The sequence below is a fragment of the Vigna unguiculata genome, chromosome 8 (assembly GCF_004118075.2).
Source record: "Vigna unguiculata cultivar IT97K-499-35 chromosome 8, ASM411807v1, whole genome shotgun sequence".
Classification (NCBI taxonomy): Eukaryota; Viridiplantae; Streptophyta; class Magnoliopsida; order Fabales; family Fabaceae; genus Vigna; species Vigna unguiculata.
Genome location: NC_040286.1, coordinates 22,557,625 through 22,629,713, shown reverse-complemented (window position 1 = coordinate 22,629,713; position 72,089 = coordinate 22,557,625). Strand labels below are relative to the sequence as shown.

Below are 72,089 nucleotides of genomic sequence, written 5' to 3'. Positions count from 1 at the left end.
TCCATGCATCTTTGAAGATGGTGGGCCAATAAAATCTGCAATCTATCACCTTATGAGCTGTCCTTTGTATGCCAAGGTGACCACCAGGTGTAGATGAATGACAAAATTTGAGGATCGAGTCAATCTCATGGTCCGGAATGCATCTCCTGGTAACTTGATCACTACACATTTTCCACAGATAGGGATCATCCCAAATGTAATACCTAACATCGCTCTTGAGTTTATCACATTGAGCTCTGGATGCTAGGGGAGGAAAAATAGAAGCAGCAAGATAGTTAACAATGTTAGCAAACCAAGGTGAGGAAGAAGTAGAGAGTGTCAACAAACTTTCATCGGGAAAGTCATCCCGGATCGGTGAAGCATCATCAGTAGACCTTTCAATCCTGCTTAGGTGGTCTACAACCAGGTTTTGTGCTCCGCTCTTATCACGAATTTTCAAATGGAATTCTTGGAGCCAGAGCATCCATCTTATCAGCCGAGGTTTTGATTCTGCCTTCTTCAACAGGTACTTAAGAGCTGCATGGTCAGTAAACACAATAACAGGAGAACCAAGCAGATAAGATCGAAACTTTTCAAGTGCAAAAACTACTGCAAGGAGCTCTTTTTCTGTTGTGGTGTAATTTGATTGGGCAGCATCTAATGTCCTGGAGGTGTAGTAGATTACCCTCGGCTGCTTATCAATCCTTTGAGCTAGAACAACCCCTAATGCATAGTTGGATGCATCACACATAAGCTCAAATGGGGCTGTCCAGTCGGGCGCCTGAATGATTGGAGTTGTGGTCAGGGCCTTCTTGAGGCAATTAAAAGCCTCTTTGCATCCTTCATCAAAGATGAAGTCAACATCCTTTTGCAGTAGGTTGGACAGTGGGAGGGCCTTCTTACTGAAGCCTTGAATGAAGCGCCTGTAAAACCCTGCATGGCCAAGAAAAGAACGAACCTCTCGCACAAAAGAGGGGTAAGGCAATTGTGAAATAATTGAGACCTTGGCAGGGTCAACTTCAATACCCTTTTTTGAAATTATGTGCCCCAATACTATGCCTTGTTCTACCATGAAATGACATTTATCAAAATTGAGAACAAGGTTAGATTGGATGCACCTGTTTAAAACTCTGTCCAAACTATCCAAACATGCATCAAATGAGGATCCATATACAGTAAAGTCGTCCATAAACACCTCTATGCATTTTTCATGAAAATCACTAAAAATGCAAAGCATGCACCGCTGGAATGTGCCAAGGACATTGCATAGGCCAAACGGCATCCTCCTATAGGCAAAAGTGCCAAAGGGGCAGGTGAATGTGGTTTTCTCTTGGTCCTTAGGTGCAATGTGAATTTGAAAATAACCAGAAAACCCATCAAGAAAGGAATAGTTGGACTTACCTGCCAAGCGCTCAAGCATCTGATCAATAAAAGGCAGGGGGAAGTGGTCTTTTCTGGTTTCTTGATTTAGCCTTCTGTAGTCAATGCAAACCCTCCAACTGTTTTGCACTCTTGTTGGAATCAGCTCCTCTTTTTCATTCTTGACTACAGTGAGGCCAGTCTTCTTTGGAACAACATGGATGGGGCTAACCCACTGACTGTCAGAAATGGGGTAGATTATCCCAGCTTGTAGAAGCTTGGTCACCTCCTTCTTTACAACATCCGAGATGACAGGGTTGAGTCGCCTCTGTGGCTGTCTCACTGGCTTTGCTCCATCTTCCAACAATATCCTGTGCATGCATGTTGATGGGCTAATACTAGGGATGTCAACCAATGTCCATCCAATTGCCTTCTTATGCTTTTTAAGAACCTGCAACAACCTCTGCTCTTGTTCAGCAGTGAGGGAGGTGGAAATGATGACAGGCAGTTTGTCCTCCTCCTCTAAGTAGACATACTTGAGGTTGTCTGGCAGTGGTTTCGACTCTGGAGTAGTGGATGCCGGCTGAATATCAGGACCCAGAAAGGAGGAGAAATGGGTTCCACAGCTTGTACCTGAGCATAACAATCAGATGCATATGTACTTCCTGCAACATGGTTAGTGCAACCTGATTGTATAACATCAAAGTCAATAGGTACAACATCCAGAGAGTCAAACTCATTAGATTCAACATTATCCACATCATATTCAGCATCATCAGAAGCAAAATCAGAATCAAGAACATCAATGCATGCAAATTCAGATAACTCAGACACGGATGAATGTTTTAATGCATGCAAAGAGTGGAAATCAGAAATCAATCCATCAACAACATCATCAATAATATCCACGTGAAAAACAGAATGATCCTCAGAAGGATGTTTCATGGCATCGAAAATGTTAAATCGCACAACAATATCATCAAACTCCATAGACAAAGTACCTGCATGGACATCAATTTTTGTTTGTGCAGTTTTCAAAAATGGTCTGCCTAAAATGATTGGTGCAGAACCATGTGAAAATCCCTCTTCCATATCAAGAATGTAAAAATCAGCAGGGAAAATCAATTCACCAACACGAACCAAAACATCATCAACCAAACCTGCGGGGTGGGAAACACTTCTATTTCCCAACTGAATCACCACACCCGTAGGTTGCAGGGGTCCAAGAGAAAGAGATTTAAAAATAGACAGAGGCATTACATTTATTGAAGCACCAAGATCAAGCATTGCATTTTCAAATTTATTGTTACCTATGATGCAAGGTACACAAAATGTACCTGCGTCCTTGCACTTCTCAGGAATCTGAGGAACAAATTTACCTATCAATGCTGACACATTTCTGCCTATGCTGATCTTTTCGTTTCCCTTTAGCCTCCTCTTGTGCGTGCATAGCTCCTTCAAGAACTTTGCATATTTGGGAATCTGTTTAATGGCATCCAACAGAGGTATGTTCACCTCCACCTTCCTTAATGTTTCTAAGATCTCCCTGTCAACCTCTTCCATCTTTTTGCTTGGAATGGCTCTCGGAGGGAAAGGAAGAGGTATGGAAGGTGCAATAGTAGAGGTGGAAGGCGTAGAAGTCACACCAGATGTGGAAGGACCAACTGCATGAGCATCACGCTTTCTCTGAAGTGTGGCAGGGTCGACTTCCTTTGAAGGTGTAGGCTCAGGAGTGGGAACTTCAATGTTCTTCCCAGATCTCAATGTAATGGCACTCACATTCCTCGGATTTTCCACCGTCTGTGATGGAAGCTTGTCAGAATTCAAAGCCTGTGCCTGGCTTAGCTGAGTGGCCATCTGCCCCATTTGATTTGTCAAACTCTGGATTGAGGCCCTAGTCTCCTGCTCGAATAGCATATTTTGAAAGGTCATCATCCTGACTAACTCCTCCAATGAAGTAGAAGAAGAAGGTGCATGTACTGCAGCAACAGGAGCTGGTGTGGGTACAGGTGGAGCAGGAGCAACTTGTGGTGCAGGTGCAACTCTTTGTTGTGGAGGTGGTTGCACATTTTGAAATTTTTGGGGCTGCTGGTTACCCTGGTTTCCCCATCTCAAATTAGGGTGATTCCTCCATCCTGGATTATATCTGTTAATTGACAAATCATGGTGGTTTTGTTGTTGTTGTTGGGGCCTATTGTTGTTGAAAATATTTGCTGCATAGGCCTGAGGGGTATCCACTGGTGTAGAAGAAGAAACTTGTTGTTGCAATGCTGGGCAAGAGTTTGTAAAATAATCAACAGATGTACAAAGGCCACAAACTCTTGCAGCTAGAGCTCTCTGATTGGAAGCAAGTTGGTTGACCAGTGTGGTAAGAGCATCAATCTTACTCTCCAACTTCTTTGTGTACTCGGCTGCTCCTACATCATGAACACCTCTAACAACTATGGCATCACTCCTTGTGCCAAATTATTGAGAATTTGAAGCCATGTTCTCTATTAGTTGTCTGGCTGCAGCTGGGGTTATGTTACCAAGGGCACCACCACTTACGGCATCAATCATATTTCGATCTATGTGGTACAAGCCTTCATAAAAATACTGCAGAAGGAGGTGTTCAGAGATCTGATGGTGTGGGCAACTTGAACAGAGATTCTTGAACCTCTCCCAGTACTCATAAAGGGTCTCCCCAAATTGCTGCTTGATGCCAGAAATCTCCTTCCTTATGGCTGTTGTCCTTGAAGCAGGGAAGAACTTGGCAAGGAACAATCTCTTCAGTTCATCCCAGCTTGTGATGGACCTGGGTGCTAGGTAGTACAGCCAGTCTTTCGCATTACCCTCCAAAGAATGAGGGAAAGCCTTCAAGTATACATGGTCCTCCTGTACATGTGCAGGCTTCATGGTGGAACAGACGACATGAAACTGCTTCAAGTGTTTACACGGGTCCTCACCTGCAAAACCATGAAACTTTGGCAATAAGTGTATTAAACCAGTTTTAAGCACATACGGAACCTCCTCCTCAGGGTATTGAATGCATAAACTATCATAAGTGAACTCTGGTGCAGTGAGCTCACTCATGGTTCTATCATGAGGTGGAGGAGGATGAGCCATGTTATCAGTATGAAAATGAAAATGCTCAGAATAAACAGTATGCTCAGAATGCAAGGAATAAGAAGTGTTAGGAGTATGATGAGAATCAGAAGAGTCAGGAAAAGTCACTGAATATTGAGCATGCAAAGACGAATTCCTAAGTTGCCTACTTCCTCTATGGAATGTCCTATCAATCTCAGGGTCAAATGGTTGTAATTCACTTGGGTTTCCCCTAGTCATGCACCAAAAAGCATTAATTGTAGTGATATTGGCATAACTTAGGGTATAACTACAAGTATGCTGAAACGAACTCCAAATAACTTGAAATTTGGTAGGCTATTCCTTTGAGTGGTCAAACAAAAGCACAAAAAAAATCAGATGAAAACTCAAAGCACAAGTACTTTTGACAATTTTTTAAAAGTGGAAAAAATGAAGAAAAATCACAAAAAACATTGTTGAAATGTAGAAAATGGCATTTTCTGGAGAATCTAAGTTTGCAAACTGGCGGAGCGGGTTCGAACAAGGTGGGAAATCAAATTCCATCCCAAATGAATATAAAATAATAGCGATTCTGATAACCAGAGCAAAAATTATGGTCCTCTGATGTTTCACTAAAAATCAGTCCAAAATTTTTTTGAATCTCTTAACTCAGACCATACCAACTACTCCAGCTATTTTTCCTATCAAGTTCAATGTCTTAGAATTGGGGGAAAAATTTCAAGCCAAAACAAGCACCGTAGCCACCAGAACAAAAATCCAGAAGTTAAATGCCAGATTCGGACACTATTCATACACTATTCACTACTACAAATGACACTATTCATGTGCGCCGTGACACTATTCACTACACTACACAGAAACACACAGGAATGGAAATAGGCACTGAACTTAACACAACATCACAATGAACATATATCAACTCAACCACACTTGAACTACACACACCAAAACACAGAACACAAACACACTGAAAATTTTACTTTGAACGAAACGATTGGTCCCCGGCAACAACGCCAAATTTGATAGAGGTCGTACCCCACCAAATTAAAACATATTAAATGCAGTATATGAAAGTGAACCAAGTCGTCTCCCAATGAACAATATTTTCATTCAAAGAGAAATTTCCAGATGAACACAACAATAACACAAGGGGGGGTTTGGCAGATTTATGGATGCAACGCACAATTGAAAACTTCAATGCAGACGTGTAAAATTAATGTAAAAACAGTGTTGATTCTTTGCTTCAAATGAACATCCACCAATCACGGATTACAACTCAAAATTGTTATATTAACTCTAATGAGACCCGAATTAATTACTAAGCGCAAATGAACTCGAACTCAAGTGCAATTAAGCAAAGCACACAACCATGAATCTGCTACAGTTCACTAAGCATGAACACATAATGATTCCACTCTGCAAATTAAGCAAAAAACAGAACGGTTTCTTCATTTAAACCCAACGCAAATTCAAAATTGAGAGATTAACATAATTCCACCGAACAAAACACTAATCTCAAGGTTTCAATCCATTCTCTACAAAGAATCAAGGTTACAAAACTGCCACTCTGCCACTCAGATTTACAAAAATGCCACTCTGGGTCTCAAATGTTGACCCATTGACTTTGTTGACGTGGAAATGACATGGAAATGATGTGGCAATGATGTGGAAAGTCTCTTCAACTAAATATTAATGTCCAAGCTCCAAAATTGCTTCACCCAAATACCTAAAAATAATTAAAAAAAAAAATCAGGCCAAATAATGCGAAATTAGTCCAAATTCGAAACAGTGGCCCAATAAAGCCCAACAGATGAAAAACACTCTAATGATGAACAATTAAGCACTAATCAACTGTCTAATGGGTACACAAAGGCTAGTGGAATGGAAGAAAATAATGACTCATCACACTTATTAGTCCAAGCAAAAGTTTGTTCTTTCTTGGTAAGTTGTGTCAAAGGTGCCACTATCTTGGAGAATCCTTTTACGAATCTCCTATAGTAGCCAGCTAGACCTATAAAGCTCCTGATCTCTATCATCGACTTGGGACCTATAAAGCTTCTGATCTCTATCACAACTTTCAGCTTAGCTGGATCTACAGCTATGCCTTGGGCCAATATCACGTGCCCCAAAAACTGCACTTCCTTCATCTAGAAATCACATTTTCACAGCTTGGCATACAACTGCTTCTCCATCAGAATACCAAGCACTATTCTCGGATGCTCAACATGTTCCCCATGAGTCTTGGAATAGATTAGTATGTCATCTATGAAGACCACGCCAAATTTTTCTAAGAACGGCCTAAAGATCTTGTTCATATTGTCCATGAACAAAGCTGGAGCATTGGTCACACTGAAGGGTATAACCACACAATCATAGTGTCCATATGTGGATCTAAAAGTTATCTTCTAGACATCCTCCGCCTTTACCAAGATCTGATGATACCCTGATCGTAGATAAATCTTGGAAAACACCAACGCCCCATGTAATTGGATCTCTTCATAACATCTTGAGAAGACAACAACTCAGACTATATTAAGTTTGAGAACAACAACTTCTACTCCTGACAATCTATGAGTACACAATTGGCAGAGAGTCAATCTATTCCTAAGATCACATCCACACCTTGAAGAGGTAGGCATATCATATTGACTTTAAATATGCGCCCCTCCACCTCCACATGACACCTACCAAATAAGGACGACGTCCTGACCAACCTAGATGACAGAGTAGATACTACAAGATCAAACTGTAACTCCAACATCAGCAAACCTAACTCTTGCAAACAAGACTCTGACAAAAAGGAGTGTGTCGCTCCAAAATCATACAACACATAAACTTTTTCAGCAATCCCATAACACCCAACAACAAGGTTTCTTGAGTCTGACGCTTATGCTCTAGTCGACGCATACACTCTGCCCGTCGCTTGAGGTTTGTTGCCTCCTCTCCTCTATTGAATTAGAATTGGGGCTCGAGCCACGACTCCTCTAAGAGTGGGGCAGTCTTTTCCAAAGTCCCTGTCCTCATCCTTGCCACAGTTGTTGCATCTGTGAAAGCCTGCTAACTAAGGGCAAACAATCCTCAAGTGAGGTCCTTCGCACTAATGGCACTGAATCATGTTGGGGGGAAGAAAATCCTCTAGACCCCTGAAGTTAAGAGTGATGCCTAGCATAAGTCTTTTTCTTTTCTTGTGATCTAGGCTAGGACTCAAATGGTCCACTACCCTTCTGTTGCTACTGGTACTAAGCTTCCACCTCAATTTTTATCCTCTCCATGACTCTAGCCTTCTCCACTAAGGCCATAAAGACCATTTTCAAAGTTCCTACACCACCACTCCTCGTCTAATGGAATAGTGTAGAAGCACCCCAAGTGTTTAAACCTCTCTGCATACTCAACAACTGACTTGGTTCTTTGGGTCAACTAGAGGAACTCCACCTCCTTAGCATATCTCATGCTATTAGGAAAGTACTTAAATAAGAACTTCTTCTTAAAAGCTTCCATAACTAGGTTTGTGCTAACCTACTAGTGTTCTGCCTCTCTAGTGAGCATGTAGACTAAAAATGTGAGCCTGCTAGCATCAGGACACTTCTTGGCGTCAAGGATCTACTTCATGTCCTTCATCCACACCGGTCAACTAGGTTAGGACTGGTCTTCCCATTGAACATGGCAGGTTGATGCTTTAGGAAATTCTCCAAACTCCATTTAGGGGGTGGGCATGGAGCTTGAGGAATGTAGATAGGACCACTAGCCATGTTCTCCTCCAACTGCTGAAGGGCCTCCATATGTTGCCTCTGAGCAGCCTCAAAAGCTAAACTTGCAACCTCCATCTACTGTATCACCATCTGTTACTACTCCAAAGATGCTTCCTATTGCTCCATGGAAGTCTCATGTTGCTGCGACATAGCATTGCTTTGCTGGGTCAAGGCTACAACTATAGCTTCGATAACCCTAGTTAGGTCAGGCGCATCGCCCTAATGGGGTGGAGGAGCTATACGAGGAGGTGCCATAACTATGCTCACACAGAAGAAAACCATCAATCTAACATGAATAAACTAAGAACTTAGCTAAAACAACACAAGAAGGACATAACGAAAGCTAAGCAAGCACAAACCTACATACTCTAAGGAACGAAGACTATGATACCATAAAAATGTGACATCCCATTTAGAAGATAAATTCTAATAAATAAAACATTAAATAATTATAACTAAATAGAGCACACAATAAGAGTATAAAAGGATTAATTATTACAATTGTTCATAATATATTGAATAGGGAAGAACTAAGGGACAAAACAATGCCATGAACAAAATGTAAAAGCAAAACAATTAACTTGAATTGCTCCAAGAGCAAGGAATTTCAAAATAAAAAGAAAAGTTCTTCAAAAGGGGGCTCAATAGTGAGCCAGATCCAACTTAAGGCCGAACTACACCGCAGCATCTCCATCACTAGGATGACCACTAGGGATTTCCACATTTGCTCACACCAAGTAATTGGAGATCATTGCAAAAAGGAAAAGCCAAACAGAAAAAAAACAGGAAGAAAAAGGGTAAGCTAGAGATATAAAAAAAAATCAACATATCATTGAGTAAGCAATATTAAACAGATTTCAAACAAGCAAAACTATAGGCACTAAAAACATGTGATAGAAAATAAAGAGATTGGATTCATTGGATGCTTGCACTTGTGGTGGCCTCTATTGCTTTGTAAAGCCATTGCCAATGGGTTTCACCCTACCACACACAAGGTTAGTCCATGATCACCTAGGGCCATTATCTTGCCAAAGACTAGGACCTTCTGCTAATCTCACCACTTGAATCAGTCTGCTCTGTGTGAGAGTGATTGATTCTTTAGAGTTTCAAGACGCAACCTTGCTTGAATCCTTATCTAATTATATACACTAGACACCACCATCAAGTCTCCCCAAAGGACTCACAGAATTGCGTCTATCTCATACCATAATCATGATCTCACACCAAAACCACATGTTATCTCAAAACATCGTCAATTTTAGTCCATAAGATCTCATAAGACATCCATAGTCATATACTTCATGCATTTTTAAGATATACAACCAATCACAGATTAAATAGGGGAAATAAAACTAGTTTGCGCCATCTCGCTTAAGCTAGAAGCCTTCGCCCAAGCGACAAAGACACTTTCACTTAAGCTAGGTATTTTTGCCTGAGCGAGAACTTCAATAATGGCATAGTGAGCTTTCTAGAGTTCTCTCCTAAGCGGGACCTTCTCGCTTGAGCGAGATTGCTCTTCACTCAAATCTAAAGTCCCTCGCCTAAGCGACAACTCGAGAAAAGGCAAAAGTGGATTGTTGCTACTCTCGCTTAAGCGAGAGCTACTCACTTCGGCGAGAATATCAAGTCCTTCACATACTCACACATGCAAGATGGTAAAAATAGTACAAAGTAATATGTAATTCAGTCTCATACAAGCACAAACGTCAAGCAGGCATTATAAAAATGATACAAAAGCAATTACATAGAATATACTTTGAAAAAACGTGAAAACCGTAGCTTCCCTTACCTTGAAACTGAGAACTAACTCACGAAACCCTTAAAAGAGGAGCACCAAAATGAAGAACATCTTAGGGTGCTGAAAATAGGACCACAATCAGATGAGACTAAGACCACAACATAGAGATTTACAAGGAACTAGAGTTACCAAACAAAAAAAAGCTCAAGGACAGGGGTTGGAGTTTTATTTACGCGAAGAGAGAACATTCAACAAGTTTTGAGGAGAAAGTGGCTCAAGCCCTAGTAGAGCTTTTTGTTTCAGACAAGGGAGAAAAAGAGTGAGTTGTGGCCAAATGAGGGAACAAAATGAGAGTAAGGTATGAGCTGAATGGGAGGTCCTAGAAAACGAAGTGGGCTGCCTTTGGGCCTTTTACCAAAGTTGGCCCAACCCTTTTAAAACAGAAAAAGGCGCTTACAACACTCGTGTGACCATCTGCATCGTCCTAATACTTGGTCCCTCTAATTTCTTCAAAAATACCAAAAATAGTTTTCTATTTCAACTTTTGGTGTTTGTCCAACCGTTCGCGTCATGTGACACACCTATTTTCAAATAATTCAAAAATACCAAAAAATATAAAATTTGAAAAAATATAAAAGTAACAACATATCCAAATAAATCGTCTTTAAGAACTATGTCATCCCTGATTCTCCATTGTGAATGGAAATAGTTTTCTAAATCGTTTTTCCTAAAGAACTACGTAACCTTGATTTCTCATTTTGAATGAGAAACGCAGGACCAAGGTCAATCATTGTCAAGTCCAAAAAATCAAAAAATATTTTTGTTTATTTCTTGTTTTGTTGTCTTATTATTTTTAGGGAAAATCAATATTTTGAAAACCACATGAACTTTGCATGTTTAATTAAAGGTGTCGCCCTCAGGCGGGCGTTGTAAGGTGCTAACACTTTCCCTATGCAAATTCAATTCTCGAACCCAAAAATTTGGTTTTTCACAAACTTACTAATCTTCATGGTTTTCCATAATTTTTAAGTATAAACTATGGTGGCAAGTCCAAAATCTCTTTTTAAATTCATTTTCTTTTTGGTTCACTGTCCCGTCACGATTTCGGTTGCGACACAACACTTAATGACTTTTGCAAATTTGGTTCACCAAGGAGCAATATTACTCTCGGCCAAAAGTTTAAAGTGCAGAAAAAGTTTCCTTCTTTCAAAAAGTAGTTTCATAAGATGATAGAAAATGTGTTTTTGGATGGCTTGGATCAACTTCATGGAGCATACATCAAACAAGACACATAGTTCATGCATATTCAAATACTTTAGGAAAGAATAACAAGAAAACTTCAAGCAGGCATAAGACAAAAGACTCAAAACAAATCTAAGCACATGTAAAGATTCTTTTATATGTGAGACAAAAAATTGGAACGATAACATTCAAGATAGCTCTTGGCCAAGCATAAACAAAGCACCAAAAATCATGTTGTCACTTCACTAAGCAACATACATCATTAAGATGGGATTTTAGACACTTAAACCTCTTCTAAAGTGCATAATGTTTTGCCCACCACTTGAAACACCAAGAATGCCGAGAGGTCTACCAAACACAATGAAACAATGGTTAACACATTAAAAGCACCACATTCAAGGCAACCATAGCTCTAGATACCAAATGATAAGTTATTTGTGAATATAGTGAATATAGTGATAAGTTATTTAAGAATGTCTAGTGAAGATTCCCATTGGACATGAAGATAGCAATTTATCTAGATGTGAAGGTGCACTTCAAAAGAGTCTAAAGAAGAAGAGAAATGGATTGATTCAAGAAAAAAAGAACATGATGATGAATATAGCATAAAAAACGAATGAAAGAAAGTAAATAAAGCAAAGTAGAAAACAAAAAAACAAGAAATGAAATTGTGAGTGAAGCACACCAGTTCAAGAAGAGGTCAAAGCCATGAATTTTGGGAGATGAGTGGGGATGTGTCGCCACTTAAGTCTAGCTCAAGATAAGGCTTAGAAGTTTCACTCCCAAGGGAGGATACTCGCACAAAGATTGAACACCTCTTACATGTAGTGGAGCACCACTTATATAGATAAGTTTAGGGGTCTCTTAGCAATAACACAAAAGTTAGGAAACCCTATATTCTAGAAGGTCGATTAAATGGTGCAACACATGGACTCCTAAAGATGGATTCTCAGCCAAGACATATGGTCTCTTTTTCTAAATGCTTCTAGAACATTCAAAGGTGGATTCTTGGTCAAGTCATGTAGTCCCCCTATTCTAGAGGTTTCTAGAAGGTTTTGTCTTTTCTCTCTCTTCGATATGGGATCCTCATCATTTATCCTCTCCAATGGTGTTGTGCCATCACTCCATGCCTCCTTCCTTAATCCTAATTATCTTACAAAAACAAGGAGACATGGATTAGTATGTTCACTTAAGTCAAGTCAACTTTAGTCAACAAGTCAATCCTAGTCAAAGGTCAATAAGTCAACTAAGATTGGTCAACTAAGTCAAATTTAAGGAAATCAAAGTAAGGAAATGCTAAACAAGGATAGAGATTTAGAAGCCTCCCTTCTAGTCATGCTTCTTGTGATTCTTCTTGGGAGGGCTTCCATGGTGCTTGGTGTGGTCACGCCTCCCCTTTAGAGTTTGCTTCCTTCTTACATACGACATTTGTTATGTCACCTATTGATAATTGTTTAACAACAACCATTTCTCAGCAAGTGTACTAATAAGTAGTAGTATCAACAAGTGTTGTATCCACATGGATTTGCTAAGTATATTGATAGATTTATTTTTGGGTTCTCGGTTTGTACTAAAGAGTGTAAATAAAAATAGATAATAGTAATTAGATAGATTGAGTGGAGTAGGGGCTATGAATTGATTTCATCTCATTTTCTTCCATTACACCACTACCATCTTGTTTACTTACTATGCAAATCATTCAATGTCATGGGAGTAATCTTTCTATATAGATCCAGGTTCATCCCTGATACAATAGAACCTAAGCACTTCAAACCCAGCGTGATTCCTCAACTCTTGGTAGAATGAATCCTTGCTTTAATGTGTTGGCCTTTCTCCTCCAACATCCCTTCTGACTACTAAAATGAGCACCAGTGCAAGTATCACTACTAAAAAAACCCATATTTCCTGCCAATTTTGTTTTGAATTTTTTTTGTAGGAAATACCTATAAATTTTGTTGTGAAAAAATTTTGCAAAATTTTCTAGGAAATTCCTGCCAATTTTTTTGCAAAACATTTTGTATAAAACACTTTTCGCAACAAATTTTGTAGGAAATACTTGCGAATTTTATAATTTTGTAGGAAATAAATACCCACGAAAGAATTACCTACCAATCAAAATTTGTAGAAAAAATAGCAGAGAAAAGTCTTTTCTTCCAAATTTTTTTAACAAATTTGCAAGAAAATTCCTATGTAATATTAAAATTTTAGTATTGTATGCTAATTTGATTGGACCACATCTTTAGACCGGTTTTCGAACTCAATCCAAACTAGTTAAATAGATGAGTGATCAATTCATCATTAAACATAAATCAAACCACAAATAATTGAATGAAAGCAAAGAGAAATTCCAAAGAAGTAGAAGTAAATAGAATCAGAATTGATTACGTCAAACCTAGACACGAGAGAGTCCAACTTTTGCAAGACACCCATCTTATTCATCCTAGTTAGTTCTTGGCCAAGACCTTAAAACCCCAAGGCTTTTCAACCTTAAATCACACAAATAGTTAGCCTTGGACTCAGGATTTGTGATGCTCACACGAACCTGCCCGCTCGTAGTCCTGCCTCTACAAACCTCCCTGCTCGTAGTCCTGCTCTACGGACCTGCTTGCCCGTAGTCCAACACATGCGATCCACCAGCTACGTACCTCCCCGCAGGTAGCATCTCTCAAGTGTGAGCACGAAACATACGAACCTACCTCGCTCATATCCCCACATGAGAGGAACTGGATATGAGCCTCCCCGCTCACATCATCACATGTTACCACCATCCATGAACATACCCGCTCATGGCACAACATCCCCTGATCCAAGTATCGCATCATTGCATAAAAATAAAACACACAAGCCATTGTCTGCACCATTATTGCATGGCGCAACCTAAGCGCTGCCAAGCAAAACCAGTGCAGACCGCCTAGCGAAACTTCCTCGCTGCTAAGCGCTAGGCTCTAATCAGACCCACTGACCTAGGGTTTTCCACTTGGCAGAATCCACCCTACCGCCAGGCGCCGTTCGTTGCAGGGACCTTCCTGCTGTTCCTATCGCCTAGCGGCCACACCCATGTCGCCAGGCGCTATACAAGTATCGCATCAGTTACTTGTTTTAGCACCCCAACACATATTATACTCAATCAAATTGATTTCTGTCTCTAATCACATATTCGTAATCTGTTGTCCAACTCTAAGCACTTGCACATCTCCCTTATTTTTCAAACTTAGATATATCTACAACCCATGTTTATCAATTGACACCCATATGGACCACATAACACCTTCAATGCATCACCACAAACCAAGCCCAACAGCACCACTCTGGTCGCCATTTGCTAATGCCTATTTTATGCATATAAGTAATATATACGTCTCCCCTTTATTTGGCATTTCTATCCATTCATTCGCTTATAAGTCCAAAATATACATTCCCATCTCAAGGCATCTAAACTCACAACATTACATAATCATACTCTACATCACTTACACCTCATCCCTTACAAGTTAAACCACCAATGCATAATCAGTATTCCAAACCAGTTTACTTCTAATAAAACACATTATCTTATTTCTCCTATTATCTCAATTACAATGAATTCTAGTACCATATTCCCTTCTAGTTTCATTGTCCCAATTTCCATTCCTATCCACTCACAACCTCTTCCCTCACAACCAACCAAAACCAGACATAGAATGTGCCCCTGTACTCATCATCGCCTGACGGCAAGCTGGGTGCCTCCAAGCGGTACATTAGAACCCAAGTAAACCTCCATGTTGTTGTACCTGCGATATATCCAAGATGTCTAGAACTCGATCCAGACGCCAATTGCAATAAAACAAAATAATTCACATATCATTCATCATCCCAACGTTCTATGATATTATTCTACCTAACTCGCACATACACTGGGCCATGATAATTCAAGTTCGAGTTCTTCCCTTCCAAAACCCCACCTCTATCCATGATTAATCATACAAAATGTTCTCACAACACCATCCAAACCCCCCCCCCAAAAAAAATTCTAAAAATATGATAATATTAACACATCACATCATTCACAAGATCACAGTCAGAAGTCACACTGACCCCTGGCCAACAACAAGCCAAGACAAAGCGAACAGTGTTGCACCGCCTGACGGATATTCATCGACACGAGGCAGTTCATGTAAAAATACATAATATAGGCAAAGTCTAATGTGTTGCCTAGCGGCTCGGGCTATACCGCCAGGCGGTTTCTAGGTACAAAAAACAACGTCAAAGGGGTTGGGTTTTCATGCAATGGGACATGGCAAGACATAATCATTCGAACATGAATAAAAGTACAAGGAACAACTCCCCTTACCCAGATTTCCTTGCTCAATTCACGTTTGATGTGCGTCCTTAGCCAACACTCTATTGGTCTTTGCCTCCACTCCAACAATGGCTCTTCCCTCACTCTCTCTACTACCGACGCACACACTCTCTATAACAATTGTCTCTGCCCAATCACTCACACGAAAGACAGTCCTTCTTTCTCCTCCAAAAACCTTCTCCCTCTCAATTACTACCCTAATTAAGAGTGATTCACCCCAAAACCGAAAATGCAATTAAATTTTTAGGTTAATGGTTATTCAAAGATCATTATTGGATTGTCTCTAGCCCCCTAAGCTACCTCCCTTGGCAGCTAGGGTTTTCTGCCTTTTCATCTCCATGCTAAAAGAAATTTGGCAAAAAGAAAGCTAGATTTGTTCTTAGTAGGGTTTGAACACACAACCACTCAATTACAAAGCCAATGCACAACCAATTCAACCAATACTTGTTTCGTGATAATTCCTATAATTTTAGGACTACATTATCACGACTCACATTCAATCATATCATTAAAATAATACTCATATTACAATAACATGCAATTTAACACACCTAAGACTTCAACCCAAGTCCTCTCACACAATAAAGTACTCTAAACCACTTGAGCTAGTACTTTTCAACGTCATAAAAGTCTGCATTAAGTGCCATAAAGACTCTTACTACCCGCATTTATTAAATAATTATTTAATTAATTATTTAAATTTTTTGGGTCTTACAGAGCATATTTTCTTGTGAATCAACCATTCACCGCCTTAAGTGTTGAGCATCATTTTGTTGTGACAAAGCTCCAAAAGTCATATTCTAGATCCTTCCTTGACTACCTTACTAGAGCTCAGTCGTGAATTTTGGGGCTCAGAAGGATCTTTTTTAATTCTTCAAGAAACTGCTGCAAAATTATAAAAAAAATCATCAATTTCTTTTTTTTTCTTCTTTTTAGTACCACATTATGTAATTATAAGCTAAAATGGGTTGTTTACTTACAAAAAATTATAAATTAAAGCATGATAAGTAGCAAGTTTATATGGAAATTTTATGTATTGTAGACACTTATCACCTATAATTGTGGATTACGTTCTGAGGTTGACTTAAGCTTTAAAGGCCCATGAGATTATTTAGAGTTACCCATGGAGTTATCTTATAAAAGCCAATAGACTAGAAAATAGGTTTTCTCTACACTTTCTAAAACACAAAGGAAGTGTGCATAAACTCTTTATCTTTCTCTTAGTATTTTCATTATTTGTGACACCATGTAGTAATTTTTCAAATTAATTAAATTGGCATAAAAATATTTTGTAAATACATCTCTTAATGCATAGACCTGCATCTCATTACATCCAATAATTGCATATCATGCATGATTTTTTAATAGGTGCATCACAATTGCATCAACATATCATGTGAATAAATGCCTCTGATTGTACAAGCATGCATTGCACCCACATTTTGTCTTTGGTCATGAATTGTATCATACACCTAGTTTCCATGAAAATACCAATTTTACATTCAAATGACACATCATGAATTCACTTTGCATTCACGTCACATTGTATAATGCATAATACGCATACCCTTTACTTTTTCATGCCAACTTGCATAATACATATCATGCACTCATATGTTGTCACATGCATGTAGGTAGTTTATAAATTCATCATAACATGCTTCCGTATTTGCATCCTCATACCACTTGGCATAATGCATAACATGCATCCGTATGATGTTAGTATATGTACATGCATATAGGTAGCTTCCAAATCCATAGCATCTCATATTTCCGTTTCAAATTGCATAACACAACATGCATTTACATAAAAGTTTGGAGAAAAAAAGAAGAAGAGTTATGCTCTAATCAAATTTAAATTTAGTTGTTTCTCATTTTTTTTATTAATAAATTCATGGAGTTTTTCTTGTGCCAAATGAAAAAAAATAAAAAATGAGAGGATTTTTCTTTTCTCCTCTCTTTATCTTATTTCTCTCTTTCTTTCTTTTTTTTAATAAGAGTTATCACTTTTTCTCTAAACTCTTATTCTCTTGCTATAGATTTTCTTCCTTTTTTTTACAAGCTCTTTCCTTTCTTTAACATTGTCTTTCTCATATTTCCATTAAAAGAAAATATGAAGTAACATGCAATGTAAAAAGATAGGGAAGAAGAAATAATCCCCATTTTCATTTGACTATTTAGATTACACCTAGTTCTAAATCAACTGATTGAGTTCCACCAACCAAACTAATATTGTGAAATAAGTATACTTTGGACTTGTAGCCACTCTTGCTAACCCCCTGTTGTGAAATAAGTATACTTTGGACTCATAGCCACTATAGCTAACCCCCTCCCTCCCCCCCATCCACCCTTGTCCCCCTTGAGTTTTTTTTTTTTTTATGTTCATAGTCACTCTTAGCTAACTCTTTCAATATTGTTTGAACTTGTAGGTAATCTTGGCTAATCCCTTCAATACTCCTTCAATAAGTTACTATTGGCTCAACCAATTATTCTTTAAATAAGTCAATTTTGGCTAAAATAAGTATTATTTTCACAAGCCACTTTTGGATTACACAAGTATTCCTTCAGAAGTCACTTCCTCCTTAAATAAGTATTATTTCAAAAGTCCTTTTTGAATTAAACATGTATTACTTCACAAACCACTTTTTGCTTAACTAAATGTTCTTGGAGAACCAATCACTCCTGACTCATAACTTAGTATTCTTTGCCAAGTAATCACCCTTGTCTAAGATAAGTAGCTTGAATGGGTAATGGTCAATGATTACATGATTGCTCACTACAAAGGTTGATTATCTGTTGAGATATATCTAGCTTGCGAAATGAACACAAATAATGTTCTCTATTATGTTTTGGGGTGGTGAAAAATATTTCATTATTGTTTTGACAATATACGCTTCTCTCTTTATTTTTTTCTTCTTAAGCTGATTTCTATGGGCTTTAAAGAAAGTATTTCTCAGGAAACTATTTTTAGTTGTTAAGTAGGTTCAACTATTTTGAATACCTTCCTTTCTCATGAAGAGCTTAATATTGATGAATTCATTTAATGCAATAATGAATACTTTTTTCTTCTTTACATAACATCCCAAAAGCTAGATGTACTTATCTTCTTCTTTGGCAATGCGAATTTCTTTGACTTTTCTAAATTTCATTATTGTACAAAGTAGATAAATCTTTAAGAGTTGATAATACTTCATTTAAGGAATTGTTGAGGACAATAAACTTTTAGCTCTTAATCTAAGAGATCTTCATATGTGATTTGTCTTTTTGTTTAATGAATCTTAGATAGAGGAAAGTAATATACATGCATTGTAACATAAAATAAATATTTATATGTTTTTATGTAGTATGACATTAACTAACTTCTATGTGTATTTTATTTGAGCACATTAGTGCCATGTTAGACATAAAATAAGATTATATAGTGTTGTGTCCTCTATTAAATGAAACATTTATGTCTTATGTAAGAACCAAAAGGTATAAAACACAAAGGACTACATGAATGGGATAATGGAAAAAGAAAATATATAAAAGTTAAGGAGTAGACGAGTGTGTTGGTGGTGGTAGACATTGGGTGCAAATATACATAGCAGATTGTATTTGTAGTTGCACCGTGTAGACAATTATGTTATTCAAATTTTAAAAAAAATGTGTAAGTTGTACAAGTTATACGCTAGGTGTGTTTTACACAAGGCAGACAATGTGTGTAAAAACACATAGTAGATGATAGTGCATGTACACTAATTGCACAATAGTATCATCTGATGAACTAGTTAAGGTAGTAGAAGAGCAACATGAGAAGGACTTGGTTAGATACTGAAAAGGAAAATGAACTTGTTGTAAGAGCTAAAAAAGGATCATGAGCTTAAGGACCAAAAAACTAATCTTATCAGTTGAGGTCGCCTGGTATAGGTTTAGTGTGAAAAAGGATCATGTCTTACAATTGTTGTTATATGGAGCTTATGGTACCATAGGAGATTGATCGAGGTATATGGGGGGGTTATGTTCTCAGTGACAAGTGTAGGATCTAATAACCACTAAATTCAATACTAAAAAATATTTCAAAAGTAGATCATGATATTATGGACGAAGTGTGTGTGTGTGTGTGTGTGAATCATGAGAAATTTGTATGTTTACTTTTGCCATGCTTGTGCTTTATTTTTATTAGCTTACCCTTGTGTTTATTTGTGTTTCTTGTTACTACAACGATTGCGAGCTTCTTAAAGAAACAAATTTATGTATACAAAGTTATTCTATACACTAGGGTTTTGGTACTAGACAATAAGACCATCAAACAGTACCTACGCCATATGTTTTCATCCACTCGTTTGTATAATATGTGTTTTAAAATTTTTAGTTTTTTTCTTTCACACAATTAGACGATATAATCAGTGAATGGGACGCGTACCTTAATATTATATTATAGGATGTTACATCTTACATGATCTTTAGTTCATTTAAAAATATCATTTTCAATACAAAGTATGATCATGTTTATACTTAACTATTTTTAACATTTAATAACTATTTTTTCTATAACATGATGTTTCCATTGCAAGAAGAAAGGTCCACACTAAAACAGTCACATCATGAGCTCTAAAAGAAGGCTATAAACCTTGACAATTTGTTTGGATCCAATAGATCGTTTAATACTATTAAATCATCTACATATATTAAAGTAACTCTATGATACACATATTTTGTACATACATTTCTAGCTTTATTGTACAATGACTACCATTTCCATATGCTTTACTTTCTATTTTTACATAATTTTCTATCAATAGTAATAAATTGAATTCATTGTACATATTTACTTTAATTTTGTATGTTAAGGTCATTCATAAGATATTTTATACTCATATTTATAGATTCTTATCCAGCGTTTGCACTTTCCATTTGTTTTATTTAAAGTTTTGTTATTTCATTATCGATCATTAGTAATAAAATGGGTTCATTAGCAATAAATTTTTTGATTTCGTAAATTTAGTTCATTTGACCTTGTTAAGATATCATTAATATCTTATCTCTATCTTATTTTCAATTTTTATTGTTATTATTCTTCATATGTATTTTAGGCTTAGCCCATATTTTCTTTATTATAAATACAGCCCCTATGTGTATCTTTTGTTAGCACAAGCAAGCTTGGTGAAGATTGGTGAAGATTCGTTCAAAGATCATGTTTCTATTATATTAAATATGGAAATAATGTTTAGAATATAGTGGTTACATGTTGTACCATATTTGTAGGCTATATGACATAGGTTAGATATCTTGTTAGTCTTTGTGTGTCCTTTTTAATATTTTAAAATGAGCTTTTACAAGTTAAAAGACTTGTTGTATATAGTTTCTGGTATGGATGTATTTAATCAGTTGAATTGTTTGTGTTTTTGAAATCAAAGACACATGTGCAATTTTGAGTGTTTTAGTGTGAAAACTTGTTATTCATCATTGGAAAACTCTCTCTCTCTCTCTCTCTCTCTAAATCACACAACTACACAGTGAAGATTGAAGATCTTGGTTAATCTTGGAGGCATTTTGGCTTTGTTGGAGCTTGAAGAACTCGTGTATGGTTGACAAGGGAGAGTCACCATCAAGTATTTTAATTCTTGTGTCCTTGGTCTGATTCTAGGTTTGTAAGTGTGATTCTTACGTGGTTGTGGTTACGATTTTTGTGAGTCAAAACTCTTGGTATTTTGTATTGTTCAAAAGTGTAATCTTGGTTTGCGATTTGTAAAACTTTTGATAATAGTAGAAATCATGCTCAGGTTGTCCTGGTAAACTGGATCTAGCTTTGTGATTGAGTGAACTAGTATAAAACCAACTATCCAATTCTCTTTCCCTCATCTTGCACACTTTAAAATTTCAAGAAAACCCAGCAAATCATTCTTCGTTGTGTTTGAATATGTTTCTGAGTAAATAGATAGTGTAATATTGTAAGATATACCATTTGGAACGAATCTTATGAGTGAAAGTATGTTGTTTGAGTGAAATTCGTGAAATCTGCACAAAATTTTAACCGATTGTTTTGAAATTTTAATCAACGGATCCATAGGTGTATGAACAGATTAAGTTGTTATTTTTATTTTTGACCGGTTTAAAGTGTATTGTCCTATAGTTTTTGCATTCGAATTTTGTGGTTTATTTGATTCAATCAAAAGGGGTTTTAAGCTTTCGAAAAACTTCTAAATAGCTAATTCAACCCCCCTTCTTGGCTTAAACCACAATTTATTACTAACATTATTTACACAAAGGAGATTAATTCCAAACCTAGTTATACTATGTTTAATATGGTATCTAGAGCCTAAGGGTTTTTAAGGAACATTTTTGTTGCCTTTGTCACTAGATCCACTATCAACACCGTCGTCCGCCGTCGTCACCTCGTCAGAGATGCGCTTTCGACCGGATACCACACAGTTGTGATCGTCTCGGTCAAGCGACCACCGTGCCGTAAAAAATGCACTCATCAGAGCTATCACGCGCTCCCACGTGCTTTCGCCTACCAAGATCTGTGCTTAGTTCTTTCCTTAGAGCACTTTGGAATTTTAGGGTTTCTCTCTCTCTCTCTTCCTCCATGGCGTCTTTTGCTACTTCTTTCGCTTCTATCTCAAATATGTCTGATTCATCATCCTTTACTAACAATGTCAATGTGCACTTACCCATTGATAAGTTAGATGGCAAGAATTATGCAACTTGGGTGGTCGACGTTAAGCTTTGGCTTGAGAGTCAAGCGTATGTTGATCATCTTACTCTAAAAGTGATTAATAATGCTCTTGGTGATTTTCCTCATTAGGAGAGATTAGATGCCAACTTATGCATGGTTTTAAAGAATACCATTCAATCTCCTTTGAAACCAATCCTTCGTGCTTACGACACATGTTATGAAGTATGGGAAGAAGCAAAATTATTGTACACAAATGACATTCAACATCTATATGATGTTTGTCACAAGAACCCTATGGCAGATTATTTGGGTAAGATGAATGCTCTTTTTTCATGAACTCAATGAAGTGAGGAAGGAAGCTAGAGTAAACTAGCAAGGAGGATACTCTAGAGTGAGCTTAAAGGAGAGAAGATGTGAACATATTTTGGCAGCAATTCTCTACTAAAATTCAAGCTGAAAAATACATGTCCCAAGCCTTCTATCTATAAGCTAAAATGAACCAAATGATCTCCAAAAGGATGAGGGAAAAGGAGTATATAAAAGTTGAATTTTGGAGCCAAAAGGGAGTATGTGGGAGGTGTCACTTCCCACCTAAGCAAGTCACACTCTCCTTGCCAATATCTTTGGTCTGAAAATGGTGGCAGAGATGTTGTTTCAACTGAGAGATGCCATGGTTGTTACTCCCTGTAAGAACGATATCATCAACATATACTATCAAGTAAACACATCCAACACCGAGTCATACCAAATTGTTGAACAACATTGCTAAACTTTCCAAACCAGGCCCTAAGAGATTTTTTAGGCCATATAGGAATTTGCAAAAACGACATACCATCCCAGAAGACTCCCCCTAAGCAATCAACCCAAGATGTTTCTCCATATAGATTTCTTCTATCAAATCACCATTGAGGAAAGAACTTTTAACATCTAGTTGATAAATAGGAAATTGTTGAAGAGCAGCCACGACGATAAATAAATGAACAGAAGCCATTTTTGCCACTGGAGAAAAGGTATCTCCATAATCCAACCTAAAAGTTTGAGTATAACCTTTGGTCACAAGACAAGCTTTGAGGCGATTAATAGTACCATCAAGTCCAACTTTGATAGAAAACACCCACCTACAACCAAACAGATTTCCCAGACGGTAATAGGACCAGTTCCCAAGTTCCACTATTATGAAGAGCATTTAGTTCATCTATCATGGCCTGACGCCAACTAGGATGCGCTAAAGCTTCACGGAAAATTTTTGTAATGGTCACAAAAGAAAAAGAGGAAAGACATGTATAAAAAGATAAAGACAATCGATGATAACTCAAAGCAATATAATGGGGAGAGGGATTACGGGTAAAATGCATATCTTTTCGAAGGGCAATGGGAAGGTCAAACACAAGTGTCAAAGCTAGAAGAGACAGAGTAGTTGGAACTTGAGTGGAGTCACATGGTGATGGTTGTGATCGGTTGCGGTGACTATAAACCTGAAGGGGTGATGGAGAAGCTGACTGTGGAGCAAGAACCAATGGTGGAGGAGACATAGTAAGAGGGTCACAAACAATAGAATCATTAAAGGTACTGGGAGTTTTGACAAGATTGGATAGAGACAGAGGTGAAGATTGACTCTTAAAATAAAGGGAGAAGTCATCAAAGGTTACATCTGCAGACACAAAATAACGGTTAAGAAAAGGAGAAAAATATTTGTATCCTTTTTGTGATCTTGTAAACCCTAAGAAAACACACTCATGGGATCTAGGGAAAAGCTTGTCAAGACCAACACTAAAATTATGAACAAAAAATGTCGACCCGAATACTCTTAGAGGTAAGCAATGAAGAGGTTCATGAGGGAATACAATGGAATGAGGTATGTTATTCTTTAAAACCGAAGAAAACATGCGATTAATGAGATAATAGGCAGTAAGAATAACATCACCTAAAAAATGTTCAGGAACCTCTCCATGAATTAAAAGAGTGTGAGTCGTTTCAATAAGATGTTTATTTTTACGTTCAGCTACACCATTTTGTTGAGGGGTATAAGCACAAGAAGTTTGATGTAGAAAACCGTGAGAAGCCATAAATTGTTTAAAAGAATAAGAAAGATACTAACGGCCATTATCACTGTGCAAAACTCTAATAGAAAAACCGAATTGAGTTTTAATTTCATTAAAAAAAGATTGAAAGGTATGAAATAATTTCGAACGATTTTTCAATAAAAATAACCAAGTACATCTGGAATAATCATCAATGAAAGTAAGAAAGTATTGAAAACCTAAAGTAGACTTAACACGACTAGGACCCCAAATGTCAGAGTGAACCAAGGCAAAAGGGGACGAAGCATCACATTTGACACTACGAGGAAAGGAAGTACGACTATGCTTGCCTAATTGACACGACTCACACACCAAACGAGACAACTTGGATAAGACAATGACAAGTTGCTTTAACTTGGCAAGGCTTGGATGACCTAACTAAGCATGAAGAAGAGAGGGAGACTTCGTAACTGCACCAACATGTGTAAAGGGACGGAGATGATAAAGACCATGAGACTCACATCCTATGCCAATCACCTGTTTCAAACTTCGGTTCTATAAACACACTGAATTGTTGGTAAAAGAAACAACACAATCAAGAGAACAAGTTAGTTGATTGATGGACAACAAGTGAAAAGAAGACCTAGGGACATAAAGAACATTATAAATGGTTAAAGAAGGAAAAAGTTTAATAATGCCAATACCATGACATGAGACTCTAGAACCATCAACCAGTGTAACAGAGGGTAAAGGATTAGGAGAGGATAAAGAAAGAGATCAAAGATTTCTTACTAGTAATATGATGAATGGCTCCTGAATCAAAAACCCAAAGACCAGGAGAAGAAGATCGAGTTAGACCAACAAAAGATGTACTTGTGTGAGTGACATATGCAATGGAACTAGAAGACTCTTGATCCTTATACCATTTGAGAAATTTGTTGAACATAGCAGGTGTACCGGATGAAACAGAAGAACGAGGAACCCTAGTAAATCGAGGAAGACGACCATGTAATGCATAACACTTGTCAATCTTGTGACCTGGCTTGCCACAATCTTCATACTCATGTAATGCATTACACTTGTCAATCTTGTAACCGAGCTTGCCACAATGTTTACACTTAGGACGCCATTTTCTATGTTTACAAGGGTGAGTCTGGTCATCATGGTGAAATGCCAACATAGAAGAATAATCAACAGAAGTACGTGTATCAATGTTGGGTTGTTCTAGTATGGGTAAAAGAGTAGAGCAAGTCGAAGTCAAGGTGGGGATAACCGGGGAACCCAAAATTTGATCATGAATATGTTAATATTTATCAGTAAGTCCGTGTAATGCTCCCAACATGAAGAACTTTGAGTAGTTTTCAATCTTCGTGGCAGGGTCAGGGGAAGGAGGCAATAACTAATTGAACACATGAAAAAGAGTATGAATTTTGCCCATATAATCAGTCATATAGGCTTGATGTTTAGAGGAAATAAGATTTGCAAATTTAGAATAGACACCATAGACACGTTGAGTATCATTTGTGTATAATAACTTGGCATGCTCCCAGATTTGAGCAAATGTTTCGTAAGAACAAAAAAAGGTTGCTTTAATGAAGGATCAAAAGTACCTCTTGAAAACCACAAATAATTGAGCATCAATGGTTTCCCAATGGTCATCCTAAACAAGAGTGAGAGTATATGCTTTTGGGGCAAGATGATCAAGATACCTCTGACTCTAAAGCTATAATCAGACGTTTGATGACAGTATGGCATAATTAGGGCTAGTTAACTTGTTAATAGATAACTGTAAATTAACATAGTTATTGTAGATGGACGAGTCAGACACACCAGAAGAGATTTTAGAACTGGAAGAGGCAGCGGAAGACGCCATGGAAGAAGAGAAGAGATAGGAAAAAAACCCAAAAACACCAAAGAGGTCTTATTGAATCAATAAGACCAGATCCAGAAAGAGTAGGACGAGATGATTCCGACATAGGTGATTATTGCCAGAGATATTGGGCTACGCGCATCGGTGAAATGGGAGGAGGCGCGGCTTCGAACGACGCACGAGGGATGTAACATCCCGACTGGATATTACAGATTTAAATATTAAAATAGAGAAATATAATTAAACTACATTTATTGAAATATTGTTTCCCCAAACCACGAGAAATTTTAAAACTTTTATTACCTCAACAATAATCCAAAAATCCATGATAATAAATACTATTATAATTGTCCAAAAGTCTAGTAATATCCATGTTTACGATTTATTTGAAATCATAAAAACAATATAAAACTCTGAGAAAATCCTTCTCCCAAGTCTAGCCTCGCTCCGGCTCTACGCTCTACCAGAACGACCTGCAACGTCATCTGCTCCCGTGTACCGCATACACGATCATCACCAAACACAAGCAGATAGGGTGAGCTAAAGGAATATAAACATATAAAACAATTTATATTACAAAACACACACATTAAAGGAACTCCTATGGTCTCATCACACATGGCCACCACCGTGTAATCCATGTTCTACGTCTTTGGTAGATAATCTCAAGCTATCGTTGCTATCTAACCTACAAGCCACCACTTATAGAACACATGCGGGAACACTCACTATTCTGAGCCACAACTCAAAGAATGCTCGTACTACCCTTCATCCTGAGCCATAACTCCAAGAATACACCAGCATCTGACCCTTGAGATATCGCCAAAGCCTCGTAGACCATGCACCTCCAAAGCAACCAAAACCCAATGTCTGCTTCATCAAAAATCGCCTAGCGCTCCACACGAGTCGCCAGGCGCAAATGGCTTCCAGACCGCCTGGCAGGGAACACGTGCCGCCAGGTGCCAAACACCTCTAATGCTACCATTTCTATGAGTATCACCTGGCGGGACAACCCTTATCGCCAAGCGCTACACGCTTCAATTCTCTACTGGTTTTGTAGCTATCGTCTGGCGGTAAAACACCACCGCGTGGCGCTACACTAGTACTTGCGCAGTACTGGTTTTTAAGCACCCAGAACAAAGTAAAATCAATCCATTCACATTTCATATATATATTCCCCCTTTAAATCCATGCTAGCATTCCATTCTAACTTATGAATAAAGCATGCTCAAACAAATATAAGCAGCAACACTCTAACAATTTAAGCACATGATCCTATGCACCAATGCAAATTAATATTGACACATATGCATTCACCAATAATCAATTCTCCACATGTGACTAACCCAAAGGAACATTCAAATTGTTAGAGACTTACCACATAACCCAATCATGCTTCATTAGAATTTACTTGAAGTTATCAAGAGCTTAATCATGTATTTCAAAGACTCCAAAATCAGCAATATTGGGTAACGTATATCTCTAGCTACTGTCCTCTAAAACAAATCTCCACCGTTCAAAGTGAAGAACTACATGTTATGAACCACCTGTTAAAATTTCATCTAAATCGGACGGTTAACGATTCAGGAAATGCAATTTTACGAAAACTGCACAAACCAGAAAAATTGTGGCGCCTAGCGCCTATAAATAAGGAAGGTGGCGCTTGGTGGGACTAAACTACCACCCGGTGGTTCCTGTTGCGCGAAAAGTACGAGAAAAAGAATTTTTCGTGAACAGAACACCACGTACCTCTTGTGTGGCGCTTGGCGACCAATTGGGTGCCGTCAGGCGGTTTCTGCTGTTCCAGGAACCCAAAAACTTCCTTAGCACTTGCGAACCTTATCAAATCCCCTACAATACTTCTTCCACTCGATTTACGATCCAATAGGCTTCATTCACGTGTTTATATTCACTATTCCTTCATAAGACTTCTTCATATACGAAATTCCACTAACCTTACCACTTAATTTAGTGGGACTAAGAAATCCCCAATTCATCAACCCAAAAATTTATATTCTTGTAATTTTCACCCAATCGAACCTTCAATTTTAAATACTTCAGCAAATTCGGGCTTCCAATAATTTCTAAATATTTGGCACTATCTTTTCCCCCGAACAGAATCAACCCAGAAACCCCAAAACACTAAAATCGAGCCAAATTGACTCGCGTCGCCTAGCGGGTAATCATCACCGCCAGGAAGTTCATCAAAAACCTAGAAACTGGGTTGGCGCACATATGTCGTCTGGCTGTCAGGCTCGTACCTACTAGGCGGTTCCTCATCTGGAACCTAGAAAATAAGCAAAATTGTTTGTGTCGCTTGGCGGCTCATTCAAAGCTGCTAGGAGATTTCTGGAATTTTCCAGAATTTGAGATATTTGGTAACCAGAAACAATGCACACTCATTTCATACATCAATTGTTAACCAATTACAAATAAGTTACGAGTTCAACACCCCTAACATGGATTCCTTGCTTTGAAATTGATTACTCGCGTTTTGCCTTGGTTCCACAATGATTTTCTCCCTTGCCTCCACTCAACCACACGTAGCAGCCTTCCCTTTCTCTCAATTAGCATCATGTATGCTTTGTTAATCCACCCCTCACAGCCCTCACAAAAACTAGTCAAGAAAACTCTCTCACTTTCCCTTAATGGTCTCTTTAAACATGGCATAATGGTGGTTAATGCTGGAAAACGAATTTCCATCATTAAGAGGTGTAATTGCCTTTCAAAAGCCATTACTTCATGAGTTTTCCAGCCCCTCTTAGCTTCTAGGATTTTCTTGCCCTTTCACATTCATGCCAAAAGAAATTTTAGCGAAAAAAAGGTTTAGTGTGGATTCACCAAGGTTCAAACCCATAACCATGCCAATGTCAAACCAATACCCAACCCTTTAGCTAATTCATGTTTCATGATAATTTCTATAAATATAGGATTAAATTATCACTCATTATAATCAAGCATATTATTAAAAATAATAATAAAATAAATAGTATATAATGGCATACATGGGACTTGAACCCAAGTCCTTTCACACAATTAAGTACTCTCAACCATTTGACCTAGTACTTTTTCACATCATTAACCTTAACATTAAATACCAAAAAGGCTTCCACTAACCACATTTATTAATTATTTATTTATTTAATTAATTAAATTTCACGGGTCTTACAACGGAGCGTCGCTGCTTTGATGGCGACGATTCTAGCAACGTTGAGGTCGCCTGGTCGGGGCGATCAGAACCGTGTGGTCACCGGTCAAAACTTGACAACTCTTGCAATCCATAACTCAATTAGACAACAAATTTCACAAAACAAAACTAAAACTCTTTTTTGTATTTTTATATAATCTTTTTCAAACATATGGTGTGTAACAATATATGATAAAGGAATCACTAGGATTGGGTTTCATGATCCAGTTCAAAGCATAAACACCAAACAATATTCTTCTAATTCCTAGTCTAGCATTCACACCATATGTAACAAGCATAATCTCTTAGCGACAAGTCTAAACTTGAATAATTAAAACCTAAATGTCTTAGCAATTTTTATTATAAGTTCGCATTAATGATTAAATTTCTAATGTTATGAATGACCGATGATGTACTCTATATCTAGATGCACAATCAATTAATTGTCTACTCTAGTCTAGGTAGTAATATCGTGTCCAATAATTAGAAGCCCACAAATATGCAATCAATAATTATCATGTAGTTAAAACAAGAATAGAACACAAGAGTGATGGAAAATAATTATATTGAATAGTTAAATTCACAAATAGTTAAGAATACATTACACCCAACCCCCATGAATAAGGGAGTTAGCTACTCCTTAACATTCTAAATACTAGAATAATGATGAAGATGAATACCTCCAGCCTTATGAATGCGCCTCTACCTTCTTTTCCTCTCTCCCCCAAAGTGGGGTTTTTCCCCAAAAGGGGTTTCTTTTCTGCCTGAACGATTGTTGATTTTGACATCTGCCAAGCCCTTATTTTCAGATTTTTCATGGCTTGAAATTTGTACTTAAATAACCAACTTTAATGATAATTACTTTTGTTGAGAATTGAATTATCAATTTTTGTTGATAATGTTCTTAAATCTTTGAGATCTTCATTTGAGTAATAATCTTGAAAATTTTCTTTAATCTTCAAAGATTTTCAATTTTATGAAATAAAACCTAAAATATCTAAACAGATAATAATGAAATAACAACAAAAGATAAAAAAAAAACAAAAAATAAAACATGATAATGCAAATTATCAAAATACCCCACACTTTAAACTTTTTCATGTCCACATGAATGCTTAAAACTATAAAGTAAGAAAAACTCAAGTCAACCCATCAGAATATCAAGAACAAATGACTAGTCAATCAATCCTAATAATGCAACATAAGAGAATTTCACTTGTAGCTTTAAAACATAAGATAGAATGACATGATTATTTTTAATCACTTCAATCCTAAAAGTAGTATAAGAGATATTAACAAGACTATCGAAACAAAAAGCTCACAAAAATTAGTTTTTCACTCCGCACACAAGAGTTTATTAATGATCACTCATAATCAACATGTTATAAAACCACTTCATCAACTTTTTCCCATCATCCAATTTGCACAATACTCACATTTGGTTAGATCAAAATGTCTCTCAAAGGTTGTAATGAGGCTTAATTAGAAGAAATATTATTTTTCAGGAATTCAAAAACACCAATAAGCCAAAAAGAACAACTAAATGTAAATAATTCATGGTATTAGGGTATTTTCTACAAAATTTTCCCTAAAATATTCATAAACTTCTAATAACACAACCCTTTTTTATCACATGGAATTTGTGTCCTTTCTCTTCTTTCTCTTTTCTATTTCCTAGGGTAAGGATTTTACAAAAGCCTACCCCAAACTTATTCAATCTTATACCATAGTAGGGTGTTTATGTAACATCCCTAGAGAATATTACTTAAAAAATAAATATTAAAATAAATAATTGCATTAAATAGCTATCTCGATAAAAATCCCGACGCGGGAAAATTTCAATTATTTAAGATAGCGCGCCAAAACTCATAACTAAATTCATAACTGATTACAAGTTACCAAAATTTGTATTTAAACATAAATTACAATTTATCAAAGCCCTAGCACTACTCCCATGCTAGCCCTTACTCCGCCAACTGAGCATCCTCAGCACCACCTGTATCAACATCTGCTCCCGTGTAACGAATTACACGATCATCGCCACACACAAACAGAAAGGGTGAGCTGAGAAAATAAAATAACAAGAATGTAAACACAAGATAGATCATTTACCCATCTTATACATTATCTATAAATCTTGGCCAAGACCCTAACCCCAAGACTTAACAGTCTTCAAGTCACACAATTGGTTAGCCTTGGACTCGGGAATCTGATGCTCACACGAACCTGTCCGCTCGTGGTCCTGCCTCTACGAACCTCCCCGCTCGTAGTCCTGCTCTACGGACCTACCCGCCCGTAGTCCAACACATGTGATCCACCAGCCCCCGTACCTCCCCGCACGTGGCATCTCTCACGTGAGCACGGAACATACGAACCTCCCCGCTCGTATCCCCACGTGAGAGTAACTTGATATGAACCTCCCCGCTCATATCATCACATGTCACACCATCCATGAACCTACCCGCTCATGGCACAGCATCTCCCGATCCAAGCAAAGCATCATCGTCAGTCAAAACAACACACCCGGAATCAAAGAACAACAGCGTCTCCGCCTGGCTCGGCCCACTCGCCGCCAGGCGAAACTGTTCCAGACCACCTGGCGGTATTCACCTCCCGCTAGGCACCAGCGTTCTCCCAGACCCCACTGTTTTCTCGTCACCGCCTGGCGGAGCACACCGTGCCGCCAGGCGCCAAGCGACACAGGGACCCCTGACGTTAGTATCATCGCCTGGCGCACGTACCCGTGCCGCCAGGCGCCGTATCAGTAGCAGGACCCCTCTGGTTTTTCTACTATGGTTAGTCTCACAACTATCAGAAGTATCAAGCACCTAATCTTTACCATGGCCAAACCAACAATTCAAGTTTTCACATTAACTGAACGTTAACCTATTAAAGCAACTCCTTTCATATCTACGAACACAGTCCAAAGTTCAACACCTTCTTTCTCGCTACCATGTACCCTACCCTGTAATAGCCAAAGCTTTACTCTCAGCATCATTATAATACTTCCCCCATAATTCCTCATGCATAATTATTCTCCATCACATTTTTCTCTAGTGCCTATAACTCTAATCGTAAGAGATTTATAACCTGACCAATGGTCATCCCCTAGTACATGTATCCTCAATTGTTACCTAAACTTCAGTAAGTCATATTCAGTACCTATCCGATTACACGTAAACGAATACTATGCCTCTAAGCAGAATCTCTTAACTAAATTTTTCCCTTCTCCTTTTCTTCCTTAGATAATCCATCCAACATCATAAGCTACCATTCTCCCGGTTATTCAATATAGTATTTCGTCCCTTTCTACATTACCAAATTGTCGTAAAACCTCACACACTCCCCATTCCCTTCACTTTCTATTTCCAAAATCCCACAAAACAGCCCCCTGACCGCGCTATCGCCTGGCGGCGCCTTGCTTGCCGCCAGGCGGAGCATCAGTACCTGCGTAAACCAGGTTTATTCGTACCTATGACAGAGTCCATCCTCTTTCCAGTACTCATCCCCATTACTTACATTATCCAAGCTATAACAATACATATATAATCGACTAATTTCCTGCCCCTAAATCAATCCATATAGACCACTCGATCTTTACCCTCGAGAATAACCTGACTCAATTCATGCCCGAGTATACCTAGGACTCCACCACCCCCCCCAAATTTCCACTGATTTCAGATCAACAAGGTATCCAATGAAAGCTATATGAATCAATTTCAGAACCCATAAGGGTTCTCATACATACAGTATCACAAATCACAAAGATAGAACGCGAACAGAGTCGCGCCGCCTGGCAGAAATTCATCGCCGCCAGGCGGATCATGCCAAAACAAGAACAACACAACAAACCCGATGAGCCGCCTGGCGGTACGGGATGAACCGCCAGGCGGTTTCTGGAAAAAATCCAGAAACCTCAATGCAACAGTGCAGAAATGACGCAGTGATCATACAATGAGCAAAGGCATCGCGCAGTTATTCAATTACAATTAAAAAGACACGAAAAACAACTCCCCTAACCTGGAATTCGCGCTCCAAATTGAGATTCCCACTCTCCTTGCACACCTTTTCCCCTTTGCTAAAAGAACCACTCTGATTCTTCTCTCGCGACCTTCCTTCACGCACCAGAATTGTTCTTTCTCACTCTCAGAGTTATTTGCACCTCTCACAGACTGATTTTCTCCTCTCCTTCTCTCTTCTCTCTCACTCTTAATGTACCCTAATTATTCTCTATTTTACTAAAACGAAATTTATTAAAAGAAATATGGTTAAAGCCATTCAATGGCTATCACCCATAAATTTTCAGCTTCCCCCCCACATTACCTCTCTAGTATCTGCTAGGTTTTCCAATCCTTTCATATTCATGCTCAAAGGAAATTTAGCAAAAAGAAAACTATTTAGTTCTCAACAAGGTTTGAACCCACACTCATGCATACACCAAACCAAGGCCAAACCACTCAACCAACACATGTTTCATGCTAAATCCTACAATTTTAAGAGTTTATCATCATCCATACGAGTTCAATATATAAGCACACAAAAACACATAATTTAAATAACATCCAAGTGGCACACATAGGACTCGAACCCAAGTCCTCACACACAATAAAGTACTCTCAACCACTTGAGCTAGTACTTTTCCATGTCATAGCTCCTCGCATTTATTGCTTTAAATGTTCTCGCTACCCGTCCTAATTAAATAATTAATTAAATAACTATTTAATTTTCCTGGGTCTTACAGTTTATACCCTACCCCAAATTGATCTGATCACATACCTTTATTTTATTCAACATGTACATGTTCTCTTTGACTAAGGTGTTGGACAAGATATATTTTCTTTAAAGGCTAAGGGTAAAAGAATGAAATAATTAGGCTCAAAAAGGGTAACAATAGACAATTAACATATATCAGGGTTGACTATTTGGCTAAATGGCTTAAACATCTCAAACAAATGTCTTTAGCTAAGCATGCATCAAGACTTTCCTTAAGAACAAAAATAATGGGGGCCAAATCTCTTGCGTATGCCATTAGTGTGATTTGTAATCACTTATTTTATTTTGCATGTATGCATGGTTGTGTGGTGTGATTTATGTGTATGAAATGTCATGAAACATATGATGGCTTGATGGTTATGTATATGCTTGGTAACTGTGTGGTTGAGGGTTCAAACCTTGGCTAGTGCTAAATAGTTCCTTTTTATGTTTGAATTATTTTTGCTACGTGGTAGAGGATCCAAAAAACCTATACGTCTTTAGAGAAGCTAGAGAAGTAGAGGTTATGGCCATTATTAAGCAGAAACCTCCAAGTAATGCCATAGGATGGCATTGATATTTTTTAATTTTTAATTTTTTTATTATTTGTTTTTTAGGGGTGAAAAGTGAAGTGGGAGTGTGGAATTAGTAAAGAAAAAGAGAGTATACTTGTGTAGTAGTTGAGAGAGACTTATGAGAGCACTAAAGTTGGACCTAAGAGAGATTAAGAGGCTAGGAAGATTTCTACTGTTATTAGAGGCCAAGCTTAGATCAAATTTTATGCAAGAAGGACCTCTAGGTTGCATTGGAGCGGGAATTTTAGTTAAGGAGAGTTATCCTTACATGTTAATCGATGAATTGTATGTTTTTTTGTATGTGCATGAGCTTGGGATGCCTTGGTCAATTCGAATTTTGGGTGGAATTCATGTTTTTGGGTTTTTGCCCAGAAACCGCCCAATGATGTTCATAGGCCGCCAGGCATTCCATTGCAAAAATGCATGTTTCTTAATTTTTTTCCAGAAATCGCTTAGTGATGTTCGTGGGCTGTCAGGCGATGTGCGAGACGCTTGCTGGTTTTCTGCGTTTTGTGGGTTTTGTTGCATTTGTGGATTATTTTGAATTTCTTGTACTCTCGATGGATGTTTATATATATAGTTTGGAATGCCACTGTGGTGATTATAATTGAGTGAATTGTTACATGAATTACTATAAGGGTTATTGTGGGATTTGGGGAAAATATTGGGAACTTGATAATTGATGTCCAAACTTGGAATTGTGGTAATGCTATGTTGTATGAACAATGGAAGCATAATGGTACAATTTTCTGTGAAGATGGATGAATGAATCGTGCAATGGGAATTTTTGGGTTCTCGTAGCGGGAAGAAATTTGGGTTATGCACTTGAAATTTGGTGTACTGCTAGGCGGCAGCTAAGCACCGCTAGGTGGCACCCAGTGTGCAGCAAAATGGGGGGTTTTTGGATGCATGATGGTGTGGGTTGGGTTGTTGGGTTAATGCTAGACTAGCATGTGCTTTTGAGGTAGAATGGTGGAATTGTTGTTGTCTTATGGAGTTAGTGTATGTATAAGTGTATCATATGCATGAAAGTGGATTTTCAGAGTGGGAAGGGAGAAGAACTTGTATGTTTGGGGTGGGGTTATGTTGTAAATGATGAGTATGTGTTGTGGTTAGTTGTTTTGAAGTTTTCTCTTGAACATGAGTGCTTTGTGTTAAAATTCATGTTTTAAAATGAGTCAAGGGTTGAGTGCATGTATATATATATATATATATGATTGTTACATATGTTGTGCGGTGGTTCTTGTTGAGTCATGTTGATTATATAAACATGTATCATGTATGCTGGGATGTGTGCCTAGATGATTTAGGGTTCTCGAAACTGTGTTGTGGTGCAAAACCAGTAGCTTCACGCTACTAGTATAGCCCTTGGCGGCACGGGGGAAACTTCCAGATGATAGGAAGAAACCCGGGACGCCTTGGGAGGGTGGTGCCCGACGACATTATTGAACCACCAAGTGGTCTGTAGCGCGACATCGCCTAGCGGTGCTTAGATTGTGCCAAGCGATGCTCCAAGGGCAAGTTACAAGATTCGAATATTTTGCATGCGTAGCTATGATGGCCTTGGGTTTGGGATATGCTTCAATTGTATTACGAGCGAGGAGATTCGTAATAGAGTTTTAACGTTTACATCTGACACGCTATAGTCAAACGTAAATTTACATCTGACTGGGACAAAGAAGGCATAAATTTACGTTTGATGGGACAAATTAGACGTAAATTTACATGTGGCTAGGATAAATAAAACGTAAATTTGTGTCCGATGGGACAGATTAGACGTAAGTTTACATCTAACTATAGCATGTCAAACGTAACTTTACGTTTGACTACGTGCGCCACGTGCAATCAGACGTAAAAAATGACATTTCTTTTGACCGTAGGGTGCCAGACGTAAGCAATTGATAACTTATTTATAAGTTTGCCGCTAGTCATTATTTATGTTTGATTCTAGTAGTTTAGACGTAAAATGGTAGACATAAAATGTCTATTTTGTGTTAATGCCGGTATAAAAAGTATCACTTTCTATATCGGTTATGGAACCAGTAAAGAAAGTAAAGTTTTCAATTTCTAAACTATTTGTATCTATACCAGTTTTGGAACCTCTGTAGAAAGCCTTTTTTAACCAGTATAAAAAGGCATCTCTGCACTAGTGTTGGTTTTAGTGTAATAGGCAACATAGTGTTTATAAGTTTGCCTCACATAAAGACATACATGAGTTTACTTATGACAAAGATAGAAGTCTTCATATAAAGTTAATCCTAAGTCACCCATGTTTTGATTATAAGCAACAGAACAATTTTGATACCTCTGAGATAAGATACCCAAGTGTTAAATAAGGATTAGATGAAAGCTGCAAACATAATTTCAATTGTAAAAACTAGACACTTCTCTAAGATGATGAACACGTCAATACACAATGCAAAAATTCATAGAAAAATACAAAGAAATCAAGTCTAGTTTTAGGTGTTCTTTAGTAGGTATGTGAAAACATTTGTAATCCTTTTACATACTAAAGCTTTCTTGGTGAGCTTGTCTTGATCTCTCTTTAAGAGTTTGTTCTTCTCTTTTGTGAGGTCTTACTCTTAGAAGACAGTAAAATCAGATATGATTTTTGTACGCATTAGAACTAGAAGTGATTTATCTACTCGAATAACCTTGAATGATTTTTGTACTCTTACAAAGTCGAGTGTATATCTTACAAAGACTCTAAAAGAACTCCAAACGCTTCAAGTCTTTAACTTCAAAGGGTGATCATCCTCCTAGAATGTACTCGTCGTCTCTAGTCCTAGTAGGTGTTGTGCCTAAAAGTACACTCTAAAGCTCAAGTTAGCCAGTGCGTCAGATAGTAGTAAAGGCTATATAATGAACGTAACCAAATTACCTTATGTATTGTGCTATAAATACCATATTTTATGGGCCTTTGTTACCTGGATGGGCCTAGTCCAAAAGGATAATTACTTTGCTTAGACTTTAATTAATAAACTATGTTAATGATTCTTTAATGATAATGCTACTTTAATCAACGTAGTCAACATTTGTTATGAACTTAACTTTGGCCATTCAGTAGTCAACCAACTAATGAAGGTATGTTCTTATGTTGTTGGTGTCCAGTATTACTAGGTAGCGGTGGCTAAGAGGTGCTTGGTAAGGAGGTAGTTATGCTAAGATTTTCCTATTAAGCACGGAACCATTTTTATGAGTTGGCAACAATCCAAGTGAGAAGGCAACCATTCCGGTGAGTAGACGGTCATCCTGGTGAGTAGGCGGTCATTCTGATGAATAAGAAGCCATCTTGGTGAGTACGCGATCATCTTGCTTAGTAGGTGGTCATCCTAGTAAGTAGGCAACCATTCTGGTAAGTATTCATGCTATGGGTCGAGTACATCTAAGTCAAGGTGGCTAAGATGTACTTGGACACATAGGTTACACTCGACTTTGTAAGAACATTGGTATCCACCATGGGCCCAAAATATAATATGTGAAGAAAAAGCTATATGGTGGCCTGATACATCTCAACCTATGGTGGCCTAGTACATTTCAACCTACAGTAGTCTGGTACATCTCAACCTATGGTGGCTTGATATATCTCAACCTATGGTCGCCTAGTAAATCTTAGCCTATAGTGGCTTGGTATATATTAGTCTATGTTGGCTTACATCTCAACCTATAATGGTTTAGTACATCTTAGCCTATGGTGGCTTGATATATCTCAACCTAAAGTGGCCTAATGCATCTTAACCCATGTTGGCCTAATACATCTCAACCTATGGTGGCCTAATACATCTCAGCTTATGATGGCTTGATACATCTAAAGCCTATAGTTGCCTAGTACATCTCAACCTATGGTGGCCTAGTACATTTGAGCCTATGATGGCCTGATACATCTAAAGCTACGGTGGCTTGGTACATCTCATCCAATGTTAGCTTGGTAAATCTCAACTCATGGTGGTTAGATACATCTCACCCTATCGTGGTTTGATACATCTCAACCTATAATGGCTTGATACATCTGATCCTATGATGGCCTCGTACATCTCAACCTATGGTGGCTTAGTACATCTTAGCCTATGGTGGCTTGGTACATCTTAGCCTATGTTGGCCTAGTTCGTCCCAACCCATGTTGGTCTAATACATCTCAACCTATGTTGCCCTAATACATCTTAGTTTATGGTGTAACATCCCGTTAAGATATTACGGATTGATAAATAAATAAAAGCAATAATTTAAAATACACACCATTTAATAATACCTCATTTTCCCAAAATGCGGGAAAATTTAAAATTTATTAAATAACCAACAAATGTTCAAGTCCATAATCACTAAACAAATGATTATAAAAATTCCCGTAAGGGTTTACATCTTATTTCAAAAGCCAAAGGAAATAAACAATAGTTTTCCCCCAATCTATCCCCTCTCCGCAGCTAAGCTTCACCCGAGCCACCTGCATCAACAACATATGCTCCCGTGTACCGCATACACGATCATCGCCAATCACAAGCAGATAGGGTGAGCTTAACAAATATAACATATAAAAACAACACATCATATATAATACATATATATTTATTCATGCCGAAACATCATTGGAATACCATGTATCATACCCACAACATAACTTTCGTGTTCTACCTCTCCTAGTGATTACTTCAAGATGACTTGCTGCCATACCTATCGGCCACAACCGATAGAGCACGTGCGGGAAACCATGTTACGGATCATACACCATAACGCTAGGTGGAGTTCCCAAATACGAACATAGTTTGCATCATCCCAAGACTACCAAACTCGTCAGTCAACTACTGAGGAGGGCAATCTATCTGGGCCTATCCATACTTACCACAACCAGCACACTCACATCGGCAACACTCGCCAACCCGAGCCACAACTCAAGGGTTCCTCGTGTTCAGGCGCCAAATTTGATAGAGGTCGTACCCCACCAAATTTAAAACATATTAAATATAGTATATGAAAGTGAACCAAGTCGTCTCCCAACGACCAATATTTTCATTCAAAGCGAAATTTCCAGATGAACACAACAATAACACAGAGGGGGGGTTTGGCAGACAGATTCAGAACGCTAATCAACAGTTTAAATTAAATGCTACAGTGATTAAAACCGTATTGACATCCTTGATTCAAACGCAAATTCACTTATCATAGGCCACCAAATTAACACCAACTATGAAATCTGAAACAGAATCGGGAGCCCTAACTTATGAAATCTGAAAACGCAATTTAAGAGCAAAAATAGAGATTTCAAAGCTTAAATGGAATGCAAAACGGTGCTATCATATATAAATGCGAAAACCCCATGAATGGGTATTGTTCCAACTCAATGAAATCACAAAACGAGCTGCCCAATGTAGAAAACGAAATCAAAACGCAAAACCCTCAATGGGTGCTGTCAAATGTGCATAAAAACGGTAAAAATGACCCAAAAATGTGAAAAACCGCAAGGGGAGACATCCATGGAAGCTTGGAGCACGAAAAAAATGGAGATGGAGAGAATGAAGAAGATGAAGTAGCGGCTCTCTCTTTTTCATGCAGACCTAATTTCGTGGTCAAATCACCCTTGCCACTCATATTTACAAAACTGCCACTCTGCCACTCAGATTTACAAAAATGACACTCTAGGCCTCAAATGTTGACCCATTGACTTTGCTGACGTGGAAATGACATGGAAATGATGTGGCAATGATGTGGAAAGTCTCTTCAACTAAATATTAATGTCCAAGCTCCAAAATTGCTTCACCCAAATACCTAAAAAATAATTAAAAACAAAAATTAGGCTAAATAATGTGAAATTAGTCCAAATTTGGAATAGTGGCCCAATAAAGCCCAACAGATGAAAAACAATCTAATGATGAACAATTAAGCACTAATCAACTGTCTAATGGGTACATAAAGGCTAGTGGAATGGAAGAAAATAATGACTCATCAGCCATTTCGAGCCACAACTCAAGAGATGTTATTCTGAGCCACAACTCAAGGAATACCACGTGCTTAACCCCTATCCCGAGCCACAACTCAAGGAATACCACGTGCTTAACCCCTATCCCGAGCCACAACTCAAGGGATACATTCCGAGCCACAACTCAAGGAACACCAGTAATCCCACCTTTAAAGCATCACTAGAAACCTTGTAGATCACACATATGAAATCAACAATTCCAAGCTGCAACAGTACAAATCATCTGGCGGGGGGCACGTGCTGCCAAGCGCTGCCAGCTTCCAGACCGCCTGGCGGGTGTGACGTACCGCCAGGCGCTAAGCGCCTCAAAGCACTCTCTGCATCCAGATACCGCTTGGCGGTAACCTTTGGTCCGTAAGGCGCCACGCGTTAAGCTCCTCTCTGGAATGGTCAATCCCGCCTGGCGGTTCACTTTATCGAATGCAATCTTCCATCTACTCCTGGCACACTTCCAGAAATCATTTCCCTTAATATTTGTATGATTGCTACCCTCTAATTTCTATATCTTCTCATTTTCATTGTGTCCCCGAGACAACTTTTTCCAAGTCAATTGAATCACAAACTTAACCCTAGTTTGAGTTTTTCTCCCAAGTATGTCACTCCTACCTTCAGATTTAACACTTTTCACTGTGCAGTTTTATCCCTCCCCACTCTTAACAAAATTGAGCTTACCATCATTCAATTATCTTTCTTAACTCATTATTCCAACTCATATAAATAGTAATTACGTTCTGGATTAGTTTGACACCTAATAGTACCCCCAAATCCTCAACCCCCTTCTCTTTGGTTTTTCCATCCAACTCACTTATTGATACCAGTGAACCAGACCTCTATAATGTGCTAAAGTTCCCACTGCCTCCTATGTCAACTCAACTCTCTACTTAACACATTTCTAATTCACAAATCTGCATTCCTCGACTCTATTATTTCCCTTCCTAGGTCATTGAATTTCCAAAACCAGCCTCGTCTGTTACAGCAACACAGAATTAATGCCCCTGAGATGGCGCCTGGCGGCAGATCGCGTGCTGCCAGGCGGTGCATAAGTTCCTAGGCAATTTCCCAGATTTTCTGCACATGAGATACATCTCTCACATTACATGTATCCTCTCTTATTACCATCTTGATCGCTTTCCCTCCAATATAATGATTCTAGTGATACCTAGTGTCACCTAGATTAATTTCAACATAATTTAGTTTTAGAAAATTAACAGTACAATTAAATTCCAAAATTTCTGGGTATAATCATAGCCCGCATTTATTAATTAATTAATTATTTAATTAATTAAATTCTATGGGTCTTACATATGGTGGCCTGGTACATTTTGACCCTATGTTGGCATGATACACCTCATCCTATGTTGTGCTGATACATCTCAACTTGTTTTGGTTAGCATATCTCAACTTATGTTAGCCTGATACATCTCAACCTATGTTGGCTTAGTACATCTCAATCTATAATGGCCTCAAAAATCATGGCTTAAGATAACTTTTAACATCTGAGTTATGATTCAACTCTTTTAATGAGGCAAATGATCGATGAAATGAGGGATTTCTCCTATATGTATAAGCTTTTTTATGTTGTCTTAACTTGGAAAATTCTACAGCAACTTAATAAGTTCCTTGTCGCGTACCTAGGTGGTTCTAGTTAAACCTATCAAGTATTTCATTGTCGCCTACCTAGGTGGTCCTTATCGTACCAAACAAGTAGTTACCTGTCACCTACCTAAGCAATCTTAGTGGAACCTCTAAAGCAGTTCCCTGCCACCTATCTAGGTGATCCTAGTTGTACTTGCCAAGCAGTTCCCTACCGCCTACCTGGGTAGTCCTAGTTGAACCTATCTAGCAATTATCAACCACTTAACTAGGCGGTCCTGATTGAACCTATCAAGTAGTTCCCTGCCGCCTACTTATGTGGTCCTAGTTCAACCTCTCAAGTAGTTCCCTACCACTTACTAGGAGGTCCTGGTTCAACCTTTTAAACTTCCCAGTTGTGAGACCCACTAAATTTAAATAATTAAATAAATAATTATCTAATAAATGCGGGTAAGAGAAGCCTTTATGGCATTAAATACTAACCTTCATGACGTGGAAAAGTACTAGCTCAAATGGTTGAGAGTACTTAGTTGTGTGATAGGACTTGGGTTTGAGTCCTATGTATGTCATTTGTGTGTTGATTATCCAGAATTGACTATAATGAGAATGTTGTACCAACCCTGTATGGTGTGTGCATATAGAAACGCGTTGGGATGAAGGTGGGTACTGTAATTGGAAAATTGGGGTGCAGTTCGGTGCTGGAAAATATGGGCAAAACCCAAATGTGTATGCACCGCCTGGCAGCGCATGAACTGCCGCCAGGCGGCCTGTTAGTGTAGTGAATTTTCGGGCAGTCTTGTGTGGGTTCGTGTCTTTGGGTATTTAATTGGCAAACTATATTTGTATGATATAGAAATTTAACAGGTAGGAAGAATTTGACTTAAACGAGACTATGGGAGATTAAAATAAGTGAAAGTGTGAAGTGTGATGTAGATAGTGGTGATATTTGAACATCGGGGTGCATATGGTAAGTTAAATTCAGAATATATGTTAATTGGGTAGGAGTGAGATTATTATGTGAGATATGGTATGGATGGTGCAACTTTACCCTAGTCATGGTTTTGTGCTTGTGAAATTGTATTGAGGTACATATGCAATATTGACCAAAGTGTGGTGTCATGAATTTATAAAAATATCACACTGTATGATCCTAAGACTAGGTGTATGTGGAATGTATGTGGCATGGGTAAAGGGGTAAGTGAAGGAGAGTATGGGTGCATGACAATACTTGATTTGATGGCATGTTTGAATGGGTGTGATGTAATCTTATTATAGTTGTATGCCTGGAAAATCAGGCTGTGTTGTAAATTGTTGTGTTGTATGATTGGGATCCCTTGGGGATTTGTTTAAGTACCAAGAAACCAGTAACTGAGCGCTACTGGTATGGCGCCTGGTGGCGTGAGCGAGCCGCCAGGCAGACGGAATGCAAATCAGTGATAGTGGTCACAACGCGAGCGGGGTGCCTGGTGGTAGGGAGGGTTCCGCCAAGCGGAATGGTGCAGCAGAGACCCTGACGATGCGGTGGTGCCTGGCGGCGCGGGAAAGGTGCACCAGGCGGTGGTGACGAGTGGCGTCTGGCGGCATGGTGAAGTCCGCCCGGCGGTGACAGTGCAGTGATGATGCTGCAGGTGCGTGGCGCCTGGCGGTGTGTGATGCCCGCCAGGCGGTTTGGACCCAGTGTCCGCCTAGCGACGTAGGATGCGCGTTAGGCGGTTTTGGTTCAGTGATGGTGCGCAAGGAAAGGTTTCTACATAACTTTAGGGAATGTTCATGATGCGATGCTTTGGCTGGGGGCCCAGTTACGAGTGCATCTTGTATTGGGTAACACGTGACCACTCTAGGTTGTAGCCTGGTGGTTTAGGAAGTCCAGTGGAGTGTGCGGGTTGTGGCTCGTACAGCGAGGTTTCGGATGATTGCCCTCTTCAGTGGATTCTGATAGAGATTTGGTAGTCTGGAAACAACTACAAACTTAGGTTTGTTTTAGGGAACTCCACTTGGTGTCACGGTGAGATGTTGTGGCAAAGTTATTCCCACGTGTGGACTATCAGGTGGTGGCCTATAGTTGGAGGGGCAAGTAGACACTCGTACAGCAAAGATTGATCATTGATTTCACCTAAAGGGTATAGAGATGATAGACGTCTAAAGGCGATTGTTGGGAGTGAAGGAGTAAAAGAAAAGGGGAAAGTGTACTAACCTGGGTTTAAATTTGTTGATGTTATATTTAAGATTATATTGTTTGGTTTTATTTAAATGAGCTCAGCCTATTTGTGTGTGTGTGTGACGATGATCATGTAACTTGTTACATGGGAGCAGATGTTGATACAGGTGAGCAGACAGATGCATAGAGACGGAGTAGGGATATCTCAGGGATTTTATCACTAGTTATTATGTTGAACTATGGTTTTATTTGTAATAATTTTATAGACAATTTTAATTGTAATATGTAATGATGCGATTTATTTTATCTGTAATGGCGCGTTGGACTTTAAGATTTAAATTTTCTCGCAATTTTTGGGAAATTGATGATTCATAAATGAGGTTGTTATTTTATTTACTTTCTTATTTATTTTTGTAAGTAATTTCTGGCTAGGACGTTACACCGGTCGCCTACCTATGCAATCCTAGTTGAACACTTCGTGGTTTCTTATCGCCTACCTAGGCATTCCTAGTTGAACAATATTCTGCCCTTTATCTATCTTACTACCTTTCAAAGAATTGAAGAATTCAAGTCATATGTCACTTATCTAGTCGACCTCAATTAAACAATTAAACAATTATATAGATGACCCAACGACTTCAAAATGACAAGTTACTCATGATTAAGATCACAAAAAACAAAAAAGCAGAGCAATACTTGATCCCATATATGTCGGCCTCGACATACATAATTTACAAAAAAAAATACAAGTTATAAAAGGCATGAGAAAGAGATAAGTACTAAACGAAGGCAACTTTCTATCTCCTTGCTTCGCTTCTTGTGCAACCTAACAACTATTTACCACTCACATCTAGTCAGACTTGACATCCCATCATTCAAACCTCTTCGTCACTATGCTCCTCGAGGTTAGGGGCTACTACACCTATACAATGAGACCAAAGCCTGAAACTGAAGAAATAAAAAAATTTCTTTGTATAAGTTAGCAATATCAAGACTCAATTACATGCATATCGAGCCTTTGGGGCTAGTGTAAAACATGTATCCAAGTATATCTCAACCACTTTGGCTTAGATGTACTCGGCCTGAATACTTACCAGGATGGTGGCCTATTCACCAGGATGGCCACCTACTCACCAGGATGGTTGCCTACTCACTAAGATGGCTGCCTACTCACCAGGATGGCTACCTACTCATGAGCATGGTTGCCTACTCACCAAGATGGCTGCCTACACACTAGGATGGTCGCCTACTCACTAGGATGGCCGCCTACTCACCAAAATTCCAACTCAATAGGATGGTTGCCTACTCACTAGGATAATCTTAGCATGATCGCCTACTTACCAAGCTCCTCTTAGCCATTTCTACCTGGTAATACTCAATTCCAACAACATAACGATTCATGACTTGGTCAACTACTCAATGGGCAAAGTCTAGTTCATAACAAACGTTAACTACATTGACTGAATTTTCAATATGATTAAAGAATCATTAAAAGAATTTATTAATTAAAGACTAAGCAAAGTAATTATCCAAGTGGATAATGCCTATCTGGGTAACGAAGGCCCATAAAATATGGTATTTATGACATAATACATAAGGTAATTGGGTTACATTCATTATCACAACATTTATTGTTATTTGACATACTTGACTAACTTGAGTAATTGAGTGTCTTTTGCATGTACAATCCCTTATTGGAACTAGAGAGGACGAGTACCCTCAAAGAGGACAAGTACCCATTGAAGTTGAAGACTTAGAGCATTTGAAGTTCTTTTGAAATCTTTGCATGATATACAGTCGAATCTTTGAAAACATTATCAAATTTTTTGTATTAATAAAACTTCTTAAATTTTATCATAAGACTTACGAAACGTGATAGTGTGGATGAATCAATGTAAACCAGTTATCGTGATTTGTTTTGATTACCTCTAATTGAAATGATTTTAGGTTATTCTCTACAATAAGGATTTATGGACACCCGTCCCTTCTAAATTTAGTTGTACCAATAATTGAAGTACTTTTGTTATATTAATTATGACTTGAGAAGGGATGCTTCAACCAAGCCAAGTACTTCATATTCTGACAGACATTAATTACTCTAACATTCAATATCAATAGAGAAGATTTGAAATCTAAATTGTTTACCTGATTCAATATTAAACGTCAGTTACAAACCCATGTTAAATACTTCCAAAAATGTAATGATATAGCAATAATTCAGTAGTAATGAAGAATGTTATATAATAAAAATGCTTTGTGCAATATTTAAATATATATATATATATATATATATATATATATATATATATATATTATCATAAAATATCAAAATTTTATACAGTTATATTTTATTTCAGAGTATATTTTTATATCATTAGATAAAACATCGATAGTATATAGCGATAAATATTAGACAGATCTTATGGGGAATTAATGTATCCAATATTGCTGAGACATTTTTAAGAGAATGGCTTTTAAAATTAGGTATTTCACATGCTCATTCAAAAAATAAAAAAAGTTTGCTATAGGTAATGTTCATGAAGAGACTTGATAACAAAAAGTAGGTGAACGTCACAATGAAGAGATGGACAGTTGGGAACATTATTATCGATGGACTGATGTAGATACTTTACTGTTATTTTATTTCTAATTTTTTATAATAATTTGCGTATGCTACTCAAAATTCCATTCGATATGGGACTCGATCCCAATTCTGCCAAATTCCCCGACACAAAAACAAAAATGGAAACTGCCACACCTCTCATTGACCTCTCCTCCTTATATTCAGTATTTGTCATACTAGTTTTAGTTTTCATATTTGAATTTGTTGTTTATTTATTTATTCATATTTTTATTATTTACATTAAATTTCTTAAATTACTATTCAATTAGTGTGAGTTATTGTTGCTTAACGGAGGATGGTACTTTGAAGCTGTATTAAATATTTAAAAAAGCAAAGTATTTACTCTTAGTAATTATAATTTAAAGTCATTTGATCACGATATGATGGTGTAAAAGATTACGATTCAATATCAGCAACAATAAAATTTTGATGACAAAAAAGGACTAGAAACAATATTGTAATTATGATAATTTGGAAATAAGATGGAGAATAAAATAAGGATAATTTATCATTATTATTGATTCTTAGTGAAAATATTTAGGCACATCAATAATAGTAGTTATATGTTATTTCAAAAACATGAACGAAAAATTATATTATAAATATTTCTGATGTGTGATAAAAAAAAATAGGTAAGGAAATTCACATATTTGATGGGGTATCATTTAGAAAAAAATCAATATTAAATTTAATAGAAAAATTTGAGGTTGGATTTTTATATTTTGTGTTAGACCGAACTCAACTCAACCCACCCTTGAGAAAATTAATTTGGGTTTAATCAATCGAGTTAATATTTTGAAAAAGATATTTTTTATTAAAATTTAAAAATTTGAAACAATTAAGGTTAATTCATAACACATTTAATCAAAGTAATTCAGGAAAAGAAACATGATACAATTTTTAAAAATTAACAATTTTATATCACAAAATTAGTATATCAATATTGTAGTAAATATAACCTAAAGTGTAAATTAATGAAAGTCACAACATATTTGATGCATGAATATCACTACAAGAAAATTTCTAAATAATACCAATAATTATTAGTAACCAATTTAGATACAAATTTACAAAATTAAAAATTATTGGTTACTAAAAGAGTCACTATTATGAATAAAAAATTATAATTAGTTACTAAATTGGTCTATAAAATTAGCTCCTATGATTTTGGCTACTAAAAAAAATTGATTACTAAAAATTAGCTATTTAGATTTTGACATTGGAGTTTTTGAAGAAGAACATGGTAGCTAGGGGAGTGGGGGAGATTAAGGATTATTACATTAAAGGATGTGTTGTTGTGGGAACCGGTCTCGACAACATAGAGCTCGAGAAGGATGGCTTTGAAGCCAACAAGGGAAAGGGCGGATGCGGGAGAAGTAGAGACCGGTGAGGAGAGAACAACAATGAGGAGGTGGGAGTTAATAGAGAGGAAGGTGTCCTATAGCCAGTGATAGAGAAGGTTGGAGTGAGAGTGGAAAAGGGAGGTTGGGATGGTAGTAGAGGAGTAGAGAAGGGAGAGGGTGAGCATAGTGACGGATCTTGATAAAAGAAATTTGTAAGAATCAAAATAATATACTCAAAATTTATATAGTTAATCATTGTCACTAATATAACAAGAGTATATATAATTTATTATTAAAATATCTTTGTATGTTTCTCTTTAAAATAATTATAGCTTTAAAGTTGTATTTGATATAAAACTCATCTTAAAAGTTTCTCTATAATTTCATCTCTTCCCTCATGGGATATTCCCATATTTGAGAACATATTTTTTAAATAAGTTTCAAAGAATTAATATGAAACTTTTATCTATTTCAACAATTGGATTATTATTATTAGGCATTAAAAGAAATGAATGTATTATTTTATTCTTCACTAATATATTAAAAAAATTTAGACTAAAAACTAATTTATCAAAATCTAATCGAGAATCGAAAGAGTAATTACTAAAAGAAAAATATATGCTAAAAGGTGGTTATGAACAAACATATAGTACATAACTTTTCCTTCTATATTCATACAAAAATAAATCTACAAAAAACTCATGAGATGCAAAAAGTACTAAATATCAAACTATTTTACTACTAATAGACAGCAAAAAATTACCTTTTTTTTATATTCAAAAATGGGAGAGAACCGAAATGAAAGCACAGAGAATGAATTTGTATGTAGCTTTCTTTCTTTTTTCTCAAATTTAAAAGATATACTAGAAGATGAATACTGAAAAACTTAGAAGATAATGAAGAAGAAAAAGAAAAATATCTCAATACAAATTATTAATCTTATTAAACTTAATTTTATATTTTATAATAGATTAAAATTGAATATTATATTTTATAAAAGAAATAAAATTCTATATAAAAAATTTAAAAATTTATTTTAAAAAAATTAACATATACTCTTAAAAGCTCTCCCATCCTTCTAAGGTCCACCCCTGGGTGAGTAGTTGGAAGCAGTGAGAGAGAAGAAGATATCGTGGGAGTAGGAGGGAAAGATGGCAAAGAGGATGTTGATGTGGGAACAAGTCTTAGACACCAACTCCCACCAAAAATTAGCTCATAGTCATCTTCCAAACAAAATGGGTGAAATAAAATTATTTTAAATAAAATAAAGACCGAATCAAAAACAAAGATAAAAGTTAAGGAATCACGTTAAATAAACTCACAAATATTGAGAACAATATACCAATTAAACTAAATCTAACCTAATATATTAAAATTGGATTAGGTCAAGTTAAATCATCATACTAGATCGTCTAGTCACTTAACCTAACAAACATTCGTAAAAATAAAAACAGAGAAAATAAGTATACGTAGCTTGTAGTTTCTTTAATAAGATTAAAATGTTCATCCATAATATAAAATAATATATAAGTAGTTATAATATTATATAATTTTTTTATATACAATTTAAGTAATTCTTGCATGTCTAGTACTTAGCCAATGTATTAAATACTGATTTAATATGATAACTACTTTTGAAAATGATTTCAAAATATTATACCAACTAATTTATATTTTTAAGAAAAATAATTAATTTAATTGATGATATAAATTTTTCAATAATTTCTATTATTGCTTTAAAATTCTCGTTAATTTTGAATTCATCTTTTTTATTCAAAGTTAATTATCCTTCTCTTTATATTTAAGATATCAAAATAGACGAGTGTGACTCTTTTCCATAGAAATATAATAAAAAAATATGTCATTCTTCAATTCTTGTCTATATATTGTTGTGCCACTTCGGAGATTTTCCTTCCTATGTCGCACAATGAACCCCAACTGCAGCAAAATGAGAACCAGTTCTTTCGTCCAGAAGAAAGAAAAACTGGGAAATAATGAAACACTAGTTTTTGATTTTGAGGGCACTCTGTTACGACCAAATTCCTTATTCCCTTACTTCATGTTAGTTGCTTTTGAAGCTGGTGGGATACTAAGATCTGTTATCCTTTTTCTTTCATACCCTTTGGTCTGGCTGGTGGGTGAAGACCAACTTGGCTTAAACATCATGGTTTTCTTGTGCTTTTTTGGCATCAGAAAGGACACGTTCAGAGCAGGATCAGCTGTTCTGCCAAAGTTCTTCTTAGAAGACATAAGAGGTGAAGGAATTGAAGCTCTGATGTGTTATGAGAGAAAAGTGGCAACTACTCAGTTTCCTAGGATCATGGTCGAAAATTTCCTGAAAGACTATTTAGGTGTTGAGGCAGTCATGGCAAAAGAGTTGAAGTGTTTCAGTGGTTTCTTTATGGGAGTGTATGAGAACAAAAATCAAAATAAAGTCCCCTCATGTGAAGTTAATGGAGGCACCACAGGGAAAAACATCAACAACAGTGTTGATACGGTAGATAGAAACCATGTTGAGTTTATTGACCAACGACAACTTCACCAAGAATCCAAGGTTTGGTACTTTTTAAATATATAAAGCAGTCAAATCATTCATCTTATGTGTCTTTTGTGCTAAATAAAATTTTTTGAGGCAAAGAAAGACATGTGGAGTTTTGTTTAATCTAATGGATTACTTTTAACTATTTTTTTTATAATATAATGATCGATATATTTTTTTTTAATTTTAAGTGAAAATTAAAATTAATTTATTTTTAAAATTTTGATTTAATTTAGTTTTTTAATTTTAGAAACACTTGAATTTAATTTTTTAATTGAATGTTTTTAAATTTATTTTACATTTCAAACACATTTTTAATTAATATTAAAATAAAAATATTTCAAATGGTATAGTAAAAATATATTTAACCACATAATATATTTACAATGAGTATAAGCTAATTATTGTTTATTATCAAAAAGTGTTGTGAATGGATTATAGGAAAAAGAGTTGTAAAAGTATCTTTTCTGATTTCTTCTTCAGGAGGTTTGCATAACTGATGAGAAGAGAAATTGTGACATTCTTTCGAGAGAGAAGTATCCAAAGCCATTGATCTTCCATGACGGAAGATTGGCTTTCAGGCCAACACTTGCATCTTCTCTAGTGTTGTTCATTTGGTTACCCTTTGGACTATTTCTTTGCCTACTCAGATTTACAATAGGCATAACATTGCCCCTAAATGTGTCGGCTCCAATATTGGCCTTCACAGGAACAAGAACCACGTTTTCAAGACCCCAAAACACAAAGTCTTTAATCCAGAATGAAGAAAAGGAAAAGGGTATGCTCTATGTGTGCAATCACAAAACCCTGCTTGACCCACTTTACGTTTCAATTGTTCTAGGGAAACCTCTCTCTACAGTCACATACAGCCTAAGTAGATTAAGTGAAACAGTGTCCCCTATCAAAACTATAAGGCTAACACGGGACAGAGAGAAAGACAGAGAAAAAATGGACAAATTGCTTAGCCTAGGAAACCTTGTGGTGTGTCCTGAGGGAACAACTTGCAGGGAACCTTATCTGTTAAGGTTTAGTCCTTTGTTTGCTGAGATTACAGCGAACATTATTCCTGTGGCTATTGATGTTAAGGTTAGCATGTTTTATGGAACAACAGCAAGCGGGTATAAATGTTTAGACCCATTTTTCCACTTCTTGAATCCAAATCCTACATATACCATAAAATTTCTGGGGATGTTACCACAATCAGAAACGTGTCAAGGTGGTGGAAAATCAAAGATTGAAGTGGCCAATTTTGTGCAGAAGGAGATATGCAAATCTTTAGGGTTTGCATGCACCAACTTGACCAGGAAAGACAAGTATTTGGTCTTGGCAGGTAATGAAGGCATTAGTCCACGCAATAATTGCCACCACTAGCAAGATTCTATACTTGAATTTTTTATTGAGTTTTGTGTGCTATTTATTTGCTTTATCTTTCAATTATATGGATTTTTTATATTAAAAAAAATTAATATGTTTTAAAATATTAAAATCGGTACATTTTAAAGTTAAGTTAGAGAGACGACAGAAAAAATTGAACAGAGAATTCCAATTCAAGATTATATCGTCTAAGAATAAAGATTCTCGTTCTCTTCGGGAAGTCGCACGGTGAGGAGTTTTGCATTATAAATTTTTGTCTTTAAAGCGCAATTTGTAACATTATGCTATGTAGCTTACAGTTGTACAATACTTTCGTTCAACTAATGAATAAACAATTTGTGTACAACAATAATATAACTCATTATGTTATTGTTGATTGAAAATTTTACGATTAGTTTGAAAGTGTATTACGTGGAGTTATTGTTTAGTTTGGGTTTGCTTTCATTTTTTTTCGTTAAAGCTAAACTATAATCATCACTAATTCTATATAAAAGAATAATTTAGAAAATATAAAAGAGAAAAGATTTAAAAATACAGGATAAATAATTAATTTAGTATAATAAGTATTGATATATTTTTTTATGTAAACACATGTCACGTATTACTATGAATCATTTCAATTAAGTTCACACTCCAAAAGCAAATGAATCATCACATGAAAAATATCATTAAAAAAACAGAATACAAAAAAGATGAAGAGGCCAAACCAAACTATCATGTTTGTAAAAAGAAATGAAAAATTCCTATCAAAGAACTAAAGAACTCTAAAGATAGAAAATTGAAACTTGTTATGGAAGAAATCAAGAGCTATCGTAGAATGCCCGGTATTATACCACTTACCTTCTTTTGAAAATATTACTTAAACTCAATTCGTTCACAATCCATACACTTTCTCCATTTCTTCTAAGTTACCAAGGAACAATTTGTATAGAAGAAAAAGCTTTACATAAAAATATAAAATTACTTTCCAACCAAACACACCTATATCCAGCCAGTTGAGAATGTTCAATAGCTGGAACAACCCCTATGGTTTCTACATAGAACAGATTTTGCACCCCAAATAAGTAGGTAACCTCTTTATATTCACCATTTATAGCCCTGAACAAACCAACACATTACCAAGCTACGACTGCCACAAGTATAACCATATAGTGTTCATCTTAACCACCGGTAAGTTCTCTTTTTCGAGAACGAAAAATTTTAAGGTGGGAGAATGTAAGACCCGTGGAATTTAATTAATTAATTAATTAATTAATAAATGTGGGTAGTGGAAGCCTTTATGACATTAAATTATGATTAGTATGACGTGGAAAAGTACTAGCTCAAATGGTTGAGAGGTATGTCATTTATGTGTTATTTAATTATTATTGTTTTAATAGTATGATTGATCATGTTTATTATGAGATAGTGCTTGAATTGTATTAGTAAAAAACATGAATTAGCATGATGGTTTGGCATTTTCTTGGTATTGGCATGGTTATGAGTTCAAGCCTTGGAGAACCCAAATTAAACTTTATTTTTGCTAAATGGAGTTTTGACTTGAATTTGAAGGGTTAAGGGAAACCCTAGCTGGAGTAGCAACCAAGAAGGGCTAGAAAATGGACCATAATTAACCATTGAATGTAAATTATCCCATGCATTAAGCCATTTTTCGCTTTGGAACCATTAACTCAAAATTAAGAGCAATTAAAGAGAGAATAAGGGAGAGAGAGAAGGGTTTTTGAGCCTGCAATTGTTCTGTAACGATTGTGAGAGAATTCAGACTAGGAGTGGTGTGGAAGATTGACGTAGAGCAGCTGAATTTGGAGAGAAAGTCAAGGGAGACCATTGGTGGTTGAAAGGAACTCTCAAGTGTCAAAGTTTTAGGCAAAAGGATCCAGGTTAGGGGAGCTAGACTCCGTTGTTTTATTTGTATTGTTAATAATATGTGATGTATGGTAAATTGGATGCTTGTACACTGTTTAATTTCTTGAAATTCTGCGTTTCTAGAATTTTTTCAGAAACCGCTTGGCGGGTGATTAATCACCGCCAGGCAACACATCTGTTTTGGTTGGTTTTGGGTTCTTGGAGAAGGAACCGCCTGGTGGCACATTCCCGACCGCCAAGCGACACATAGAAAATCACCCAGTTTTCTCGGTTTGGATGAAGCGCCTGGCGGTGGCGAGTGACCTGCCAGGCGACGCGAGCCAAATTTGCTCCTTTTTTGTGTTTCGGGGTTCTAGGCTGAGTTTGATTGGTGGAAAAGCTGACTGTAGTTGTTAGTGAATGATTTTGATGTCAAATGTTTAACAATTCTAAGTGTTAGAAGGCACGATTGAATGGAACAGTGAAAATGTGATGTTAGGGTTTAACAATTGGGGTTTTGTTGTCCTAAGGAAAACTTGGTAGTTTAGTTGTTTCATAAAGAATGAATAAATGTGTTGAAATGGGTTTCGCAGGGCATGGAGAAATTTGGTGGTTCATGGAAATTGCAGGAACCGCCTAGCGGCACTATGATTACCGCCAGGCGCAGTATCAACATGCAGATTGGTGGGTTTGGGTGCTGAGCGTGGGCGAGAAACCAAATTGGGACGTGAGTGAGGATAATTGGGGACTTGAAAATGTAGATAGATGGGGCTTAACTGGAAACTGGTAGTATAAAAGAGGGGATTCGAACTTGTGAGGTTAAGGGAGAGAAAATATTGAAGATGGCTAAGTATTAAAGTGAAATGGAAAGTTTAAGGCAGAGACCTTCTTGGTACTTGATCTTATAGTATGAGTGGTGGTGCCCTTATGTTTTACTGAACGGCTAACACTAAATTAAGGTTGAAATGAGTAAGGCTTACCAAAATTGTGATGGAAAGAGAAATACCTTGATGTAGAGAGGATTTGGTAAACATGTACCATAGTTACTGGTTATAGGCTAAGATATGACAGTCAATGGTTGAGCACAAATGATTAGATATTTTAATTGGTGGGAAAGGAAATTCCTTTAGGAGAATAGGAGGATAACAAACTTTTAAGTCATGAAGCATATTGGTTGGCACCTAAGGGTACGAATATAATTATTTTGACCGAGATGATAGTGAATTCAAAAATCTGAATGCAGGTGGTTACATGATTAAAATGTCGGGACTGGATAATAATGTGTAAAACCAGTCAGTTGCGGGCTTTTGGTGTGGTGTCTGGCGGGCTTTGAGCCGCCAGGCGATAGCCACTAAAAAGGGGTGGACTGATGCAAGCGGCGCCTGGCGATGAAGGTGGTTCCGTCAGGCGATGTCGACAACATTGGAGGTTTTTGAGGTGCTTAGCACCTGGCGGTACGCGTCCCCCGCCAGGCGGTCTGGAAGCTGACAGCGCCTGGCGGTATGTCCTTGGCCAAGCGATTTGACTGTTGTAGCCTTGAGTGCTGGATTTCTGGATGCGTGATCTACAAAGTTCTTAGTGGTGCTTCAAAGGTGGGATTACTGGTGTTCCTTGAGTTGAGCTCAGAACGTATCCCTTGAGTTGAGCTCGGGATATGGGTAAGCACGTAGCATTCCTCGAGTTGAGCTCGGAATGACATCCCTCGAGTTGAGCTCGGAATGGCGGATGAACACGAGGAACCCTTGAGTTGAGCTCGGGTTAGCGAGTGTTGTTGGTGTGAGTACATTGCTGGTTGTGGCTAGTACGGATGGGTCTAGATGGATTGCCCTCCTCAGCAGATAGCTGACGAGTTTGGTAGTCTTCGGACGTTACGAACTATGTTCGTATTTGGGAACTCCACCTGTCGTTACGGTGTATGATCCTTAGCAATGGTTTCCCGCACGTGCTCTATCGGTTGTGGCTGATAGGTATCACAGCAGGTCATCTTGAAGTACTCTCTAGGAGATGTAGAACGCAAATATCATGGTTGTGGCCATGCGTGATAGAGTCAAAAGGAAAGAATTTCTATAATGTGATTGAGTGAGATCTATAATGTGATTTACATGTAATTAACATATGTATATGTGTTTTATATGTTTAATTTGTTAAGCTCACCCTATCTGCTTGTGTATGGAGATGATCGTGTGCGTGGTACACGGGAGCAGCTGATGTTGATGTAGGTGGTACTGGTGAGACTTAGCCACGGAGCGGGGATAGCATGGGATTCTTTTTAGTTATTATGTTTTGGAATCAAATTGTAAACTCTCATGAGACATTTTGTTTATTATATCAGTTTTCTAAACTATGGTTTTGGAATTATATTTGGCAGTAATAAAATTTTAAATTTTCCACGTTTTGGGAAATGAGGTATTATTAAATGAAAATATTTATTATTTCTTTATTTATTATTAAAACCGTAATATCTAGACGGGATGTTACAACAAACATCAAACTCAAACAGTAAGGAACATTGATTAACAGAACCTCAAAGCTTTGCATTATCCACTTGAAGAGAGAAAATAAATTGGGTGTTGTCCTAGTTGCAAGGAGAAGCCAAAATGTGGAAAGGAGCCTATTCTCCTAAAAAAATGAATGTTGTATACGAAAATCTTGGTTTGGGACATGGTCACATCAGACCCCCCTTCCTAAACCCTAGTTATTGTTGAAAGAAATTAAAAATTGCCATTGGTCTGAAATAAAAGTTGACCCAACATTAATGTTGACATGAAAATAAAGGTTAATGTGGCATAGATAATATGGCACTAACATGACACTCTTCTCTTTAGCCTAAAATTAATGTCCTAGCCCAAAAATGTTTCATAACAAAACCTAAAAATAATTTAGAAATGCAAATTAGACTAAGTAAATCCAAATTAATTAAAATCTGAAGTATTGACCCAATGAAAGCCAATAAATGAAAATGCACTAACAGTAGACCATTAAGCACTAAACACTCCTCGAGATGGATACAGAACGGTAAAAAAATAGGGAAAAATAATGGCTCATCACTTATTCTCAAAGGGGTGATGTTGATGTTCCATTTAATATGTAGTCTTCATTTGAGTTCATATTGATGAAATAGATTATGGTAATTACTAATTGCCTTTTTCAAGCTTTGTAGATATAGTCTCGGGATATACTAAATGTTATGCAATTGGTTTGTTCTGCTAAAAGTTTGATTCAAAAGCTGAGAGAGGATGGTTATCAAAATTTATTGAAAGGTGTGATATTGTTTTTGTGAACGTGACATTGATATTCCTGATTTCAATTCTACTTATGTTGCATGTCATGGTCGTTCTCGACATCTAAAAGATCATGTCACTATGGAACATAATTTTAGGGTGAATATAATTTTGGTTATAATGGATAAGTAGCTACAAGAATTAAATGACAGGTTTATTGACCTAACAATGGATCTTTTAACTCTAAGCAATGCTTTGGTGACTAAGGATACGTATAAAGTTTTTAACATTGAGGATATGCCCTCCTGTGAACAAATTTTATACTTTAAATTTTAGTGAGCAAGACAAGATTAGTTTAAAATTTTAACTTCAACATGTTATTGTTGATGCTCTTAACCATCTAAATTTAAAGAAGTTATCAACCATGATTGAAATTTGTTAATCTTTGACAAGAACGGGAAAGTTAAGGACGTTTACTTGATCGATTGTTTAATTCGTATTATTTTAACTCTTCCTATTTCTATATCTACAACATAAAAATCATTTTTGGCAATGAAGATTATCAAAACAAAATTGGGAATAAAATAGAATGATAATATGATTATTTACAATGAAAAATAAATAGTTAAAAATTTTACTTTTGATACAATTATTGATAAGTTCAAGAATATAAAGGAACGAAGGACAATCATTTACATATGTGTAATTTAATTATAAGTATATTAAATTATGTACTTATTTTTATTGCACTAGTAACCATAATTAAATATATAAATTTTGAAAGTATTATTTTGATTCTTTCAAAATTATTGGTTAAAATATCCTGTGAATATAATTGCATTGAATTTTACATAAAGAACACATCTTTCTTCATGGAGTTTTCAGATGAAGAACATGTATTCTTAATAGGTTAAATTATTCATTTGGTCTCAATTTTCGTAAGTAAATTTTAATTTGGTCCCTCAATTTTTAAAAGTGTTAACTAGGTCCCTAATTTTGATATTTTGTTTTAATGAAGCCCTTTCCATTAAAATGGCAGAAACGACGTTAAGAGCACAGTGACGTGGAGATATGAGACTGAAACGTGTCATTTACATTGATGAAGGATTATCTTGTTTTCTTTTAGAGTTATGAATATGGTGAAGTTGTTTAAGAAAGCTTTTTGAAATTTCCCACTGGACATTAAGATAGCAAGCTATCTAGATGTGAAGGTTCATTTCTCAAGCTCATGAAGGGAAGAAGAGAGTTGGATTCAAGCTTAAACTCACACGGCATTAACAATACTTAAAGAACCAAAATGAAAGAAGAAACTTTAAAAATGGAAAGCATAGAAGATGAAGCATGGAAGAAGCACGTCACTCATAGGGGAGGATCTAAGCCAACCAAGCCCTAGAGATGAGTGATGGTGTCGCCACTTGCAAGCAAGATAAGGCAAAGGTGAGTTCACTTCTAGGAAGGAGAGCTCACAAAAATTTAATGGTTGAAACACAATAGTTTAGAAACAAAATGATCAACCCTTTTACAAGACAAGGAGCACCCTTTAAATAGGACTTCATAGGGGTCCTTTAGCAAATACAAAAACATGAGAAAGGATTAACTAGCAAACCCTAAACCTAATGTGAGAGTGAGTCTTGGCCAAGTGAAGGGAGATGATTGGTGGAGGCATTCCCATGAGGATTCTAGGCCAAAAGAGGAAGAAGACCAAGTGACCTTCTAAGGCATAAACCACAAAGGTAAAAGGAGACAAGGTACATGTCTACTTTTGCTTTTGCTTTATGCTTTTTGCTTTCCTCTCTCTTCCACTTCATCCAAGTGCTCTAATCACCAAGTGCCACCTAGCCATGCTCTACTTTCTCTTAATTACTTTCAAAACAAGACAAACAAGGATTAGCATGTTGGTTTAAGTTAATCTAATCTTGGTCAAAGGTCAACTTTGGATCAAAGTCAACAAGTCAACCAAAATAAGTCAACTAAAAACCAACTTAGGGAATTCAAATTAAAGTAATGCAAAACAAAGATAAAGGTGATGGAATAGAAGACTCCCCTCTAGACATGCTTCTAGTGATCCTTCTTGAGGGAGCTTCTAAGGAGGCGGTCACGCCTTCATCATACATTTAAATGCATTTGAAAACAGTTAAAAATTGCAATATAAAAGTGTAATGAATTATCCATAAACACCCATTATTCATCATTCTGCGTGGGGGAGAAATGTCGTCTGGGCAATGTTCATCCTGCGATGTTGGGGGAAATCAAAACCCAAGTGCGTCCTTCTGTGGTGGAAGTGGCTCTATAGATGTGGGCGTATCAGTGATGTGATATTGTGGAGAGAAAGCAGCTTTGAGAACTGCGAGAACATTGAAGAACAAGGGCAAAAAATTTTGGGACTGCCCTAAGTATAAGGTGAGTTACATGGAAACTTTGGTATGAAGAAGCTGATGGTATTACGTTTCTTTATTGAAGCTAACATTATTTTGTCATTTTGGAACAGAGTGGAAGTGATCAATGTGGTGGGTGCAATTATTTCAAATGGTTTACTGATAATGAGATTGAGGAAAAGGGTTGGGGCAGTCAGAAAATTGAAGAAATGGGTGGTGGGAAGCTGAAAATTGAAGAAAAAGTTGGTATGAGTATAAAGAATGTTGAAGGTTGTGGTGCGAATATGAATGCAGAATACACTGCTTGAGTGATGTCTGTGGTGGCAAAAGAAATGGAGAATGTATGAAGTCAATTGAAAATAAGCTAAGTGTGTTGACAAGGGTAGTTGGTGTTTTGTGTGTATTGAATATAATTGTAGTGTATCTGTTGGTTACAAATCCATGAGTGTTTTTTAGTTCAGCTAGTTGGTTTGTGTTGTTAATGTAATGTTTTATTATGAATGAAAAAGTTGCAATACTTGGGGTAAAATGTTGAATTATTTGACTCTTCTTAATTTGTCAAAATAGTAGTAATTTCATTATTGGCACCTGTGTTATAAATTTATAAGTAATGAAATAAGGACAACATAAATGTGCTCCAACACTCAATTTGGAAGTAATGATCTGTATTGAAAATGACACCTGCTTATATTCATAAACATATAGTGCTCCAGCACTTAAACATTCAGCATCACAAAATAAATATGGTCCACCATGTAACCTTGTTACAACACAAAAAAAAAAGTGGTCCAGAAATGGATGTCATGATCCACAAAACAAATATAGCAGGTGCTTTTAAGTGTTTAAAGATAAAGTTCAAACAAGTAGTTGAAAACAAAAAAATATTTCAAAGCTTGATCCATGTCATGGTTTCCATATGCGTCCCCTCCTTACATTGAGCTTGGGCCTGATGGGTGCTCTATGACGTGGTGCTTGTGATGGTCTACTTGGTTGGACAGATGATTGTGCAGAGGACAGTACTGTTGTGTTTGGTTGCTGAGATGATTGAGCAGAAGGCAGTGGTGGTGAGTTTTGTTGTTGAGATGATTGAGCAGAAGGCACTGGTGGTGGGTTTGGTTGCTAACATGATTGAGCAGAAGGCATTGTTGTTGGGATTGGTTGCTCAGATGATTTAGAGGAAGGCATTGTTGGTGGGTTTGGTTGGCCGGGTGCTTCAGATGTTGTCTTCAAATGTGCCTGATATTGGGAGTACTTGCTTTTGTTGTGACCAATTTGCCTACAAAATCCACATCTTTTTCTTAATCCACATCTTAGAAAGAACCTAGTCTTATTTACCTATTATATTTTATTTTCTTTAAACTTGTTCTAAGTTTGAAAGCGCTTTAAGTTATTGTTTAGAGAAGTAGTTGAAAAATTACTTTCAAAAAATTAGAAATGATTAAAGAAAGAATAAGTGTGACTTAGATTGTTGTACGGAAGCTTAATTGTTGTTTTAATAGTAAAAATAAATTTCACTTCGTATATTTCTATTTTTTTTATTCAAACCTATAAAAATAAAATTATTTTATAAAAAAATATCTCTTTTTATTTATATTTTGACGTTTATTGTTTAAATTTTACTTTTAGAAAGACCGTATAATTTTAAATTGTATTTAAATATCAACTTTTATATAAACTTATTTTTAAATTGTATTTTTTAAATAATTTTATTTAAAATTTAAATATATATATATATATATATATATATATATATATATATATATATATATATATATATATATATATATATATATATACTTGTAAACATCAATAAATACTACAAGTATAGAAAATGTATAGATACTTTTCAAAAATATCTAACAAATAATGGGACGGACAATGAGACATATATTTTTACGAGGTAGTAGTAGGTGAACATTATTTTAGCCATCAAATATACTCTTAAGAAATTTAATCCTCTTTATATTTTTCATTGTTAAGATGATTCGATTATTGAGTTTGTTTTATTTTTTCTAGTTATTGTATTTCAAAGAAATGAGTGAAACAAAAGATTGTGACGAAAGCTTTTTAAACTAAGTATGATACTTAAAATAATATTTTAAAATTACCATAATTTAACTTTTTCATTTCTCATGTTTTATCTTTACAAAACCTTAATTAAAAGTATATATCCAAAATTATTATTTAACAAATTAGACAATATTTCTCTTATTTATCATTCTTATCTTGAGAAGTAGAACATGTAACATACTATTTTAAATTTTTTAGTTAAGAAGAAAAAACTAATTTTCCTATTCTTCCTCTCGTATTCTTTCATTCCATTTTCTTACGCACCAAACAAATCAAAATCATTATTAAAAGAAAAGAATAAAAAATCTGTATTTTTCTTTTATTGGATAGAAAAGAAAATAAAATAGAAAATTTAAATATCTCATAATTGTTTTTTGAAAAAAATATGTTTTTGTTCCTCAAGTTTGACCTAAATTTAAAAATGGTCCATGGTCAAAACTTGATCATTATTTGGTCCCTGCATTTTCAAAATCATTGTTTTTAGTCCCTAATTTCTGACGGCATTAAAAATAACAAACGGCGTGTCATGTATTTAATTTTTTTACAAAAAAAAATACTAATGTGGACCTAACCAACGTTTTTCACGAAAATTGGACAAAATATGCTTTTAGTTCCTAAAGTTTGAACTTAATTTAAAAATAGTCTCTAGTTTAAACTTGGTCACTGATTAATCCTCCATACACATACAAAATCATTGATAAAATATAATAAAACTACTATTAATAATAATAACAATATATAAAAATAATAATATTATTATATAATTATTAATAATAATATTATCATATATTAATAATAATTAATAATATTAATATATCAATAATATTAAAAACACTATTAATAATTATATATCAGTAATATAATTATATTATTAAACATATTAATATTAATATTATATTATCTTATTAATTACTAATATTAAAAAATATTAATAGGAAATAATAATAATATTATTATATAATAATAATAATAATATTATATAATAATTATTATTATTGTAACGTCCCATTTAATTATTAAGCGAAATTAAAAGAAACGTCACACACAGATAGTACAATAACGCGGCCCTAGGGTCTCAGACACAACCCCTACAATTCTAGGCACACCACGATGCCAAAGAAAACTACATAAAAGTCTAACAGGAGGAAATAGAGTATTAAGGAGTCAAGCAATACATGGGGCTAACCCTAACAGAATCCAAAAGAAACATGAAGTCCAGCCCAAAAAGACTATGCAGCGGGGTCATCTCTCCTCTGCTGACCACGAGTGCCTCTCGCATCTGCTCCCATCAATAAATTGATGATCATTGCAAGAGTAGAAGAACAACACACAGAGCAAATAAACAAGCAAAGGGTAAGCTAGAGCCAAAACCAGTTCATCAAAGTAATCAGATACATATTCACAGTCCAATTCACTTACATCACCCAAGCATGTTAAGACCTTCCAAACAATACACTAAGACTCGACTCATCCGAATACCTATAACCTAGTCGGATTCAGCAGATGCTTGAACTTGTGGTGGATACCTCTGCTCACCCCCGAGCTATATGTTACATGTGTTACAATGAATCAATTTCCCTCACCACAAGGTTAGCCCTTAATGAATTTCAGGCTTCCTGCTACTCTCACCACAAGAGTCAGTCCGCTCTAAGTGAGACTAATTGACTCCTTAGAGTGTCAGGATGCGATCCTTACCTTGAATCCTTACCAAGTTATACAGATGGGACACCACCATGGACACCCATTAACAAGGGCCATGGGATTACGTCCCGACCACTGAAGCACGACACTAAAGTCCCACCTAGAGACTTCAAGGAATTACGCACTGACTCCATACCAAATATATACAAACAGTCAGGCAATAAATACAGATATCATGCTTAGAAACCCTCATACCAACTTCCGTAACCAACCATCATTTATCACAGGTTGAATCAATGCCAACTCATTATTCCCAATCATGCATAAAGTACTTCCTCTCATACCAATACCATGCCACCGGATTACCAACCATCAAGGTCCATTGTTGCTCATGCCAATTTCGTGACCACACATTTATACATATATATATATATATATATATATATATATATATATATATATATATATATATATATATATATATATATATATATATATATATATATATATATATATATATATGCATCAAACCCCTCATGTACAATTCATACAAGATCAAACCAAGCTCACAATTCCCCACATATAATCCTCTCCCAAATCATGGATAATCATTCCCATTGAGTACTCATTCAATAACCCAAACAAGCACAAGCTAAACATCCAAACATAGAGGGAAAATCAACTCGAGACGCATCCTCGCCCAGCTCTTTGCTAAGGCTGGAGGGTCTCACTCAAGCGAGACGGACTCTCGCTCAAGCGAGCTCCCCTTCGCCTAGGCGAGAGCTCGATGGGAGCTCGACAAGGAGAACAGTAGCCCCTGCACAATCTTGCTTAGGTGAGACCCCATTCGCCTAAGCAAGACATCTGCTCGCACAAAACGAGGTTTTGGTCGCCTGAGTGACAACTCACGCAAAAAGCCCTGGGCGAGCCTCCGCTCATCTCGCCTAGGCGACGCAAGCTCGCTTGGGCGAAATTATCAATGTTCGCCACTGCTCACGCCTGCATCACACCTAAACATATACCAAACAAGAAAAACCAGCCAGTCCAAGCATCCATGACAGTATATCAAACTCGAAAATCATGAGACTAAAATGGTACAAATCACAATCACACCAAACAAGGGGGTTCTAGCTTCCCTTACCTTGAATACGCTAGTAAAGGAACTCAACCGTAAACACGGACACCACGGCTCTTGGGGTATGCTTATGAACTGGGAAACAATGGAGCAGATTTCAAGATAAGCTCACTACAGATTCCTAGCTGAAAACAAATATGAAGAAACACAGAAGGGAGTACGAGCATGAGTTGGAATGGACTTACGAGAAACGGAAAAACTGGTTTGAGCTCACTTGGTGCGAAAAGGCGGCTGAACCCTAGCAGAGCTCTCTCTCGGAACAGAAGGAGTGACGGCTGATTCTGTGAAGAGTGAGAGTGAGTGTGTTAGGGCAGATTAGGGTTTGATTTTAACACTTAGGCCAGCCCTAGGCCCAATTACAAGGGGCAGCTCTTTACCTTAGGGCAGAAAAGAATAAAACAATTTTAATGGGCCTTACATTCTCCCCAACAAGAAAATTTTTGACCTCGAAAATAAAGACTCACCAGGTAAACAGATGTGGATGTGATTTTCTCATGTCCTCCTCTAACTCCCAACTCGAGTCACCTGTCCTCCGATCCCAGATGACTTTAACAAGACTGATGGCTTTTCCTCGGCGTTCCTCAACCTTGCTATCCTCTAAAGCAATGGGTGGTACTTCCACAGTGAGGTCTTCCCTGATCTGTATATCCTCGGCTTCCAACACATGAGCCGGGTCAAACACAAACTTCTTCAGTTGTGAGACGTGAAACATTGGGTGAAGGTTTACCAACTGCGGGGGTAAAGCTATCTCATAGGCCACGGGTCCAATCCTTCTCGTGATCTGATAGGGACCAAGAAATTTAGGAGAAAGCTTGTTTGAGCGGAGAGCCCTTCCCACACCAGTGGTTCGGGTCACCCAAAAGAACACATGATCCCCAACAGTAAACTCTAAAGGTCTCCTCCTGCGGTCCACATAGGCCTTTTGCCTACTCTGAGAAGCCTGCATTCTGTCTCTCACCATCCTCACCTTCTCGGTAGTCTGCTCCAATAACTCTGATCCCACAAGTATTGTTTCCCCATCTTGGTACCAACACAGAGGGGTCCTACACTTCCTACCATAAAGGGCCTCATACGGCGCCATGTCAATGCTCGCATGGAAACTGTTGTTGTAGGTAAACTCGATCAACGGTAACACTTCGTCCCAAGCACCCAAGTGATCCAATATACATGTTTGTAATAAGTCCTCAAGTGAATGGATCGTCCTCTCGGACTGACCATCCGTCTGAGGGTGGTAGGCTGAACTCATGGTCAACTTGGTTCCCAAAGCATCTTGTAAGGTTTGTCAAAACCGTGACGTAAACTGGGGATCCTTGTCTGAGGCTATGCTCGAAGATACTCCATGCAGTCTTACGATTTCCTTGATGTACAGTTGGGCCAACTTAGCCATGGACATCCTTAAGTTCATCGCCAAGAAATTAGCACTCTTGGTCAATCGATCCACTATCACCCAGATGGTGTCGTGCCCTCTTAAAGTTTGTGGCAAATGGGTTACAAAGTCCATCGAGATGCCGTCCCATTTCCACATTGGTATCTCCAAGGGCTGTAGAATTCCACCGGGTCTCTAATGCTCAACCTTCGCCTTCTAACAAGTCAAACAGGCCGATACATACTGAGCAACATCCATCTTCATTCCCTGCCACCAGAAGGTCTCTTTAAGGTTCTGGTACATCTTAGTCATGCCAGGATGCAGACTAAGACGACTCTTGTGTCCTTTCTCCAAAATTAACTTCTTCACCTTAACATCATCAGGTATGCATACCTTACCCTGAAACATCAGTATACCATCATCACCCAAAGCAAAATCTCTAGCCCCATCTGACCCAAGTTGTTCTCTGACTCTATTCAGACTGGCATCCAATAACTGCCTCTCTCTCACTGAGCTCAAGAAGTCACTAGATATAGTTAGGGTACTACATCTATTGAACTCAGATCCCAACTCCACTTGTAGCCTCATGTCTTGGAATTTCTCTAGTAGCTCCACTTCCTTAATCATAAGGTGTGCAGTGTGTACAGTCCTCCTACTCAAGGCATCTGCCACAACATTTGCCTTCCCTGGGTGATATAGGAGCTCGAAGTCATAATCCTTCAGGAATTCCATCCACCTCCTCTGCCTCATATTCAGCTCCTTCTAATCAAACAGGTACTTTAGACTTTTGTGGTCGTTGAACACACGAAACTGGGCACCATAAAGATAATGCCTCCAGATCTTTAAGGCAAAAACTATGGCCGCCAACTCCAAGTCATGAGTGGGGTAGTTCCTCTCATGCACCTTGAGTTGTCTCGAGGCATACGCCACAGCCTTCTTCTCCTGCATCAACACACAACCAAGTCCGAGGTGGGAGGCGTCACAGTAGACCTCGAACGGCTTTCCGACATCCGGGATCACTAGTATCAGAGCGCTAGTCAATCTTCTCTTCAGCTCCTAGAAACTTTTCTCACACTTATCTGTCCAGGTGAAAGGTTGGTCCTTCCATGTGAGTTGCGTCAGGGGTGTCACTATTTTAGAGAATCCTTCTATGAATCTCCTGTAGTAACCAGCCAAGCCCACGAAGCTTTTGATCTATGTTGCTGACTTGGGACTCTCCCATTTAACCATTGCCTCGACCTTCGCTGGATCCATCGCTATCCCCTGGGTGGATATCACATGTCCTAAGAACTGTACCTCATCCATCCAGAATTCACACTTGGACAACTTGGCATACAACTATTTCTCCCTCATAACACCAAGCACCAACCTCAAGTGTTCTGCATGCTCCTCCTGAGTCTTAGAATAGATAAGTATGTCCTCTATGAAGACTACAACAAACTTATCTAAGAAGGGCCTGAAAATCCGGTTCATGTAGTCCATGAACACTGCTGGAGCATTGGTCACACCAAAAGGCATAACCACATACTCATAGTGTCCATACGGGATCGAAAGGTCGTCTTCTGCACATCATCAGCCTTTACCAAAATCTGATGGTATCCCGACTGCAAATCTATCTATGAGAACACTGATGACCCATGCAACTGATCCATCAAGTCATCAATTCTTGGAAGCAGATATTTGTTCTTGATAGTCATCTTGTTTAATTATCTGTAGTCCACACACAGATGTGAACTACCATCCTTCTTCTTTACTAGCAACACTGGTGCTCCCCACGGTAAAGTACTGGGTCGGATGAACTATTTCTCCATCAGTTCCTCTATTTATTTCTTCAGTTCCACCAACTCTGCCGGAGCCATACGATATGGGGCCATTGAGACCGGACCTATTCGTGGTACCAGATCAATAGAGAACTCCACCTCTCTATTGGAAGGCAGCCCTGGTACCTCATCCGGGAATACGTCTTCAAACTCATGCACCACCAGTATGACCGATGTTCCCTCTTTTTCCCCTACCTCCATACGGGTGAAGATTATGAAGCATTACGTGCCACTCTGAATCTCCATCACCACCCCCTGAGGAGATACTTACTCAGGTTCCTCTAAGTCTGGGAAACAACAATCTTTGCTCCCGGCAATCTATAAGAATGCAATTGGTAGAGAGCCAATGCATCCCTAAGATTACCTCTAATTCTTGTAGAGGTAGGCAGATTAGATTCACCTTGTACCTGCGTCCCTCTACTTCCACCGAACACCTAGCACATAAGGACGATGTCCTGACCAAGCTTGACGCCGAAGTAGATACCACCAGCTCGCACTATAGCTCACACACCGACAGACCCAGACGTTTCACACAAGCATCTGACACAAATGAGTGTGTCGCTCTAGAATCATACAACACACAACAAGAAGTACCAGCTATCATGCAACTACCCATAACTAAGTTACCTGAGCCAGCTGCCTCAGCTCCTAACATAGCATACACCCTGTCGGTCGCCTGAGGCTGGTGGGGAGTCTGAATTGGAGGGCATGTCGCTGCCCTAGCAAGGTTTGGACAGTCCTTCCCAAAGTGGCCTTCCTTGCCACAATTGTTGCATCTGCGGTAACCCTCCATGCGTGGGCAAGCACTCCTCAAATGAGGGCCCCCACATATGTAGCATTGCACTCGACCTTACTGGGGAGGAAGACTTCTAAACCCCTGAGACTAATGGTGAGGTTTGTCGTATGGTCTTCTCTCCTCGTCAAGTTTGGGCTTGGACCCAGACGGTCCACCAATCCTCTGAGGTTGTTGTGGTCGCTGACCCTCTATCTCATTCTTCATCTTCTCCATTACTCTGGCCTTCTCCACCAGAGCAGCAAAATCCATGATGGATAAGGGTGCTACCATCAAGCGAATATCGTCGCGGAGTCTAGTCTCGAACTTGCGGCATCTCCATTCTTCATCGAGTGGCAGTGTGTAAAAGCGACTGAGATGCTTGAACTTCTCAGCGTACTCAGTCACCGATTTGCTCCCCTGAGTTAGCTGGAGGAACTCCACCTCCTTGGCATACCTGACACTGTCAGGGAAATACGCAGAGCCTCCCACGTGACCGGCTCATCCCTCTCCTCCATGATGGACTTCATGCATATCCACCAATGCTCTGCCTCACTTGTGAGCATGTATACGGCAAATGATAGTCGGTTCTCGGTCGGGCACATCTTCGCATCGAATATCCTCTCCATATCCTTCAACCACTGATCTGCTACATCTGGGCTAACTCTGCCATCAAATTTCATTGGATGATGTTTCAGAAAATCCTCTAGGCTCCACTCCATAACTGTCGGTCGTGGCTCAGGACCAAACACAAGGGCAGCCGCCCTGTTCTCCTCCAACTGGCAGAGGGCCTCCATGTGCTGTCGGTGGGCCTCCTCAGCAGCTACCTTCATAGCCTCCATCTGCTGCATTACCAGTTGCTGCTCCTCAAGCGACGCGGCCTGTCGCTGCATGGATGCTTCGTGCTCTTTCATCATCGTCGTGCTCTGCTACGTCATAGCAGCTACCATGGCTTCTATAGTTCTTGCGATGTTTGGGGCATCACCCTGGGAGGATTAAGTGTTCCTATGATGAGGTGCCATAGCTCACTAGAACATAGAAAATCACTTGGTTAGGCTTGATGAGACAGGAATTTAACTAGAACACTTAGAAAGACACAGAGAAAGCTAAGAGGACATCCAAGTCCATAGACCTAAGGAATGACCGCTCTAATACCATAAATGTAATGTCCCATTTAATTATTAAGCGAAATTAAAAGAAACATCACACACAGATAGTACAATAACGCGGCCCTAGGGTCTCAGACACAACCCCTACAATTCTAGGCACACCACGATGCCAAAGAAAACTACATAAAAGTCTAACAGGAGGAAATAGAGTATTAAGGAGTCAAGCAATACATGGGGCTAACCCTAACAGAATCCAAAAGAAACATGAAGTCCAGCCCAAAAAGACTATGCAGCGGGGTCATCTCTCCTCTGCTGACCACGAGTGCCTCTCGCATCTGCTCCCATCAATAAATTGATGATCATTGCAAGAGTAGAAGAACAACACACAGAGCAAATAAACAAGCAAAGGGTAAGCTAGAGCCAAAACCAGTTCATCAAAGTAATCAGATACATATTCACAGTCCAATTCACTTACATCACCCAAGCATGTTAAGACCTTCCAAACAATACACTAAGACTCGACTCATCCGAATACCTATAACCTAGTCGGATTCAGCAGATGCTTGCACTTGTGGTGGATACCTCTGCTCACCCCCGAGCCATATGTTACAAGTGTTACAATGAATCAATTTCCCTCACCACAAGGTTAGCCCTTAATGAATTTCATGCCTACTGCTACTCTCACCACAAGAGTCAGTCCGCTCTAAGTGAGACTAACTGACTCCTTAGAGTGTCAGGATGCAATCCTTACCTTGAATCCTTACCAAGTTATACAGATGGGGCACCACCATGGACACCCACTAACAAGGGCCATGGGATTACGTCCCGACCACTGAAGCACGACACTAAAGTCCCACCTAGAGACTTCAAGGAATTACGCACTGACTTCATACCAAATATATACAAACAGCCAAGGAATAAATACAGATATCATGCTTAGAAACCCTCATACCAACTTCCGTAACCAACCCTCATTTATCACAAGTTGAATCAATGCCAACTCGTTATTCCCAATCATGCATAAAGTACTTCCTCTCATACTAATACCATGCCACTGGATTATCAACCATCAAGGTCCATTGTTGCTCATGCCAATTTCCGCTCAAGCCAGACGGATTCTCGCTCAGGCGAGCTTCCCTTCGCCTAGGCGAGAGCTCGACAAGGAGAACAGTATCCCCTACGCAATCGCACTTAGGCGAGACCCCTTCGCCTAAGCGAGACATCTGCTCGCTCAAAACGAGGTTTTGGTCGCCTGAGCGACAGCTCGCGCAGAAAGCCCTGGGCGAGCCTCCACTCATCTCGCCTAGGTGAGGCAAGCTCGCTTGGGCAAGATTATCAGTGCTCGCCATTGTTCACGCCTGCATCACACCTAAACATATACCAAACAAGAAATACCAGCCAGTCCAAGCATCCATGATAGTATATCAAACTCAAAAATGATGAGACTAAAATGGTACAAATCACAATCACACCAGACAAGGGGGTTCTAACTTCCCTTACCTGGAATACGCTAGTACAGGAACTCAACCGCAAACACGGACACCACGGCTCTTAGGGTATGCTTATGAACTGGAAAACAATGGAGCAGATTTCAAGATAAGCTCACTACAAATTCCTAGATGAAAACAAATATGAAGAAACACAGAAGGGAGTACGAGCATGAGTTGGAATGGACTTACGAGAAACGGAAAAATTGGTTTGAGCTCACTTGATGCGAAAAGGCGGCTGAACCCTAACAGAGCTCTCTCTGAGAACAGAAGGAGTGACGGCTGATTCTATGAAGAGTGAGAGTGAGTGTGTTAGGGCAGATTAGGGTTTGATTTTAACACTTGGACCAGCCGTAGGCCCAATTACAAGGGGCAGGCCTTTACCTTAGGGCAAAAAAGAATAAAACAATTTTAATGTGCCTGACAATTATTATTATATATTATTAATAATAATATTAACAATAAATAATAATATTATTAATTATTATTAATATTATTACTGATATATTAATATTACTAATTAATATTTATATAATTACTAATATATTATTATTATTATTATTATTAATATTAATAATAGTTGTAATATTATTATTTATTTTAATATTATTAATAATTATATATAATTATTATTATTATTATTATTTTTATTATTATATAATAATAATACTATTAATAATTATATATTATTAGTATTATAATATTATTATTATTATTATATAATTATTATTCAATGAGAATGGACCAAAAAGTGATCAAGTTTCGATCATGGGTTATTTTCAAATTAAGTTCAAACTTAAGAAACCACAAAGAAAAATTAATGTTTGTGATCAACGTCGACCACTAGCTTTTACTTTTATAAAATAAATAAATAACACATGACACGCCGTTTGTTATTTTTAACATCGTCTAAAAAAAGGGACCAAAAACAATAATTTTAAAAGTGTAGGAACTCATCAAATTTCGACTAAGGATTATTTCCAAATTTAGATCAAATTTCATGAAAAAAAAAATTATTTTCCCTTTTTTTTCAATTTTTCTTTAATTTACATTTCAAAATTTCCTTTCCTCCCTCGTTTAATCTCCTTCCT

At 37.4% G+C, this 72,089-nt stretch overlaps 2 protein-coding genes and 1 non-coding gene across 3 annotated transcripts; 2 read left to right on the top strand and 1 right to left on the bottom strand.

Annotated features, from left to right (window-relative positions):
• Nucleotides 1–3,955: 3,955 nt before the first annotated feature.
• On the top strand, nucleotides 3,956–4,062 carry LOC114195710. Its single transcript, XR_003606543.1, has one exon. It is a non-coding gene; the product is annotated as a small nucleolar RNA R71 (small nucleolar RNA).
• A 2,522-nt stretch (nucleotides 4,063–6,584) lies between these two features.
• On the bottom strand, nucleotides 6,585–8,246 carry LOC114195000. The gene is made up of 2 exons (XM_028085398.1): nucleotides 8,047–8,246; nucleotides 6,585–6,771 (listed from the first exon to the last, which is right to left on the bottom strand). Exons 1-2 carry the CDS (start codon nucleotides 8,244–8,246, stop codon nucleotides 6,585–6,587), a joined length of 387 nt encoding a protein of 128 aa, XP_027941199.1.
• Nucleotides 8,247–50,136: 41,890 nt separating this feature from the next.
• LOC114193982 (probable glycerol-3-phosphate acyltransferase 3) lies at nucleotides 50,137–52,551 on the top strand. The gene is made up of 2 exons (XM_028083997.1): nucleotides 50,137–50,798; nucleotides 51,267–52,551. The coding sequence occupies exons 1-2, from the start codon at nucleotides 50,172–50,174 to the stop codon at nucleotides 52,152–52,154; spliced, it is 1,515 nt and encodes a 504-aa protein (XP_027939798.1). The 5' UTR covers nucleotides 50,137–50,171; the 3' UTR covers nucleotides 52,155–52,551.
• The last annotated feature ends 19,538 nt before the right edge of the window (nucleotides 52,552–72,089 follow it).

Bases quoted from the DNA above. Each gene is read 5' to 3' on its own strand.
- LOC114193982 (XM_028083997.1), top strand. From the start codon at position 50,172: ATGAACCCCAACTGCAGCAAAATGAGAACCAGTTCTTTCGTCCAGAAG. The intron at 50,799-51,266 runs GTTTGGTACTTT...TTTCTTCTTCAG, and splicing joins AACTTCACCAAGAATCCAAG to GAGGTTTGCATAACTGATGA.
- LOC114195000 (XM_028085398.1), bottom strand. From the start codon at position 8,246: ATGGAGGTTGCAAGTTTAGCTTTTGAGGCTGCTCAGAGGCAACATATG. The intron at 6,772-8,046 runs GTGTGGATGAAG...TATACCCTTCAG, and splicing joins AGTCCTAACCTAGTTGACCG to TGTGACCAATGCTCCAGCTT.